The 66051-nt window shown below is 44.5% G+C and overlaps 1 protein-coding gene across 2 annotated transcripts; it reads left to right on the top strand.

The window, feature by feature from the left end:
- The first annotated feature begins 5666 nt into the window (after nucleotides 1-5666).
- OS9 (OS9 endoplasmic reticulum lectin) lies at nucleotides 5667-48517 on the top strand. Of its 2 annotated transcripts, XM_066584406.1 has the most exons (15): nucleotides 5667-5843; nucleotides 12313-12489; nucleotides 12628-12691; nucleotides 15532-15608; nucleotides 16293-16391; nucleotides 18307-18508; nucleotides 19632-19808; nucleotides 20796-20938; nucleotides 22710-22755; nucleotides 23969-24057; nucleotides 26660-26878; nucleotides 31252-31453; nucleotides 38205-38366; nucleotides 43521-43630; nucleotides 45210-48517. In XM_066584406.1, exons 1-15 carry the CDS (start codon nucleotides 5691-5693, stop codon nucleotides 45348-45350), a joined length of 2061 nt encoding a protein of 686 aa, XP_066440503.1. In that variant the 5' UTR covers nucleotides 5667-5690; the 3' UTR covers nucleotides 45351-48517. The 2 variants fall into 2 exon arrangements, with proteins under 2 accessions (XP_066440503.1, XP_066440504.1); XM_066584407.1 differs by lacking the exon at nucleotides 38205-38366.
- Nucleotides 48518-66051: the final 17534 nt, after the last annotated feature.

The following is a 66051-nucleotide window of genomic DNA, read 5'->3' as shown; positions in this document are numbered from 1 at the left end:
TAAGCACAACATTACTACCTCAGCTGTGTTGGGCAATGCAATGGGATATTTTTATGTACCGCCGGTGGGTTCCAGGGAGCCACCCATGCTGTCGGTCCACAGGGACTTCACAATAGGGAGTTGTACCTGCCTGTGTCTATGAATTAAAAACCGCGGTCTGACTGGGGCATGCAGACACCTTGACAGAATGAATAGTGTGTGGCACATAGGTTCCCCATTGCTATGCCCACGTGTGCAGCTCCTGATGGCGGTGGCACAGGATTATATTTCTCATTGCTTCTGTACAGCATTGTGGGCTATCGCCCCGCCCCTTTTAAAGAGGGTCGCTGCCTAGCCGTGCCAACCCTCTGCAGTGTGTGCCTGCGGTTCCTCGTCATGGCAGACGCACTTATAAATAGACATGAGGGTGGTGTGGCATGAGGGCAGCTGAAGGCTGCGCAGGGACACTTTGGTGTGCGCTGTGGGGGGGGGGGGGGGGGGGGGTTGGGCAGCATGTAACCCAGGAGAAGTGGCAGTGGAGTGTCATCCAGGCAGTGATTGTGCTTTGTTGTAGCTAGTGTGGTGCTTAGCAAAGGTATGCATTGCTAATGAGGGTTTTTTAGAAGTAGTAAAAGTTGTTGGGAGGGGGGGGGGGGCCCACTCTTGCCGCTATTGTGGCTTAATAGTGGGACCTGTGAACTTGAGATGCAGCCCAACATGTAGCCCCTCGCCTGCCCTATCCGTTGCTGTGTCGTTCCCATCACTTTCTTGAATTGCCCAGATTTTCACACATGAAAACCTTAGCGAGCATCGGCGAAATACAAAAATGCTCGGGTCGCCCATTGACTTCAATGGGGTTCGTTACTCGAAACGAACCCTCGAGCATCGCGATAATTTCGTCCCGAGTAACGAGCACCCGAGCATTTTGGTGCTCGCTCATCTCTAATTACAAAACACAAGTATATATGCACTTACTTATATTACATTTATTTATATATATATATATATATATATATATATATATATAAAATCATACATTTAATTATATATTCTCAGTTTCTTAATTATAGTTTTTCATGATAGCCATATTAATTTATTTGATTATCACTGCTAGTTTCTATACCATTAATGCCTAATATCTATTTAGCAATTTTTAACAATTATGCAATTATATATTTTTATTTAAGGACATTTTTGTTTAGGAATGACGGATCACTCTGCGTTTTTAATTTTCATATTATGCAATATGCATGTGAAAGGGGAGCAGGTTAGGTTCCCTAGTTACGGATCTCTTACGAGCACTTTGACACAATGCAGTAAAGTTTGATTGAAATATGCAACGCAACGTGCGTTCCATGCAACGGACGGTCACGTGACAGTTCCCACAGCGGGATTCCCTTCCCAATGTAACGTCAGAGGAGGACATTGGGCCTCCTCTAACAGCAAGATTGCAGTACATGTAAGTGCATATATACTTGTGTTTTGTAATTAGAATACCACTGTGAGCTTGAAAAAGGCATAACAGCCAAAACGCGTTGCTCGGTGTACTAATAAAACGGTTTGATGTTATTGAACATGTCGAAGACTCATTGACAACCTGTCGTATCCACACGAGCACAGAGAATTTTTCCACTATTTGGACTAGTTTCTGAGAGCGAGGGTGATCAATGAGTGGAACAGGTTACCACGGGAGGTGGTGAGTTCTCCTTAAATGGAAGTGTTCAAACAAAGGCTGGATAAATATCTGTCTGGGATGATTTAGTGAATCCTGCACTGAGCAGGGGGTTGGACCTGATGACCCTGGAGGTCCCTTCTAATTCTATGAAGAAAAATACCTATTAGTTAGTAATGTTTAACAGTGTTTTCTGTGTTCTTGACAAGATGCTTTAATTGTCGAGGAATGGATAACAAAACTGTAATTATGAATAGGAGCAAAGTTAATAATAACATCTATATAGTCAGAGGATGCCCCCTGTGAGAAAGCCTAAAATACTGAGAGGAGAAACACTATTTCAGATTATGTAGCAGTTGATTTGTTTCTGTCTATTGGTTGAAGGCTTTGTCTCTTTTTTTTTTTGTTGTTGTGCTGCATTTGAGTCAACAACTTCAAGTGTGTCAATTAGAGATGAGCGAACGTACTCGTTAAGGGCGATTTCGCAATCGAGCATCGCTATTTTCGAGTATCTGGCTACTCGGGTGAAAAGATTCGGGGGGCGCCGGGGTGGAGCAGGGGGGTAGCAGTGGGGAACAGGGGGGAGCTCTCTCTCTCTCCCCCCCACTCCTCTCTGCAACCCCCGCTCACCCCCGGTGCCCCCCGAATCTTTTCACCCGAGTAGTCAGGTACTCGAAAATAGCGGTGCTCGATTGCGAAATCGCCCTTAATGAGTATGTTCGCTCATCTCTAGTACCAATACCTACAGGAACTTAAAAGGGGTTTTCCATGGCTAGAAAAGATGGTAAACGTCTTCCAGAAACTGTGACACTATTTGTGCATTCTATGTGTTTGGTATTGCAGTCCTCTTCCATTCACTTCACTGGAGATGAACTTCAATACCAGGCGCTGCCTACGGACAAGAGTGTCGCTGGAGAATGTGAGACAAAGGAGCAGATTTACTAATGTTGTCCAAAGCTTAGATAGTGCAAACTTAAACTAGGCAACCTTAAAATGCATCGGATTTATCAGACAGGCTCTGCTGGATGATAGACCTGTTGAGTCTTTAGACTGTCATTCTAATTTTATATCCCCTACTGGCTTAGCTTACGCCAAAAATTGCACCAAAATTTGTCAAAATTGAATTCAAGAGAATTAATTTCAGCATGCAGAATAAATAATGTGATTGCAAATAGCACAAGAAAACTGTAATCGGGTGCATTCACACATCGCTGATTTTGGTGCGGATCTGCAGCAGATTTCACCCTTTCAATTGAATTCAAATTGAAAGGGTGAAATCTGCTGCAGATCTGCACAAAATTCTGCAGAAAATCCACCAGAGAGCTGCCAATCATTGGCTGGAGGGCAGGATGGGTGTGGCTAGGCTGCAACTCATGAATATGCAGGACTAATTGTGCATCTGCCTGCTACCGTGTTTCCCCCAAAATAAGACCCTGTCTTATATTGATTTTTATCCCATTCATTTTTGTCTTATTTTTAGGGGATGTCTTATCATACTTACCTAGCAGTCGCCGTCCGGGTTCCTCCCACTGCTCTCCGCAGTTCCGTCAGGCTTTCTTGCAGTTCTCAGGCCCAAGAGAAGATCGCTTGCTGGTAAAGGGGTTTGTAAACCCCGCTTCCCTCAAGTGATTGCTCTGATTGGTTCATTGAATGGCTGTGATTGGTTCATTGAGCGTTGGCTCTCTAGTGTCCCAGAACATTGGACACATTTCTACGACAAGATCAGTGCAGAAGTCTACTGCACCCTAGAAAATAATCTGTTTTATGATTCCTATGCGGCCGTCCGAAGTCTGGATCCCCGTATAGTGGTACACCTTTAATTGACACCCACCTGTGCTGAGAAAGTATAATGGAAAGTTTTGTATTTCTTCCGAATTTTAGACCCGCTCCTGATTTTGGCTCACAAAATACTGAGGAAAAATACGCCTGTGTGAATAAGCCCTCATCCTGAGGACTACTGGCCCTATCCTATGCTGCGGTAACTCCTTCCAGGACTAGGAGTTGGTAAGGGCCACCGTGACAGGTCCATGCACTACACACTCCCAACTCCACCAGTATGTTTGGATAGACAGCCATATCCTTTCCTCTGGGAATATTACAAAAGTTTGGCCTTACGAACAGGTCATCACAACTAGTTTTGGCACTCCCTCACAGCATACCACAGTTCTGATTGGCTGAGTTGTGGCCCTCAGCCAGTCAAAAGCAGCGCTTCATGGAAAAGGGGATTCTCCAATCCCTGACCAGTAGAGATGCATAAAGACAACTGCCAGGGTCTGGGGAGAAGACGCGGCGGAGCTGGGCAGTGCTTCTTTGGTGATGTATGTGGTTTTTTTTATTGCAGCTTGGGTTTATTTTAGGGCTTTTACAGTAGAATTTTCGTGCAATGCGACGCCACAGAGAGGAAGACTCCATAGGGAAACATAGGCTAGCAAACTTCGCAAGTCACGGGCATCTCTAGCAACCTGTGATGTTTTTGTCTCACAGTACAAAACATCGCTAATGTGAAGGAACTCATAAGAAAGCAGGGGCTTCACATAGATGCAATTTGTAGCGCTGTCGCCTCGTGAGAAAATCGCAGGCGCTAACATCGGAGACTAATTAGGCTGCTGAGCAAAATGTACAGTAAAATGTGCCGGAACTCGAGAAGGCATGTGATCGTGCGCTATTCAGAACGCATACGCGCATGTGCAGGAGCCCTTACAGTTTGAGTAAAAAAATAAAAAATACAGCGTGTGCATTTTTGAGTGAAAATCACATTTTCAAGTCAATGGGTGCAATAAAAAAAAACATAAAACGGATTGCACTCAGATAATGTGATTGTGATCTGTTTTTAATGCATGTAACCATGGTAACCATAAAAAAGGAAATGTAAAGCCCTTTTTTTAAAGGGGTTGTCCCGCGCCGAAACTGTTTTTTTTTTTTTCAATAGCCCCCCCGTTCGGCGCGAGACAAACCCGATGCATGTGTTGAAAAAAAAAACGGATAGTACTTACCCGAATCCCCGCGCTGCGGTGACTTCTTACTTACCTTGCGAAGATGACCGCCGGGATCTTCACCCTCGGTGGACCACAGGTCTTCTGTGCGGTCCATTGCCAATTCCAGCCTCCTGATTGGCTGGAATCGGCACACGTGACGAGGCGGAGCTACGAGGAGCAGCTCTCCAGCACGAGCAGCCCCATTCAACACGGAGAAGACCGGACTGCGCAAGCGCGTCTAATCGGGCGATTAGACGCTGAAAATTAGACGGCTCCATGGAGACGAGGACGCTAGCAACGGAACAGGTAAGTGAATAACTTCTGTATGGCTCATAATTAATGCACGATGTACATTACAAAGTGCATTAATATGGCCATACAGAAGTGTATACCCCAACTTTGTTTCGCGGGACAACCCCTTTAAGTGTGTAAAAAACAGATAAAAATACTTGTGCGCAAAAAAAAAAATCACAAAAACGTGTGAAAATGCAGATTGGAGCATATTCTGTGCCTGATCAACTCCATGATGCATTAGTATGCACTAAGCGCCCCCTAGTGGTGATAGAAAGTGTCACTCCACCTGCTGGGAGCTCTGTAGGTGTTCTGCTCTCAGTAATGGTATGCTGTCAGGTACGAGACGGTATAGAACTGCTGTATATCGCTAAGGAGCAACTGACAACAGTTTATACCTAAGAACGAGCGCAGACATTCTCTTCCTTCCTATTGGTTTACATCATCATTCCTGGTAGCCAATCACCGCCTCAGTCTTGGAGAGCCAAAACAAGCCCACGCCGGCTTCCTGCAGCCTATCAGGAGTGACAGAGTGGTGTGATTGACGGAGCGCCTGACCAATCACCACACAGATTTAGAAGAGTGCACTCTCTGTGGGCGGGACATAGATAAGGAAATGTTCTGTGCGAGTATAACTGTGACTGACAGGTGTCTGGGCCAATAGAATCCGCGCCTGTCAACGTTCTGACCAGTCAGGCTGAGGCAGGTGGCGAGTAGGCGGGGTCTGGGAGGTTAGAGGAAGGAGCGTGTTGTTGTATGCGGGAGAGAAAAAGATGGCGGTGCCCGGGTTGTGTGCGGTTGTGCTGGCTGCTCTATGGCTGCTGTTCGGGGTGACATCGGCTTCTGTGGGTTTCTTGAACTTAGAGGAGCTGACTGAGATGAAGTACGGGATAGAGATCCTCTCCGAGCCGGTGATTAAAGGCCAGGTAATGGGGGAGCGGGAACAGCTGTCACTGTCCGGAGCCGCCGCACGTGTGTACGTCACGTGAGCACGTCCTGCAGGTGACTACTCTGCACTGCCCATACTGTCTCCTCCTCACTTACCTGTCACGTGAGGTGTTGTCAGCTGGCCATTGCTGCAGGGTGATAAGGACACTTGTAGCCATCAGATCCTGCAGCCTATGTGTTGTGTCCTTAAAGGGGGAGTCCATATTCTGGGTAGTCGGTCGTATGGTGGTAGAGTTGCTCCATAGTGATGGCACGGGTCAGAAGGCTTAATTCACATCTGCGTCATTCGCTTTGTTTGTACCCCTTGGCACAGATCTGGCATGAAATTCTGGGCAAAATAACCCAGTGTGCTGCACTATTTGTCCAGGAAAATGTCTCCCCGCCTGCCTGAAACTGATTGGACCCCATTATTGTCAATAGGGTCTGTTGGGCGCCATCCGGATTTGGCATATGCCGGATCTGGCACTTCCAATTTTCCTGCCGTTCGGCTCCGAGGACAGAGCTGAAGGCCCACTGCATGTGAATTTCAGGAGTTCTGCTCTACTGTATGCCGAAAGGAGGATTGGATCCCAGATCAAGGAGAGGGAAGCCATTACTGAAAACTGGGGGCTGAGACCCGATCCTCTTCTTGATCAAAGACTCGTCTGAGTGGATCTCCTGACCTTTATGGGCAGAGGGTCTTATAAATGATTCTGCTGCCAGCTGTACAGTACCTGCCATAGGCTCTGTCTGCAGTGCCCATGGAGTGCCAGGACTACTACTTCTACTGTTTCCCAGAAAATAAGACACTGTCTTATATAAACTTTTGTCCCACAAGAGTCACTAGGTCTTATTTTCGGGAGGTGTCTTAATACTTACCCCGCAGGCGGGGTATTCAACCCACATTACCAGGAAGAGAATGCTCTTTCAGCGCTGAGAACAGCACAGAAGGCTGCCGGAGAGCAGTGAGAGGGACTGGGACGGCGCCTGTGAGGTGAGTATTTAAACTTTTTTTTTTTTTCATGTAGTGTAGCTAGGTCTTATTTTCGGGGTACGCTGTATATCTTGCCCATATGTGAGGGATCTACACTGCTCAACCACTTTAGTAAGAACACCTACTCCCTAACCGGTTGGCCCTCCTTTTTGGGCGCTTACGGCTTGCAGATGTTAGGGACTTCACAAGGTGGTGAACCTCCTTCATACGCATCTCCACTCATGCAGCACATTTTGTGGATAAGTGGGAGAAGATCTCTCATCCCTTTCCAGCCTGTCCTAAACATGTTCACTCTGGTTACAGTCCGGTGAGTGTGGAGCATTCATTGGTGTGTTCCTCCAACCTAGTGATCCGAGCTCAATGGTACGGTGCGTCATCCTGTTGATAGATGGGGCTGTGGTCCAGGTCTTCCTGAAGATATGAGTGCAGATGGTCAGCTAATGGGTCCCTGTAGAGATCGCCATTCAAGAATTATAGTCCATGCCAGGAAAACCCTCCCCAGACCATGGTACCGCCACCACTAGCCTATTGATGCCCAAAAGTACACCCATAGGATACAGCATCATGATGTTTACACCAGATGCAAGCTCGGCCATCCATATGGTTCAGCAAGCAATGGGAATTGTCACTGCAGGCAATCTTCTGCCATGTGTCTAAGGTCCATTCATGTCATTCCTGGGCCCATGTAGGCAATGACGTAAGTCATCAGCGGCACTCTTTTCATTCTTTGACCATTGAGTCCCAGTCGATACAAGGCGTACTGCTTGATCATTGTGGAAACTTGTCTGCCTTCCCCGCTGTCGTACTGCTGGGTCATTTGGTCCACAGTGACATGTCCTATCTGAAATACCAGACGTGTCCACCCAATGCTCGCTGCTATGATCAACCACACATGGCCTACCGCTGTGATCATCTGTCGCATGTATGTCCATGGTTCAACCAGTCTTGGTACACTTTTTTTGATACCGTGGTTCAGGAATGGCCAACAAGTGCAACTTCTTCAAAGATACTGGCACCCATAATTTGCCCGTGGTTAGTTGCTCAAGTCACCAGGTTTACCCATGGCTGCCAAATGTTGACTTCTACTGTACAGAGGAGAGGTCACCACACTATCAGAGAGCCAATCGTGATCCGGCCATCACGTGGTACCGCGTTACTGATCACAGGATCTGCTCCAGCTGTTCCGAACGCAACGATCAATGTATACTGTATATATGTGACCCACATCCAACAAGAGACAGATGTGTGACGCCTTATAGGATATGTTTGCTGCTCGTATCACCTTATGGGTCTCGAACATTCTCTAGTTTACTATAAACTTACATATTTTGGTCTACAACATAAAAAGGAAATGCTGCGGTTTAGCCCATCTGTGATTATTCGGTTTCACTTCCCCCCCTTTGCACTATTAAGATGTTCATGTTTGCAGTGATATTACATGAACGGTGCCAAGTATTTGCCTAATTAAACCGTTGCCCAAGTAAACAGCGTTCTGCATGATATAGACATTGTGAAGGGTCACATCAAGCTTTGCTCTTCAGTACTCGGTGGGATCTTCTAGTTGAGGGATGGACACATTACTGTAGGCTTTATGGACCAGTTACTCCACCCCTGGGGCCATGTTTTTAGTTGGCTCCAATGTATTGGTCACTTGACTACCTAAAGAGGGGCCAAGTTGGCACTTCAAACAGCTTCACGTTCTGTAAGAAGTGAGGGAAGCCTGCTGGCGTTTCTTAGAAGTGATTTTGCACGTACATTTACATTCGCAGCATGCAGAACAGGTCGTAGAGTGGATGACACAGCATGCCTCAAGTACCACCACCTCCTCTTCTTCCCAGTCAAAGGGAAACGGCAGTCAGTTGGCCATGAGCATCCTGCCTCTACTTCACCCTGTGCCAAATCCCCTGCACCTTCCAAAGTGGTCCACATGGATTGGTCTGTGGAGCTATTTGATCATTTGGTGCCATAGATGTCAATGGTGACGTCTAAACTACAAGAGGAGGAAGACCAAGACATTGAATGCAATGCTGCCCAACCGCGTTTTTTTTTTTCCTCCAAAGAGGAAGAGGAGGGTTGGTTAGTGTGTGCAGTCCTCTCTGAGACGCACGCTACCCTTTGCTTCATGTTTCCTTTTTTATTTTCAATTGTTTACTTTTTATTGTAGTTTTATATAACTTACCAGTTGACTTTTTGTATTTTGCTGAAAACCACTGCTAGCTGCATACGGGTACTTTTTCATCTGCACTGGGGACTCTGTTCGGGGAGCAGAAAATGGGAATCCCTGCAGCAAATGGTTCCATCTGTAGACTGAACAAAACAGCGTCAGGTGGACCACACTGACTACAATAGGATCTGCCAAGCTGCCAGCCTTTGGATGGAAGAAGTGCTGCATGCAATGCTTTTTTCTACCGGTATTTTCAGCAGGCTCTACGATGGAACCTCGAGCCGAAGGTTCCAACGCTGATGTGAACCCACCTTAAGTCTTGCAAATTATTAGTAGTGGTGTGGCCCATGCCTGAATGATGTCTAAGGCTGCTGACGCGCAGTGTGTGTATTTGCTGTTTCCCTGTTTGATTTTTCTTGGTTCCTTTGTTAGTATAAAACAACCGCCAGCTAAATAGGCTGCAATCCCTGGGAGGCACAATATGTGAGAACAGAAGGCTAGAGTATATCTTGTGGTATTGGTGTACCTTGCCGCCACCAGGAAGCTAGGGGTTTGACAGGGCTACGCTCCTGTCACATCTTTCTCTCTCCCAATTGGCTGCATTCGTCAAGGTGTTTGAAGGTTCTTTAGCAGCGTCTGCATACAGTCTAGTTCACTTGCACTGTGCCTCCACTGGCTCGCAGCTATGTGCCAGGACATAGCTGTCAACCCAGTGTACTCTGAGGACTGTTTTCCCGATTTGCAGTTGGCAGTGGGGATATTCACCCTCTGTCCCTGGAGGGTGCCGTTGGAAATGTCCTGTGGCTGCTGTTGTGCCATGTTTGCCTGTCGGCTGCTGCCGGACTGCACAGCGTTAACTTTGCTGGCCCCGTTGTTGTGCCCTGTGCGCCTGGACTCCCGATGATCCCCGCTCCCCTCCGCACAACGTTGGCTTATAACTGCCAAATGGGGGGGACGACAGCGGCTTCACTCACCGAGGCGTGGGCACGTTGCTGTCAGGGAACCTAGGCAGAGGCCCGGTGGCAGGGGAGCTGCAAGTTGCTCTGCGGGAGCAGGGGAGCTGGAGTCGCGATCAACCCCGCGCCTCTGCCATTTCCCTCTGCACAAACTTTGTGTGTGTGTGTTGCATTAACTCGCCGCCGGTTACGCACATCGTTTTCTGTGAGCGAAGGCAGAGGGCTGATAGCAGGGGAACTGCAAGTAGGCCTGTGCAAGTGGAGCCCTGATGGCCGGGGAGCTGGACTCTATCCAGACGCTGCTAAAGGACCTTCTAGTACCTTGACGAATGTAGCCAATCGGGAGCTAGGGGTGTGAGAGGGGCGTTCTTCCTGTCAAACCACTAGATTCCGGTGGCGTCAAGGTACACTAATGCCATAGCTTGTATCTTCTGTGCACTGTCCCTGTTTCTCACAGCTTAAAGGGGTTGTCCCGCGAAACAAAGTGGGGTTATACACTTCTGTATGGCCATATTAATGCACTTTGTAATGTACATTGTGCATTAATTATGAGCCATACATAAGTTATGCACTTACCTGTTCCGTTGCTAGCGTCCCCGTCTCTATGGTGCCGTCTAATCTTCAGCGTCTAATCACCCGATTAGACGCGCTTGCGCAGTCCGGTCTTCTCCCTTCTGAATGGGGCCGCTCGTGCCAGAGAGTGGCTCCTCGTAGCTCCGCCCCGTCTGCGGTCCACCGAGGGGGAAGATCCCGGCGGCCATCTTCACAAGGTAAGTAAGAAGTCACCGGAGCGCGGGGATTCGGGTAAGTACTACCTGGTTTTTTTTTTTTTGTTTTTTTATTTATTTATTTTTTTTTATCCCTGCATCGGGTTTGTCTTGCGCCGAACGGGGGGGGGGCAATTGAGAAAAAAAAAAACCCGTTTCGGCGCGGGACAACCCCTTTAAATGAATTCCCCAATCCCCATTGCTAGCTGCAGACGTTCTACAAATAACTTGTAATGGCTGCACTGGCGACGTCTGAGGCCACAAACAGAACTTCAATATTTCCTACGCCAAAGTGTATTTTGTCTGTCTGCTTTGGCGCTATAAACATTGATTGCAGCAGAAATATCCCCTCTCCCAACGTACAGACCACGGGTCGTATAAGCATATAAACCTAATACAGCAACTTTTTCTGCTCCCTCCAATAGAACCCTCTTTAAGTTCTCTACTGGTATACAAGTTTTCACACCCAGCAGCAATATATCCTCTATAGAATATCTGTCCCTATTAACGGACGACGAGTTGTATAGGCATATAAACTTGATGCAGCTTCTTTGTTCTGTGCTGGACTGTAGAATGGCCACTGGTTACTGTGCCTATGTTATATATGGCTAAGTCATGTGATGCACGCGTCCAATGAAACAGTTGCCCATATGCAAGATGGAGGACACATTTGGTGACATCAGCAAGGTGTCCTGGCTGCTGATTGACCTCTGCAGCAGGCATTATGGGAAATTCTATTTGAACAGTTTTTTGGCAATAAAATTGAGCAAGTATTCTAGAGATTTTTTGATCATCGCCCGGTCGATCAAGACTAGTAACACTAGGAATAAGGACACAGGGACCTTTCCTTAGCAATGGGTGGAGGGGCTATCTTCACTAGAGCATGCCCATGCATTCAGAGACTGTGGGCTGACAGATCTGCAGACAATGATAATGGTCTCCAAACATTCTGCCTCTCCTGGGGGTGTCTGTGTATACACCTTATATTGGGTTTACTTACCAATTAGCCAGTATGCCTAAATCTTCTTGGGAGAGCAGAGAGGCGGGCATTCAGATACTGCTCTTAATGCTGCTTGGACCATAAACTGTACAATTCAGTATGGAAAGTCAGGGCAAAGAAGTACAGGACAGTAAACTGCTGTCAGAATGCTAAGTTTGCCACACACCTCTGCATGAAAGTAGATGGGGAAGAACACCTGAAAATCAGATCTTTCAGATGTGAAACGGCAGCAAATGAGGGGGTAAGGAGAACCTGGTATAGTCTAGAAAACCTTTTGAAGCTCATGTACGTGTTAACGAACAGAGCCTCATTATGTCTCTGTTCATACTGCTGCTGGTCTCTTTTGTCGGATTTCAATTGCTGTTTGACAGCACGAATAACATTGTCTACTGTGCTTTTCTTATAAAGAAACAAGAACCTGATCAACCAATCCCATGGTTGGTGGGATCCATTAGGATCTGTTGCACAACGGATCTGTCAAAGCAGTCATGACTTATTAATAGAAGCCTTTATGATAATGAGAACAGAGGGTTGTAAAAAAAAAGTTGGTGTTCTATAATTTTTTTTTTTTATTGTATATCTTGCAGAGTAAAGCGGACAACATCGTTACAATCTCGTCCAAATACCAGCAGAACTATGAATGTAAGCTTCCTGCGGTCGCTGTGAAATTTCATCAGGAAAAGGATGACGACCCTCAGAGCTACTCGGGACTCGGAATATCCGAACTTTTGAAACCCATGGAAGCAGCGCCTTGTTTGACAAAGGTACAATAGTGCACAGCGCTCCGAGGACCCGTGCGCAGCGGCTCTCATCGTCAGTTTAGACACATGTGCTATGCTCATTTCTCACCGGCATCGTGCCTATCTCCTTGCTACTATTAAATGTAATACTTTGCCTTACAGACCAAAGACTGGTGGACGTATGAGTTCTGCTACGGGAAGCACATACAGCAGTACCATATTGAAGGTATACTATAATCTGTCTAATGCACGCTTCATGACCGATCCCATGAGATGCGGTCCTCACGTATATAGAGTGTATCTTATGCCTGCCAGACTAGTGGTGCAGGAGCCGCATGTGGCTGCAGCACAATGGTGGCCTGCAGATTGTCTTCACTGTCTAGTAGAGCTGGGCAAAGTGGCTTAAAAACTTTTTTTTTTTTATATAATTTTCATTTTTCCCCCAAAAATGTTCTTTCTTTTTAGTGGTGAGTGGACATGTGCTGTTCATAGTGCATGTGGGGATTCTCACAGCCGCTGAAACCTGTGATTGCCTGAACAGTCACTGCTGCTTTCACGAGTCCCGGTACCGCTCAATTCACTTCAATGGGACTGGTGGAAATAAGTGAGTGCTGTGCACGGCTATCTATCTGCCCCGTTGACATAAATGGAAAGGCTGGGCGCATGCATGGGACTTGGCAGCGCTACGGAGATGACGTTGAAGTGGCGGACTTTGGGACAAAACGGGCTGCTAGCAGAGACTGTTTGGCATGCCAACCGGACCGCTCTGCCTCGTTTACATGCGCCACGGGAATTTTTTAAACTCCCAATAATAAGTCTTGAGTAGCTCTGAGGGTTGTAATAAGTTTTATCAAGACACCAACAAAAATCACTTTGCAAAACGGACTCCTAGAAGGAAGGCATGGCAGCATCCAAGGACATAATGGCCGTAACGCTTCGACCAGAAGGTCTTTGAATGCTCTCACGTCTTCCGTGATTCTAGATTGGATCTGTGCCTTCTGGTCCCAGTGACGGCATGTGTTGCTCTGGATTGTGCTGCCGGCCCCGTACCTGTTTCTGTTTGCTAAATACGGTCATTATTGCAGCGATAGTCTTGGCTTACATCAGTAACTTCTGACATGTTCCTGGAGTTGCTCCGGGCAGATCCTCCCTTTCACAAAACCACCCTAGATATTTTATTACTGCATTAACTAGAATGGAGTTTCTCCTGGTAGATCCTTGCACCAGCAACTCCATTCTAGTCAGCTCAGGCGTGAAGTGTCTAGAGTGGATTTGCTAAAGAGAGGACCTACCAGGAGCAATGCCATTCTAGACGCATGTTTAACCCCTTAACGACCACTGATGCGTCTTTTGACGGCGTCCGTCAAGAAGCTTTAATCTACGGTGCTGCATAGGAAGCCCGGAGCAGGTCTCCTGTGCCAAGAAGAATGGGTGCTCGGCTGTTGGATAACAGCCTGGCACTTTCTCTAATAGTGGAGACCGAAGAGACCTTTGATTCCCGCTATTTAATGCTTTGCACGCTGTGGTATGTAAAAGAGTGACATGGGGAGGGGGCTGCCTTCTTCGCCCATTGGCGCACTGTGATGTGATCGCAGGATCTCGATGGAGTGCTATGGCACCCTGGTGCTTGCATATAGTCTCTGGGTCTGCCAGCGATGGTGGCCAATGAGGCTCAGCCTCTGGCTGAGCTTCATAGCCATTGTAATACATTGCTATACTGAAGTATAGTAGTGTATTAGATGAATGATAAAATATGCCAATGATCAAGTCCTTCACCTTTCTCCCCTTTTACTATGTAAAAAATGAAGTAATAACAATCACACATGTGGTATCCCTGCATTCCTAATGACCCAGAGGAAAAAAAGTTAGTACGTTATTTAACCCGCACAGTGCATGCCATGAAAAAAAACATGGCAAAAATAGCTAATCTTTCCTATCTTGTCTTACAAAAAACATAATCGAAGATGATCAAAACATTGCATGGATCAACAAATACCACTAATAAGCACAACTGATCCCAAGAGAAAAAAAGTTCTTACACCGTATCATTGACAAAAAAAAAAGTCAGGGTCTTTGAATGCAGCAATAAACAAAAAAAATACATTAAAAAAATTGTAGAAAGTTGCTTGAAAAGAAAAAAACAAAAAAAAAATTTAAATGTTGGTATTTGTGTAATTGTACTGGCCCGCAGAATTATTTTAAATATCGATATATTGCACGGCAAATGTTTTTTTGTTTTTTTTTTTTAAATTAAAAAAAAAACATGGCAGAATAAAATCATACCTTTTTTACAATCATACGTTTTACAAAAAAAATGGAATAACAAGCAATCCAAATGTTATTCCATGAAGTAAGCCCTTTTATAGCGCTCCGTTGATTTGGAAAAATTAAAACGCTACGACTCTTGGAATGCAGCGACACAAAAGGGAAATTTTATTTTGTGTTTATGCACAAATATAGTAAAACATAAAAAAAACTTTATAAACTTGGTGTCGTTGGGATCGTGCTGACCAGAGAATGTCGTTACATTATTTATTTTGCACACTGAACGCTGTAAAAAAAACTAACGGCAGAATTTCTAAAGTTGATAAAGTTCTACAATACATTATATGTACCTGAACATGTAGCCATTAAAAAGACAACTTGTCCTGCAAGAAACAAGCCCTCGTATGGCTGGGTCAATGGAAAAAATTCAAGTTATGGCTCCTGGAATGCGATGATGAAAAGAACTGAAAAATTGGTTGGTCATTAATAGAGATGAGCGAGCCTACTCGGCCACGCCCCTTTTTCGCCCGAGTACCGCGATTTTCGAGTACTTCCGTACTTGGGCGAAAAGATTCGGGGGGGTGCCGTGGATGAGTGGGGGGGAGAAGGAGAGAGAGAGGGCTCCCCCCTGTTCCCCGCTGCTACCCTCCGCTCCGCCATTGACATGCTGTATGTATAGGATAACTTTTTTTTTTTTTTTCCCATTCATGTTCTTAATGGGTATTTATGGCAGAAATGAATCCTCTAAACTAAAGTGGTTAACGAGCGCATCGACACTGTTAAATATGTTTTGTTCTGCAGAGTCTGAAGTGAAGGGAGACGTGTTATATCTGGGCTACTATCAGTCCGAATTTGACTGGAATAATGAAACGGCAAAGGTTGGTTCTAAGCGTCAAAAAAGCCATTACCGTGTCCGTTATAAAGAACTAATGATATTTGACTAATTGGTCATGTTGTACTGAGTAATTTATTCATGTGATTTGTGTATTTTCAAAGTCCCTTTAATGATCAGTGTGTGTATATGTGTATATGTGTATATATGTATATATATATATATGTGTGTGTGTGTGTGTGTGTGTGTGTATATATATATATATATATATATATATATATATATATATATATATATATATATATATATATATATATATATATATATATATAATATATATATAATATATATATATATATATACATTGAAAACTAGCCTGCCCCTTTATCACAGCTGTAAAGGTGCCCGTGCGCAGTTTATGGAGTTGGTTTAGTTAAACTTTCTGCACATGAATTCTGCCTGCCATGGATTAGCTAGCAAAGTGGACGAGATTTGCACTAAAAAATTGGCGCGCCATGCGTAAGTCAAAGACGCGGCATGTCAATTCTTTCCTTGTTTCACGGCAGCCTCTATGGGGAGAGATGGCCGCAGTGGAATGCAGATGGCGATGCCGCTCCAAAACCCGCAGCCTTGCATTTGGATGACTTGCAGATCCTGACTAGTTCCCCCTGTAATGTGTGTGTGATCACCTTCTATCCCTCTGCTGACGTGTACTTTTCTTCTATTTAAGGCATCAAAGCACCACCGACTGAAGCGATACCACAGCCAGATGTTTGTGAACGGCTCCAAATGTGATCTGAATGGCAAGCTCCGAGAAACGGAAGTTAGAGTAAGGCTATGATTTGTGTGCGAAATCCTCTTCCCTATTCACAGATCAGTTCTGGATCTCTCTCATGGCTTAAAGGGGTTGTCCCGCGCCGAAACGGGTTTTTTTTTTTTTCAATAGCCCCCCCCCCCGTTCGGCGCGAGACAAACCCGATGCAGGGATAAAAAAAAAAAAACGGGTAGTGCTTACCCGAATCCCCGCGCTCGGGTGACTTCTTACTTACCTTGTGAAGATGGCCGCCGGGATCTTCACCCTCGGTGGACCGCAGGTCTTCTGTGCGGTCCATTGCCGATTCCAGCCTCCTGATTGGCTGGAATCGGCACACGTGACGGGGCGGAGCTACGAGGAGCCGCTCTCCGGCACGAGCGGCCCCATTCAGAAGGGAGAAGACCGGACTGCGCAAGCGCGTCTAATCGGGCGATTAGACGCTGAAGATTAGACGGCACCATGGAGACGGGGACGGCAGCAACGGAGCAGGTAAGTGAATAACTTCTGTATGGCTCATAATTAATGCACAATGTACATTACAAAGTGCATTAATATGGCCATACAGAAGTGTATTTTTTTGGACCAAAAGATCCACAAATCAAATCTGCATGCTTTCTTTCATTTGCGGACGCCCATATATCCCAATATGGGCGGCTTGATTTGCGTATCTTCCGCACAGATTCTGCAAATCAGATCGGCAATTGGGCCTTAGACAAGCAGGTTATCGCGGGCTTCTCACTTAGCGCCTCACATTCTATGTGAAGCGCTGAGCGGGCAGCGTTTACACTTAGTGAGAAGTTGGCGAACCAGTGATGATTTTCATGCTGGTTGGAAGTTAGCGACCAGCGACTAGTGCACGGTGGCTGTGCATTTAGATATAATGATTATTGCTCAAATTCGCTCTTCTGAATGAGTTTTGAGCAGTAATCATCCCGTGTAAATGGCCTGTAAGTGAATCAAGTAACCATGCTTGGGATAAACTAACAATGGCCGGCTTGATGGACCGTGCGCTCTGTCTTTGATGTCAGTCCTCTGTTTCAGTGATATGTAAGGGTCCGTTTAGACCTAACGATTTCTCGTTTGAACGAGCCAACGATGTACGACTAGTTCAAATGAGATATTGTTCCTGTCATTCACATTACCCGTATAGGGGACTGACAACGACTGAACGATCGGTATTTTAAACCAAACGATTAGCTCCAATTAACATGTTATCTGCTAATTGCCCACTATTTATATAGAACTTATCCAGAAGTATATCCTGCGCACTAGTAGTTTACAGTATCCTTATACATGCTACCGTTGGAACACAAAGGGTTGTACCTGGTTCACAGGATAGGGAAAAACTTGCTGATCAGTGGGGGTCTTGCTGCTGAGACCCCACAAAGAACAGGGCTGCATGACACGCACTCGGGCATTCCCATCAGCCCCATTGAAACTAATGGAGTGCTGATCGCGCATACTCGACCAGCTTTTCTTTGATTCTGACGTCGCTGCGGGCATAGAAAGGACCCCGCAGTGACAGGCAGGAGGAGAACATGGCACCCACATTCTGGAAATCGGTAGGGGTCTCAGCAGCGGGATCTTCATCCATCAGCAAGTTATTCCCTATAATGTGTGACCCTGGTAGAACCCTTGTTATCCTGATACAACCCTTTTAGTGGCTCAGGATAGGCATTGGGGGCATATAGCGAGGGTATCGGTCATTTATATACTCCTGCAATCCTTCACCAATGAAAGAGGGGGTATGGGAGCTTATACTTCATGTCTTCTACACCAGGCAGAGGCGAGTCCATACAACAGATTCGCTCCCCCAGCATGTGACTAGCCGCATCGGCTTCATCTACTTCCTGTAACACATTTTTATATTATCTGGTTTAGTAGATTGAGTGAGAAGATTAGGTGTTCACTTGTTTTCCTGTCATTGCAGTTTGTGTGTGAAGAAGGCTCCGGAGATTATATCGCTCGCGTGGATGAACCGCAGTCTTGTAGTTACGTGCTAACTATTCACACCACCCGTATCTGCAATCATCCGTTTCTGCGCCCTCCCTCCACTGGAACGCCGCAACCTATAAGATGCCAACCTGCTCTAAGCCCGGAACAGTATGTAGAATACGTGAAAGCACAAGTGTGTAAGTATAGCGATGGGTTATCTATTAATTACACATGATTTTTTTAATTTTTTATTCTTTTTTGGTCCCATTTATGTGACTGTTTATATAGAACTTCTGGAGTGCAGTGTATTATTGGCTGTCGGTTACTTATTGACAGGCATCCTATTAGACCTTGCCATAGGTATGGGGCCTAAAGATTACATGGCGGGAATAAGGGGTCCTTCTTGGCTTGTCATGGTGGCCTGGCCCTATTGACAATGTGCAGTCTTATACCGGGGAAGCCAATGGGATGCAGAGACAGTCCTGTGTCTTAACTACTTAAATGCTGTTCTTGCTATTGACTATGGCACCTTAAGGGGTTACATGGCTGAAGAGTCGGAAGGGGGATAATTTACATGCCACAGTCAACATTGACCATACATGTAAGCTGTCAAATATAGCTGTGATTGGAGCTAGCTCTGAAGTATTGCAGTGTATTACACAAACTTACAAGTGTTTACATAGTAAAGTTCCCTATTGGGCCTTAAAAAAAAAAAAAAAAAAAAATACACACAAGCGCCCCCCCCCCCCATAGCTTATGAATACCCAAGTCCTCTATGCATGAGCTGCCACTGAAAAAAGGCAAGTTTCTCAAAACCTACTACACAGATCCACACAGCAGACATATCGCTGTAGTCGGTGTGACGGTCACTAACTTGTGCTGTCCTTAGAGAAGTACAAAAAGTTGGTGATGGTCTCTTTAAGTGGATAATGAACACATCATTTTCCATGACTGCACACAGAATGTGACTTACCTGCTACATTTAGGCCTCATGTCCATGGGAGGATTTGATTTGCAGAATCCGCGATCGGCACCTGCGCAGAAGATCCACAGTTCTTTTTTATTTCCCCCCCCCCCCGCATAGATGATCCGCAGTGCATCCGCATACATCTGTGTGGGGAAAAAACCTTCATCTGCGATCGCCGGCAAGCATTTAAAAAAAATAATAAATAAAAAGTTCCACACTGACTTGCAGGTCTTTCACTGCGGAGATCCGTGCGTGCCGGGGACATGAGGCCTTCACCTGACTATTTACCTGCCCCTGTGTATTGCTAAGAACCCAGCACTGATATTACAGTAATCAAATTGCATTGTCTGTAGCAGACACAAAGCGTATAGTGGAGGAACTGTCTGAAGATCTGAAGACCCGCGACTTGAAAACCTTGGCATCGAAAAGTACAGGATCACTGGATCAAAGAAACCCTCCGAGGACGACTGAAGCCGAGGAGGATCACGAACAAGCGGAGACCGGGGGCCGCTCCACGGACTCCGATACAGGTTATTACATGGATTCCCTACAAAGCGCAGTATATTGTAATTGCATGAGGTTTTAGAAACTTTTTTTTTAATTCATTGATCATATTTATCCAAAGTCACATGTTCTGGTCAGCTGGTTAACATTGGATCCCACCAACAACCTAAGATGTAGAAGGCGCATCCTGGGTGGGGAGTAGGGGTTGCCAAACCTCTTCATTGAGAGATCAAAGGAGGTGGTGGTGGTCCATAGACTTATCTTATGTGTGTTGCCCACTTAAGGAGTTTAAAACCGGTTTAGATGAGAAATGGGTTCCTGTCTAAGAATGAAGAGCTCTCCTTATGTAGTAGTTTTCTGCCTTCTATGAAAGCCTCTAGAATGGCTTTCCTAAAAATACATAGTTCTGGTTTAGGCCTCTAGTCCATGGCATACGTGGATTCTGCATGGTGAATCTGCCCATGCCCACGGCTGGTGACCCTGTGTACCTGTCCGGAACTTCTTTCTTCTGTTCTGCAGATGTGTGTGGATGTGCTGTCTGACGCACATGCGCAGAACAGATTTATTTTTTAAAAATATCTCCTGCTCTTCTCACGGAATCCGCGGGTCGGACGGCTTCCATTGACTTCAGTGTAAGGCATCCGTGCGGGACCCACAGTAAAGCGAAGCATGCTGTGTTTTTTGTTTTTTTTTCACCTTTACACTCCACTTAAAAATGTTCAACATTTTTTAGTGCATCCATATGCATCCCGCAAAAACAAGCCCCAGATAGGTATGTCAGCAGAAAAGTAAAGCTGGGAGGGAAAAACCTAGATGAGAAAAACAAATCTAATAAAGTGAAAAGTTTTGCCCAAGCAGTAGACCCCACGGATGAAGAGGGGCTGGTTGGATGACCATTTACAGACTGTAAGGTGCCTAGGTATAACTGTGCATATTGCCCGGTGTGACTTGCTCGGATACCATTAGGACCGAATGTATCTAAGGTTTAAAGGTAAAATTATGGTTCTTTTCAGAATTCCAATCCCATCTGGAAAGGGAGAGCACTGAAGATGAATCTGCTGGCTATCTAGAGCAAGAAGAGACTGAGGCTGATCTCTGGGATAAACTACTCCGACCACAAGGCACAGACTCCGAGGCCCCCGATACGGAGTCTACGGTGAGCTACTAACGGCTTGGGGGCTCTTTTCGGGCATTGCATATGACACAATGTTGGAAGCTCACGCTGTAAGAAGGGAAAGCTGATTTACCTTACAATATTCGATAAGTATGGATTCAGAATAATGTTCCTCCTACAAGAGGAAAGCGCTAAAATAGTTACTATTATGTATACATAAGGCACTATAGCTGTGTGGCTGTGGCTCCGACAGAGGAAATGCTCTGGCCAAGGCAGAGCGGCTTGTTGTCACTCAAGTACTTGTCTAACTTCCCAGCTGCTAGCTACTATAGTGCACTGGTGACACCATGAAGATCATAGCGTCACTACTAGGGTCAGAACCATATCACAGGGATGTCACTTTATCCTATTAGAATGCCATTCTATCTGGCTCCATCTGAAGACAGAAATATCTATGGGTGGCTACTCACATGTAGCTTCCATGTCTGGGGGAAGAGGAGAAAAGCATAGCGGAAAAACGGGGACAGACCAGTACGAAGGGTGCACTGTGTAGTCATGTCTGGGTCCCCTATATATTAGGACACATAGTAAGGGTGCACTGTGTAGCCATGTTTGGGTCCCCTATATTTAGGATTAGTACTAAGGGTACACTGTGTAGCAATGTCTGGGACCCCTATATATTAGGACAAGTACTAAGGGTGCACTGTGTAGCCATGTCTGGGTCACCTATATATTAGGACAAGCACTAAGGGTGCACTGTGTAGCCATGTCTGGGTCACCTATATATTAGGACAAGCACTAAGTGTGCCCTGTGTAGCCATGTCTGGGTTCCCATAGAGGAGGAGAATAAAGTGTCTTGACCAGATTGGCCCTCCAGAAATGAGTATATGAGTTAGAGGCATCATATATGCTTGCAGCTGTTTCCATTGTAGTTTATAAAACCCATGAAATGCTGTCCGTTACCTCGATATGCATCTATCACGGAGAGAACGACTTTGTCTCCTCCTCTCTGGAGTGCTGATGATGAAGGGGACTTCCAAGGATGAAAAGGTTGGGAAACACTGCTCTAGAGGGACAAAAAAAAGTTTCAGAAAAATATAGATTTTCTAAGAAGTGTTTGTTTTTCCTGTGCAAAGGCAGAATAACCTAAAGAATAAAAACCTATATAATTTTTGGTACTGCGTGAAAGACCCCCAGAATACAGCTACTGTGGCCTATATACTGCATAGTGAATACCATAAACTCCCCCTGTGCTGGGAGCAGGGAAAGCGGGCAAGTGTAGGGATCTGAGGGACTATGACACAAGCCAACCAGTGATGGCTTGGCAACTGGGTCAGAGTAGCTTCAGTATAGCAGATTTTATGGGGTGTTCCTGACATGAAGTAGTGGCCCAGGGAAAAGACATGCCGACCAACCAGCAGGGTCATCGGTACCCAAGGTGTTCTGTGGATCCTAAAATACATAGTGTGCTCTATGGCATGTTGGTTCCAGATTTTACTATGTTGAACCCAGTGTGTAATCAATGCAACATTCTGCTTGTTAGACACCTTTTACCATGAATTAACGGACAAGAATTAGGTTGGAACTCAATAAGGCGGTCAGTGATTCAATCAGTGGCAACTTTATACAATTATCAATTGCCTCGTCAATATATCATACTTAGATGGGAAGTAAAAAGTTACTTAACTTCAACTCGGCGCAGTGTCTGCTTGTGATGTGGGGATGCTTGTCTTTGAAGAATGTAGATTTAGTATTGCAGTTACTTGTTGGATGTATAGTAACATATCCTTTCTTTTGTTTAACCTCTTCCTAGGAGGGAGCGTTCCCCAGTCTCAATGCTCCAGATGGAGGAACAGGAGGTTGGTGCTTGTTTAGACCTCTTTCCACTAGGTCATTGCTTATTTCGATGCTGACTTTTACAATCTCCAGTTTTCCTGGAGGTTCTGTCACCTGTATGATTTATGTGTACTAGTAATTATTAGGAAATTATATAGTACCAGTGTTTCTGGTGGCACAATGCGCCACACAGCTCTGCTACATGCATTCTTCATACAACAGGGAGGAAAGGCTGCACAGCAGAGTCCTGCACACACTGATCACTCACTGGTCACGTGACGCCTGACTGCTCCCTCACAGGTTATTGATCACATAACGGTGACATCATGACAGGTCCTGTAAGCACACGGCTGCTGTAGGTGTTCGTTAGTATTTCATCCCCTACATAGTGGCCTCAGTTGCTATGGAATACTAACTAACAACTAGCCGGACAGCAGCTGTGTGCGCACAGGACCTGTGATGACGTCACGCTCATGTGATCAGGGACGGAGCATGTCGCACTGACGAGTGGTCATCAGTATTTTTTGACTAGTAATTATTAGGAAATTATAGTACCAGTGTTTCTGGTGGCACAATGCACCACACAGCTCTGCTACATTGCTTTCGCATTAGCTGCATGTGATTTACGAACTTCAGCAGCTCGCTGAGGAGACATGTTCACTCGTAGCTTTCGCATATCTGCTGCATGAGATTTACAAACTTCAGCTGGTGGCTGAGCTGAAATCGTGGCTTGATGCGGTCTCATTTTAGCTGCATTAGCTTTACGACTGCGTTGTACCTTCTGCGGTTACATGTTTGCACAACAGCGACGGTTTGTTCCAACACTGGACAATAGTTCACAATTAGATGAAGGCTAAACTAGTGTTGGCGGCATTGGCAATTGGGATGACATGATATCCCGTTCTGTGAGCACACTGGGGACAAGGGGTCGTTAGTAGTTTGATTATGGACCCCCAAGTGCTCCATACATTGATTTACACCTCCCATCATGGCACATTGTCTCCCCACCACCCAGAGTCTCATGTAGCTGTAACTAAGCCATATGTGTTAGCCCTAACGTAATTCATATTTCAAACTCCCTACTTGAAGATTGCTTTCTATTAAAGAGAATTAAAATTGTTTTTGTAGAAGTTTTTATTGTTAAAATCCTAAACGAAAAAGAAACCAAGTTCCTGAAGTCTACAGGAATTCATAAAGTTCTGCACTAAATAAATCTTACTTTTGTGTGGATTTTAGATTCATCCGGATCTCTTCGCTACAGAATAATCCGGAATCCAGAAGACCTGGTAAAGTTTATCGCAGACTTGAAGAAAGGTCATAAAAAGGTACAGGAAGCCGTGCTTTGTAATGCACTTGCTGTTTGCTTGCAGCAGTATTGATGGGAACAGAAAAGTGTGTCTCTTTAATCCCTTAACTCTATAGGTTGTACAGTTATGTCCCGCAGTGTCTGAGTATGTATGAAGAGAGATCGCGGGGTGATCTCTCCATGTACAACGCAGGCATCGGCTGTTTCATACAGCCGGCAACAGCTTGGATACGCTGCGCGGCTCATATGAGCTGTTAACCCTTTAAATTCTGACCGGAATTTAAATCTCTCAGCTGATGTTCCATGGTGCCATTCGCCCCCCCCGCGATGAGGTCGCAGGGTACCTTGCGGGTGTCATGGCAGCGAGGGGCCTTGTAAAAGGCCCCAAGGCTGTTATGGCAGAATGTCTATCAAGCCAGCATATATCTCTATTAGAGATGAGCGAGCGTACTCGGAAACGCACTACTCGCTCGAGTAATTTGCTTTATCCGAGTATCGCTGTGCTCGGGTCTGAAGATTCGGGTGCCGGCAGGGAGCTGCAGGGGAGAGCGGGGAGGAACGGAGGGGAGATCTTTCTCTCCCTCTCTCCCGCCCGCTCTCCCCTGCTCCCCGCTGCGACTCACCTGTCAGCCGCAGCGGCACCCGAATCTTCAGACCCGAGCACAGCGGTACTCGGATAAAGCAAATTACTCGAGCGAGTAGTGCTTTTCAGAGTACGCTCGCTCATCTCTAATCTCTATTCAACACATCTCTACTACCAACCTAAACAACCAATCACCGTGAATCAGCCTAACCAATCACCGTGGATGAGTGGTTGTTTGGATTTACTCAATCAGGTTGCGAATGGTGTGGAGATGGGGTGTAAAAAGCTAATGTGCATCAAGCCACGCCCATGGGGTTGCTTGATAGAATGCCTGCCCGATCGCAGTATGATGTAATGCTATGGCATTACATCCTACTACAGGAACGATCAAAGCATCGCATGTTGTTGTCCCCTCTGGGGTTTAAGGAAAAAAAGTAAAAATAAGATCAAAAAAAGTTTTTTCCTAATTATTTAAAAACAAAATTAAATTAAAGAAAAAAATAAAGTCCCTTCTGCCATATTTATAATAAAAGAATCTAAGTAATAAAAGAATAAATACATATTGCTGCGTCCGTAAAAGTCTGATCTATCATAGTAACGCATTATTTACCCCAGACGAAGAATGTCATCAGAAGAAGAAAAAAAGATTGCCAGAAATGCTGTTTTTTTGTTTTTTTTTGTTTTTGTTTTTTTGGTTACCCCCCCCTCCCCCATCTTCAAGAAAGAAATGCAATAAAAAGCGATCAAACAGTAGTATGTATTCCAAAATGTTACCAATGGAAACTAGAAGCCCTCGCACAACTATATTGACTGAAAAATTAAAAGTTATGGCGGCAGAAAGTAATCAAAATAAATAACTACTTTTTCGTTAAGTAGTACAGAAAAAAAACAAGCTATATAAGCTTTGGTACGGTAATAACTGCACTGACCCATAGAATAAAGTTTTCATGTCATTTCTGTTGCAGTGTGTACGCCGTAGAAACAAGACTCTCTGAAAGATAGCAAAATGTTTTGTTTTTTTTTTTTTGTTTTTTTTACATTTTACTCCACTTAGGATTTTCAAAGTTTTTCAGTACATTATAAGGTACACTTAAATAGTACAACTGGCAAAACACAAGCCCTCAGACATCTGTCGGTGGATAAACAAAGTTACGGTTTTTTTTTAAAGGGGGGGGGGGGGAACAAAAATGGGGCTGGAAGGACCGTGTCCTTAAGGGATTAAAAACCTAAGACCTCCCAAGAAGCCTCTTAACCATTTCAAAATAAATGCATTGTTCTTAATCCTAGCATGAAGCTCCCACTGAAGGAAATCTAGTATACACTCTTAGCAAAGGCACATCCCAAAGAGCATGTAAGCTGGCATATTAGATGACTTTAATTTGGTATTTGCCAGTGCGAAATTGTTGCCCTCCGTGAGGAAAAAGACAATCGGGCGCGCCAACATTCTTTTAGAAAACTTTTTTTTTTTTTTTAAAGAAAACTTGCCGTGTTCCCAGTAGGAGGGCTTGCATTTCACAGGCACTAATAAGGAAGGCCACCAGGCAATAACATTCTACAAAGTTTACTGAAGGTGCCACATTGGACCCCTCTACTGCAGCCTTGAGAGGATTCAGCAGCAGCGTATTGAAGGTCCACTAGCTTACATTCCTGTAACCCAGTAGACCATAGTAGCAAAGTAGCAGCTAGTCATAAGATACTGCATGCATGGGCAGAGTGGGGGCAGCAATATGCAGAGCAGTGCCAGCAGCCATCTGATAGGGCGAATGCTGGATTAAGACATACAAGCAGGAGTTTGGGGTTCATGTCTGTTTAGCTCCAATGCCAGTCTTCATTTTTTTTAATAGCCACATTGCAGTTTGGAGGGATGGTCGGTGTAGTCCCTGCCCCCTTGTTCTTGATTCAGACAATACACTTTTTTTTAGCTCGTGTGTTTTTTTTTTTTTTATAAATATTCCCCGGTTTCATGTTAGAAGGCGATATATAGAATGTGCAAAGTTACTAAGTGTTCTCGTTTTTAAGAGATTTGATATTCTTCCAGGAGGATGACAGTGATGCGGAGAGTGAAGAATTACACAATGAAGAGGAATCCAAGCTTATGTCTGCGATCCGGGATTCGGAGGATGAAGATGATCGGGCCCTCATGCAGGAGTTTGAGAAGGAGTTGGAAAATATTCTACTTCCCAAGTCTGATGTTTCCAACATTAAAGACAATGTGAAAAGTGAAATGGAGAAGGAGTTTGACAGCATTATTGATGAGGTGAGCCTTGTACTTGGGATCTTCCATACTTCAAAGTGGATCAGTCACCATCTATCCAAAGGCATCTATTATAGGGACAGGTCCGTTCTCTTATTAGCCAAAATGGCACAAAAAATATTAAGCTATTTGGTCAATAGGAGTGAACAAAGAATTAAGTGGGCTTATATTACTTATTGGGCCTCGTGAGGTTGCGGGTTCAATCCCCGCATGGTTCAGGTATCGGACTGAAGGTTGACTCAGTCTTCCATCCTTCTGAGGTCGGTAAAATGAGTATCCAGCTTGCTGGGTGCTAAAAGATGACTGGGGAAGGCAATAGTCAAGCACCCTGCAAAACGTCACGATGTGACATCACCCTAGGAGTCAGTCATGACTCAGTGCTTGCACCAGGGAACTTTACCTATATTACTTATTCTGCTTACCCCCCCTTACCCTTGTTTGGGCAGCAGTTGTGATATCACCTCTCGGTGAGGCCTCATGCCCACAGCTGGCTCGGATTCCGCCTGCGAACTATCACAGGGGATTCAGACCCGGCGTCCCCCAGAGACCCTATCCTCGCCTCTCCACGCCGGCCGTGATGCAGATTCTCATAGTACTTCCGCTGTGAGCACTACGGAAGTATCACGGAATGGATGGCTTTCATCGACTGCAATGGAAGCAGTCCATGCAATTTTCCACATGGGATAGAACATGCAGCGATTCTCCCCCGCGAGCGCAAGTTGATTTATGCTCGTGGGCAGGGGAGAATAGTTTACCACAGCAGGTCTATGGATGGACATTGCTGCAGAATTTGCGGCGGTTGTCTGATCGCGAATTCCGCAGCGATAATACGTCTGTGGGCATTAGTCCTAAATGAAGATTAAATAGAGGTTGGAAGAGAAAAGTAGTCTAAGTGGGGAAACGGGCATTTATTTTCCATAATAAGATATGTTACTAATAGTGATGAGGGAGCATACTCGCTAAGGGTAATTACTCGATCGAGCATTGCCCTTCGCCAGCACCTGCCCGCTCGGGAGCAAAGATTCGGCTGCCAGCGGCGGGCAGGGAGCTGCGGGGGAGAGCGGGGAGGAACGGAGGGGAGATCTCTCTCTCTCCCTCTTTCCCCCCCGCACCCCCCTGCTGACCTCCGCAACTCACCTGTCACTGGCAGCTGAACCTTTGCTCCCGAGCGGGGAGATACTCGCTAAGGACAATCCTCGATCGAGTAATTGTCCTTAGCGAGTATGCTCGCTCATCTCTAGTTACGAAATGTCTAATTTCACTACTTTATCAGTCTCCTTTCTTCTCCCTCCTAAATGTTCACTTACTCTGAATGCACGGCTAAATCCTTCTTGAGAGACCAGATTTGACTAACTGCTCACTGGGTAGATGACATGCTGCCCATAGATGTCCGTTGAGAGGTGAGGAGGAGCTGAGTGATAAAGAAGCAAAGATGCCATACACTGCTTCTGAGCATTGGGGTCTTATAACTACTGGATTTACATCTACAACGCTCAGTGCTTCTCTATAATGTAATTCATGATGCTATTGCTTCTGTGTATGTGAGACGGCGATGGAGACAATCTCCTTTTACTTGCTGTGTGCAGAGTATGGGAGACCTCATAGCAGCTAGGCTCCATTTATCAGCTCAGGGAAAACTGAGAATTGGAGATACAGGTTGCAGAGGGCAACCTGGTGATAAATGCAGGTTACAAGTTTTAGATCACGGAAGGAAATGGTGTTCTTCTTCATGTCCTCACAGCCACTTATTCTGGAAGGTCACTTTTAAATGTCTAAGGGCTCATGCCCACGGCGTTGTAAAACGCTGAGGGTCTCCTCCGGCTTTTTAGACACTACAGCCCATATGCTCTGCCGGCAGAGACTGGGTCTGGCACTGGGCATGCCCGTGAATGACGCAGTCATGGACGTGCAGTGTGATCGTTTTCTCTTTTTAAATTCCCCACTTTGTTCAGAGCGGGGATGCTTATGGAAACTCAGCCCGTACACAATGCATGTGTAGGACAGCGTATCATACGCAGCCCATTCAAGGGCTGTATATGATGCGCAGAGAAAAAAAGCATGCTGCGATTTATTCGTCATGTGTACACGTATGCAGTGCCTACACGCAGGTGTGAATGGAAGTCCATTGATTTTCATTGCCTCCATTCACTGCGTATCATTTGTGTTAGAGGCAGGCTTACTTCAGTTGCAGATCCACATATCCACTAGGTGGCCCAGTTGGACATCATTTTGAACTGGAAAATGCACTGGGCGACAAATGTCAGTACAGTCTGAGAAAGTGACCTTGCTGCTCAAATGTAACCAAATTGGGCCCAATGCCCACGGGTGGAATTATTTGCAGTACCTGGGGGGGCTTGCCTGTAAAGGGGGGGCTTGCCTGTAAAGAGATTAAAAGTTATATGTATTCCAAAATGTTACCAATGGATATCAGATTGTCCTGCAAAAAATGAGCATTCACAGCTATATTGCTGGAAAGATAAAGGTACGGCGGTCAGAAGATGGTGACTGAACCATTTTGTTAAATGGCTTTTATTTTTTTTATAAAGTTTTGTCACGCTCCCCCTGCCCTTCCCTCAAAATGGCAAAATAGCATTTTTTTTCCCCCACCTCACCTCGACATTTAAGGTCTTGGTTTGTTTTTAGTTTTTTTGCTACATTTTATATGGTACATGAACTAGTACCATTGATACAAAATGCAATGTACACCACAAACAAGCCCTAAGACGGCTACATCGCCCCCCCCCCCAAAAAAAATTTTCTGATAGTTTTGCAAGTGGGGTGGAGAAATCGAATTGAAAAAACAGCTTATTGACAGGTTGGAGTACATGTCTGCATCCACTGACCTCTACATACTATGATGGCACACATGGTTGGGGTTCACACTCCCAATTGATATACAGGGTGGATTAAAATCTGCTTCATCCAATAGATACCCTGAAATTAAAGAATTTGTCCTGGCAGATACTCTTATAATGACTGTTGTACCTGTACTAGACAACCAATAATACTATAATTGAACTACTTAATCAGGTCATAAATAGTTAATCACGGGGTACTTGCCACTCAGAATCCCTGGCGATCGCCTGGCTCGCTGTCCAGCAGGCCCAGAAGTAGTCATTGGGGTCGAATGCAGATGCATCATAGAGGGCTTCACTGCCATTGAAATAATTGGGAGCTGAAGCCTCCTGTTAGGCCGGGCGCACAATTTTTTTTTATGTGCGAGTTGCACCCTAAAGGTTCAGGCTCAACTCGCATCGGACACCACCTGTTGACATGTCCTAATTCTTGTCTGTTATATGGACAAAAGGGCATGCGATTGGGAAAAAAAGTGTACATTGCCCCACTGCACACGCAGGCGTTATAGCCGGTCTGTGAAGTAACAAATACAGTAGTGTGGCGGAGGCTCTATCAGATCAGACGCAGTAGTATAATGGGAAGCCGCATTCCCATTGATTTCAATGAGAATTAAACTTTCTAGAATGCTTCTGCCTCCGATAGGCCATCAATAGTATTTGCCTGGAAAACCTCTTTTAAGTCACCAACTTAATGGCTGATTACTTTTAATAGAAGGTCTGTGATTGGCTGAGTATAGGATCAGTTAAAGTATTAAGTGTGTAGAGCCCCTTTTTCAGCAATTTATGCTGCACCAGCTTTTCTGTGCGGTTGTACCAGACAGGCTAGTCTTCACTCCTGATGTACATCCATAAGCCTTGGGTACCATTGACCTTGTCAGGGGGTCACCTCTTGTCTTTCAAGACCATCCCATCAGACCTGCTCTACTGAAGATGTACTGATCCAGTAGTTTAGCCACCACTAGTTGGTCCTTGTCATAGTCACTTGGATCCTTACACTTGCCCTTTTTCCCCGCTTCCAGCACATCCACTTCAAGAATGTTTTTTAAATTGGTATGCTTGTATACTGAGCGTCTTTGTGCAGGAAACAGCTCCATTCCACCTGCAGTGGCCAGGATTGGTATTGTAGGCAGTGTTACCATTGAAGTGATTGGGAGTTTTGCCTGTAATACCATGCCTGGCCACTGCAGCGAGAACAGAGCCATCTGCTGCATGCAGAAATCTGCTCTGTCTTGGTGAATAGCTGATCAGCGGGAATCCCCCAACAGTTGGCATTAAGTGGTTTACACCTGGACAACCCTTTTTAAAGTAATGTGTGATTGACTCCAGGGATTCATTTATTAGTACTTACAGATGCTGCTGTCCGTCTTATTTTTCACTTTCTGATTGGTATTTGGGATGGGTACTAATTTCTTTGAGTTGTTCTATGATCTTTTCAGTATTCTCTAGTGCGTAGATTAGAACTATGTCCGTTGTCTTTCAGTATGTCGAGCTCCTTGAGACTATTCCATCTTAATGTTGTAGGCTCGGGAAGAGTTGGAGACGGAAGGTCTGAAGGGCGAATTTGATAGAAAACAAGCCTCAAAATCGCTTGCCACAACGTTGAATAAGTTGATAGACAAACTGGATAGTGCGGCCGCGGAGAAGGGAGAAGAGACATCGGCTGCGGAGAGCAATGAGGTGGACACAGCAGACGACGACGATCCTGACGCCAAAGCTCCAACTGGTAGGTGGCATAATGTGCGGCCGTACCAAGTGACCCTGTAACTTCTGTATTTCACAAGTCGGCTTCAGCCGTAAAATAATAAACTCGGACTCGTCCTTACCATAACCGCCATAAACTACCATATCCATTATTACTAGATCCGAGACACTGGCATGGTTCAGTTCGCACACGGTCCTCGCTCATGGCAGGATATAACCAAACTAAACCCCACATCCTGTTCTGCATACACGATCTCTGGCAGTCCCATTGACACGAAGTGGAGTGGCAGTAATTGACATGGGAAAAGAAACCCGGAAATGAGGAGGACGGGTGTAGGGTACCCCCCCCCCCTCCTTTCCCGTTCTCTGGATTGGTGGTGGTTCCAGTGCTTTAAATTTATAGCCACTAACCAGAATACCCTTCCTACTCTTAATCCTTTGTTTTTTCCATCAATGTAGCGGTCTGAGGGCTTGTTTTTTGCAGGACCAGTTGTATTTTTCAATGGTACGAATTAATGTACCATATAACCTAATATTGATGTACATATAACATAGTATGTTTGCCTGAAAGGAAACAATGTCCATCTAGTTCAGCCTGTTTCCAGCCTCCTTCGTTAATCCAGAGGAAGGAAAAAAAAAAACACAATGAGGCAGATGCCAATTTAGCCCATGTGGTGGAAATAAATCTTTCCTGACTCAATGTACTGAAAAACTTTAAACCTTTTCTCAGTGGAGTGAAAAGGGCTAAAAGGGATAATTTCATTATCTTCTGGGGAGGGGTGGGGCTTTTTTTTTTTTTTTTTTTTTACGACATACGCACTGACTACTTTGTTCTGTGGGTCAATATGATTACGAAAATACCGAATTTATTTATACTTTTTCATTTTGTACTACTTTTATCAAAATCAAATGAAAAAAAAAAAAATTCTGTCGCCATCTTCTGAACACCATATCTTTTCTTCCCATTTGATGGGGTTGTTCTTTGTTGATGACCTGGGATTTCTATTGGTACGTTTTTTTGGAGTACATATAGCTTTTTAATCACACCTGACTACGTTTTGTTTTGGAGAAGGGGGGACCAAAAAGCACAATTCTGGCTTTGTGTAAAATATATAATTATGATTTTTTTTTTTTTTTTTGATGATTAGCCATCCTGCATGGTGAGCGTAAAGCATTATTTTGATCTGACTTTTATGGCAATGGTGCTGCCAAATGTGTGATAGTTTTACTATATAATATAATATATATATATATAATTTTTTTTTACTTTTTAGTCTCCCTTGGGGACTTGAACTTGCAGTGTTTGGCATAAAAAATCAAATAATAGCAATAGTTCAGCTTCCATTCCATTGCCTCTTTAGAATGGGCTGCTCCCTTTATATAATGTTATAATCACAGAGATCCCTACCAAATCTTAAACCTTTGCCTTCAGTATTCACTCTTGAATTGAGCTATGTCGGCTCTCTTACCGATCACCATTTGTTTAGTGACTATAAAATGTGGTTTAAAGGGGTTGTCCGAGAATTTTGGTTTTTTTTCCCCAGAAAAAACATAGGCCCCGTGATGGAAAATGACAAACAGGCTTACGACTCTTCTCTCTTGGCTCCGCACGTCACCCATGTCGCAGCTCTGTGCTTACTGGTTGCAGTCAGCAAGTGTACAGGGCATCACCGCTTGCTGCAGCCAATCACTCGCTCCAGCACAACTTTTTTTGTACAATGAGGGTACCTTGCGTGCACGTCTGCACAATACTGTGCGTACTTACACATGCACCACTAGTCTGGGGAAAATCAGCCCTGGTTTAAATGGCTGTTAAGCCAAACAAGGTGCCGGTGTGTGCGGGTTGCCCCAATTCCTTTATGGGGCTCTTTGGTGCGCAAAATATAGCAGATCCTATATTTTTTTTTTTTGCGCCAGTGAGAACTGTGCTAAAATATGGTTGTCTGAAGGTGCCCTTAGGGAAATTGCTAACATTAGACTTTTTTTTTTTTAAACTAGTGTTTTAAAAGGAAAAAAAATTAAATCAATTGCGGCACAAATTACGATATATTCGCCTTTTGAAATCTATGGGATCACACAAAAATGCAGCAAATACAGTTATACGCATATTCACTGTGTCTTTTATTATGTTGCCAGAAGACTGTGTGTGTGTGTGTGTGTGTGTGTGTGTGTGTGTTTTTTGTTTTTTATTTTGTGGGGTGTTTTTTTTTTTTCACACTGAATACACATATAGCATGGATCAACATTGGGGATATATATACACACAGTGAGAACCATGCATTTTTTTTTTTTTTTTTTTCACTGATCGGAATTGCATCCGCCCATGTGCATGAGGCGTTTTGGCGGTGGTATCTAACAGATCCCGGCTCGTCTACATTTAGATTTGGGCTTCGTGCGTTTACAGGGTACAACTGTTTAATCAGTGATTAGCGCCTGTGGAACAGGATGTGTGTAACATTGCTCTATGACTCAGCAACACGCGTTTGGACTGAATTGCGTAAATGTCTCCCTGCAATCTTCAGTTCTGCCCTGATGCTGATTGTAGCATAATGTAATCAAGCTTCCTGCTCTTGTAAAGACCAGTGCTGGGTTCTACAGTTTTATCTTCAGGCTTATAGCTTTGCCTGTGGCCCCTACAGAATTCGTCCTTCCTCCTATAGCGCAGTCTAGGATGTGAACAAGCTGTCCGACATGTAATTTACTAGATGCCCCAGTATTGGAACACTGCACGGAGCTGTTACTTTGAGAAGTGACAGTTTTCTTTTTTTCCTTCCCCACCCTCCCCCTTTAAAAAGACAAACAAAACATAACTCTATTTTTCCATCGACGTCACTGTATGAGGGCTTGTTTTTTGCGTGACGAGTTGTATTTTTTCAATGGTACTATTTAATGTACCATATAATGTACTGCATTTAAAGGGTTAATAGCTCCTATGAGCTGCATTGCTTATCGGAGTTGTTGCCACCGGGTGTCTGCTGTAAAACAGCTGGCAGTTGCGATGTATGGATGGAGATCGCCGCGCGATCTCCCTTCGTACATGTCCTGCAGCTGCAGAACGTAAAAAACACGATAGCCTGGTCACTAAGAGGTTAACCGTAACTTTCTAGGAGGAATAACAACAAAGGTGTGCCCCTGCACAATTTGATACGGTCAGTGCCCCCCAAATGCTAACGCCCAGTTGTCAATTTATTCATAACGTTCAAGGTAGAATAACAGAGCGGCACAACGAAAAGTTCAAAGACTACAGAATTGTTTCAAGAATACAAGTGGTTACTAAAACAGACAAATCCTCTAAGTTTCAAAGACCACAAACTAAACTTAAAGGATGCTTTTTCTTAAAGGGGTTTACTCAAGAGCTAACATTGCTTCACGACCCCTCTGTACTCCCTGGTTGCTGCTGAGTAGGACATGTGACTGCTGCAGCCAATCGCTGGCCACAGCAGTGACCTTCTATAGCCAGTGATTGGCTGCAGCTGTCACATGTTCTGGTCAGCAACAACCATTGATTCTGTACTTGACTGGTGCTTTGGTATGCTGTGGATTTTCAGTTTGACACTCTACAGCTAATACTCCATGTGTGCAGGTAGCCTAACTTATGCATATTTGTTGTACATTGATACTATATATAAAATAAGTGTAACCGTAAATGCACAGTAGTGGGCCCCTTCTTACACGCTCTACCTATCATTCAGTTTATCGCTGCATTGCAGTACACTAAGCAAATATCATTAAAGGGTTTGTCCCGCGGCAGCAAGTGGGGGTATACACTTCTGTATGGCCATATTAATGCACTTTGTAATGTACATTGTGCATTAATTATGAGCCATACAGAAGTTATTCACTTACCTGTTCCGTTGCTGGCGTCCCCGTCTCCATGGTGCCGTCTAATTTTCAGCGTCTAATCGCCCGATTAGACGCGCTTGCGCAGTCCGGTCTTCTCCCTTCTGAATGGGGCCGCTCGTGCTGGAGAGCTGCTCCTCGTAGCTCCGCCCCGTCACGTGTGCCGATTCCAGCCAATCAGGAGGCTGGAATCGGCAATGGACCGCACAGAAGACCTGCGGTCCACCGAGGGTGAAGATCCCGGCGGCCATCTTCGCAAGGTAAGTAAGAAGTCACCGGAGCGTGGGGATTCGGGTAAGTACTATCCGTTTTTTTTTTTTTTTTAAACCTCTGCATCGGGTTTGTCTCGCGCCGAACGGGGGGGCTATTGAAAAAAAAAAAAAAAACCCGTTTCGGCGCGGGACAACCCCTTTAAGTGTAAAAGTTGCCAGCAACTGAACGACAAACAGTAGATCGATTGCTTATGATTGGTCGTTCAGTGTTGCGAGAACGGATTCCCAGAAGACAGAATTGTGAATACAGCTGTGGAGACAAGTTTTGTATTGCGTTTTATTTTACTTGGCTACTTAATATGTTGTAGAAATATATATAAATCTAAAAAAAAATTAAATCTAAATTTTTGTAAAATGAGGTTCAAACATGAAGATCAATCCTTCCATAGACAGATGGAAAGGTTTATTTTACCAGAAATGCAGAAATTAAGTGTGTAACTGGCAAGTTTTAACACTTTCCAATCGACTGTCTGATATCTTCCTACATTCTGACTGAAGTTTTGTAGAGCTCCAATGTCAGTAGACGTCCAACAGGGTATTCTCACCGTCTATTGCCAGCCACTCCGCTGTCGGACCCTCTCCACGGCTCACACACTGGCTTTAGCCAGCAGATGGCACCGTAGTATAACAGCAAAAAGAGAGAGCCTTGGGAAACCCTGAGTCCAAAATTGGATTGGAAAGGGTTAAGTCTTCTCCTTCCCTTTCTCTCAGTTTTGTAAGGGTGTATTTACATTTTTCAATACTCTCCCAAGTAATCGTTCAAAAGTGCGTGCGTGCGTGCCTTGGACCTGACCGGGCAAGTGAGAGAATTGGTTTTTAGCTCTCCTGTAAACCAAGTTCTGTCACACCGCAGTAACAGTGTGTATGGCTGATAAAAGACTTGTCCATCCAGTTCAGTCTATTATCCTACAATGCTGATCCAGAGGAAGGCCAAAAAAACCCAATGAGGTCAAAGTCCTTCCCCCTCATTTTTAGGGGAAAAAAGTTAACCTGCAGAAACCTTGTTAAAACTTTTACTTCCTCTGTCGGCCTGTGTAAACAGTCAGTCCTTCATCAATCAGCTGCCGGTTTACTGTGAATGGAGGTGGGCAGCCAGAAGAGCAATCTGGCCCGCTCTGTCCCCAAGTGAGTGATCGTCTCTCCTATGTGAAAGCACAGGAGCGATAACTCTTGGGACAGCTGTAGGGTGACTAAGCTCAACAGTCCTCCCGTGTACAAGGACCCTAAAGCCCAATGTCCACAGGCGGATTTGAATTGCAGAATCCACGTGGGGCACCCATAGGGAAACATGAGCGTCCGCAACTGAATTAAAGCATGCGGATTTGCGTACCCTTTGGGTGCGGAAATCAAATCACAGCATACTCCATTTCAATGCAGTTGCCGCATGGACGGCTTCCAATGAAGTCAATGGAAGTTGTCCGATCCATGAGAAAGCAGGAGTTTGAAAAAAAACAAAAACCTATTGCGCATGTGCGCCGGACGGCACTTCTGCACACACCCACAGTAGGGAAAAAGACCCAGATAGGTAAGCGGGGTCCTCTGCCGCGAGCAGGGGCTAATTCCGCTGCAGTCTCCCACATGTGGAATCCAACCCGCCTGTGAACATGAGCCCTAAGTGTTCGCTTTCTGTAAAATGATTCTCTTCTCCCCTCTGCTTTCCTTTTCTTGTTGTGTTCCGTTACTCAATGGGTCTTCACTCCTTGTTACAAGTTTGTAATTGATCTACTATTTGGTACTCCGGTCTAGCGTTCACCAAAGTCCTGTTCGTAAATGGCAGGAATGTATTCGACCAGTACTTTGCATTCCTGGATCCATTCTGGGGTTGTCAAATGAATTGGTGTTCTGAGTGATGGAGATGGGTCAGTGACTGTAATACGTTACCGCTGGTTGTAAATAGTGGGATCATACATGAAATCCTCTCCTCGGGCTTTGTCGGTCTTCTGTCTTTTTAGGTTGTTGTGTCTGGGTTGTACTCAGGTTATAGGTAAATCTTGTCATTATGGCTTTGTTTTTAGGTTGGTGAGCAGTAGCGCACAATGGTCTTATTGGTTGATGGGTTGGGCAGCATGATACCGTGAATTCATGATGTTTTTGGGGATATTTTTTGTGCCACTTTGTTCTGGATTGGTGGAGCATTGGTCGCTTATAATTGTGCTTTCAGGTCTTCCTTTCCTTAACCTCCTCTCTTCTTCTACTTGCTGGCAGTGTCTCTCCTGTCTGACTTGTGTTGCGCAGCTTTAAGGCCCTTTTAGACGGAACGATTATCATTCACTTTCATTTATTTGGGCTAAACGCCGCCAACGAACAGTAATCATTCACTTTTCATTCGTCCGGTTTATGCAGGCATAGAAACTATCGTTGGCTCGTTCACTTATCATTCAGTTTAAACAGCGCTCGTTCAGTCATTCTTATTCACTTATACAGCAAATGTGCGTGATTTCTTCTTTGAATGAGCCAACGATGTATCTGCCTGTCGAAACTGGTTGAACGAACTAACTGTTAACGTCATTCGCTCGTTCAAACAATCTTTTGGTGTAAACGTTCCCCAACGTCCCCTTGACTCTCCCCGAACGGCCATCACCCACTCGACCCATTTTACATCTGTTATTTCTAAAAGTAAGTTGATGGGTTTAAACTTTCCTATCGCTTTCTTCACATTAGATGACCGTTCGGATGGCCGTGTAAAAGTCAGGGTCACAAAGATACGACGGGGCAGCTCTGAGCATCCCGAAAGAAAGGAAATGAGCAGCGAAAACCCACAACTGAGACACATTGAGAATGTTGTTAAAGACCTGCTTGAAAAGGAAGGCCTGAAGGCAGAAGGTAGGCTCCCCGTGCTGATGAGTTTCGCTCCGGCTCCTCGTGCTAATGAGTGCTGCTCCGGCTCCTTGCATTTCGTGCAATATCCAGGTGTAATTGGCTTTTTATGCTTACTGGCACCCTTTGGTGTAAATAGTTTGTATAGTGTGACTGCTGCCTAATCTGGGCCATGGAAGAGTCTCCACCACCATGGTCTATGTAGTCTGTTCCGGTGGATGCGTTCTCCATCTGACCACTATGTGTGATTGGAAGCTCCTCTCTCCTTACATTCTGTTCTGAACTAATTCTCTTAGGGTGGGGTCACATCTACGTCTGACCCTCCAGCCAGAGGTTCAGTTGTAGAACTGGCTAAAAATACCGGAAGAAAAAACGTTGCATGCATTTCTTTTTCCCATCCAAAAGCCGAGCAAAAAAGCGGACGGACCTCATTGTCAATGGGTGGGCCGCCCGGCGCTGTTTGGTTCCGTCCACAGATGGGTCACAGGGATTTCTGCGTCCCTTTTTTAGATGGAATGACTCGTCCAAACGAATGAAAGGGAACAATTATTTAGTGTAAATAATAAAAAAAAAACAATCCTTCACCTTTCGTTCGTCATTCCCTTGCTCATTCACTAATCATTTGGTTTAAATAGCGATCGTTCAGTCATTCTCATTCACTTATACAGCGAAGGTGAACGACTTCTCGTTTAAATGAGCCAACGACGTATCTGTTAATCTAAACAGACTGCAGGAGCGAATGAGCGAACGCCAACGTCATTCACTCGTTCAAACGATAATCTTTTGGTGTAAATGGACCTTGAATCAAGTGCAATTTTACAAGATGATACCTGAATGTCTCTGGGCTTTGTTGAAGTTGTTCACTTGGCTGCTATTGTGTACTGTATGATGTATAGCCATGCACTCACTTTTCTTGGATTTGGGAGGAGGGGAGAGGGGGGAAGAGAATGGGTTCTTCATTGTCACTTAGAATGATTGCACTTTGCTTCAAATCGCCTATTCTGTACATTAAAAATTCTTCCAGTATGTCTTATTGGCCTGTTCTGTACACTTTACTTACAAATCCCCTATTCAGCTATGCAGCTAGATGAGGCCGAGGCAGTCTTCACCTGACTGCACAGCCGAAGAGGGCACTCCAGCTTGTGGTAGCACAGCTCTTCCTATATAGCGGGGTATTAATGAATGTCTCCATTATATTTTACTTTCCATCGTCTTGAGGCCCTCCAATCTGTTTATCCCACCATTGTGGGTGTTTTATTATTTTCCTGTCCCTCTCCTGCCGCTGTCCCCAGGTACTGTCATGAGATGCCTTCTGCGCTGCAAACAGCTTCTCCCTTCACAGTGCCCGTTCCCCACTGGACCTTATGTATTGTCAGTGTGTCAGTTCATCTAGGGGATATATGTCACCACCCCATGTGCGGAGACACTGACAATGCATAGGGTCCTGTGGGGAACAGGCGCTGTGAAGGGGAGAAGCAGTCTGCAGAACAGAACTGCTTCTCCTTACACAGCATCTGGTGACAGCAGAGGAGCGGGGCAGGACCGTAATAAAACAAGCCTGGGGGGACAGACAGGTCATGGTAGCACCCAATATAAATGAGAAAGGGCAGCAGATTTGGTGCAAATATCCACAGACCTCCTTTATTCGTCCGTGACAAGCAAAAAAAAAAAAAAAGCAACAACGTTTCGACTCGATAGGAATCTTTGTCAAGCTGATCATTATATATTGTGTACATTTATATATGCATTAAGACATACATTCACTAACCAACCCACATAAAGACAACACCCACAAAAAGCTTATTCAATTGGTGATCTTCATTAGGTAATACAGCACGGTATGATGAGGGGCACCGGCATCCATTCCACCTGATGCAAAATCACAGCGGTGTCCTTCACCTTAAACCACGCATGTGAGAGATTTCCCGTGTGTGATTTGCCTAATATCGCGCTGCAGTTAGCAATCCTATGAATGTAAATTCCTTGATATAGTGCATGTATGGGGACCTAAGTGTATCCAATTAACACTTATTCCAATAACATAGGTGCACAGCCTCAGCTCACTATCTCTTATATTGTGGCACAGGAGGATTTGAAAATATTAGACATGAGCGAGCACCCAAATGCTCGGGTCCGCATTATTCGAGTCGAGCTTTTGTAAAATTCGACAGCTCTACTCGAGTAACAAGCCCTATTGACTACAATGGGAGACTCAAGCATTTTTGCACGTGGGACACCGGGTGCTGAGCTTTTTCTTTCTCGGTTTGTATTCTCTCCCCCAACAAAAAATTTGCCATTGACGTGCGCTGCGTCGCAGCAGGGAGGGGCCAAAACGGGCACGTCACAGCGGGGAGGAGACAAAAACTGGGGCGGGGTCGAACACGGCTTGATGCTCATTCGAGTAACGAGCACCATCGAGTATGCTAATATTTGACCGAGCATCAAGCTCGGCAGAGTACGTTCGCTCAAATCTAGAAAATATCTAAAATGTAAAGGAGACCTTTCTTAATAAAAACTGGTATGTTGGAACAGCTGTGCCTGCCTAATAGAGAACCGTGCAGGCACAGCTGTAGCTCCCTGTTCACCTAACTGCATAGCTAAAGACGGGGCTGAGAAATCTGTCTTTTACCTAAGAAAAATGTTCAGAATAGGCTGATAAATCCTACTGCAGAAATGCTTAGAATCGCCTTTTTTTGTATACTCTGTATATGAAAAAAAATCTGCATTTACTCCTAAGTATAAACTGAACCCGGCGGGGGACTTTTGTGTGGCCGTATCTGGAGGCAGGATACAATAGAGTGAGGAAAGCTGAGCTCTGTAATATGATGATTTCTATGCTTTGTATTCTGCTGGCTGTGTCTCCCAGGACACTGTAGCTCACTTGCAGTAGTGTTCATGTACTTGTCCTTTAGGGTGCACTACCAGTCAAAAGTTTTAGAGCACCTCAATTTTTCCAGTTATTTTTTTACATTAACACAGTTCAAGTCCAGCAAATAACGTGAAATGGTTGAAAAGTAAGTTACACAAGCTAGTAAAACATAAAAATATTAAATTTTAACTTTAAATGCAATAATAGTCTAAATTTGATTGTAACCAGAGGGCTTATTTCAGGGAGCACATCAAGGACAGCTGCTCTGCAGCACAGAAAGCAAATTATGGTTTGAAATTGGATGCAAAGTATTTGTGCAGGTGTCTCAACTTTTGTAGATTACTTTCAAACCCTCTGATTCTATATAACAAGTGTTGGAACAGACTGCATTATTACAATACTCTCTAGGGCAGGATTTGGACAGTTTTTTTCTCTTCAGGACAGAGCACATTGGTTGATTGCTTTCCTAATGGCAAGAAAAAGACACCAGACAGACAATAAGAACCCTTAGAAGTGTAAGTCTGTCCTACAGAGAAACTTGGCTTGCCATCTTGGCTTTTTTGTCAGTTTCCTGTACCATCAAAAGGCACGTGGAAACTGAAGAAAACTTACAGGAAGAGACCTGCAGACAAAAAGGCCACTACAAAATGAGATGACAAATATTTGAGTCAACAGTTTGTGTGATTGGTGCCTCATGGCTCAAAATCTTCAAGCACAGCTTAATAAGGGGAACATTTTTTTTCAATTTCAGCTGTGAAGAGAAGACTCCTATCTGCAGATTTGAGTGGTTGAGTATCAGTAAGAGCCACTGCTAAGATGGCAAAATTAGTAAAGGGGAAAAAAAGAAAAACCTGTTGGGGCAAGCAGCATCTCCAGTGGACTACTGAAGAGTGGAAGGTGGTTTTATAGATTGATAAATCAAAATTTGGTACATCATGCAGGATTCTTGTATGCCATTTAAGTAATTGAAGAAATGGTTCCTGAGTGTGTGGCACCAACTGTCAAACATGGAGGAGCAACTGTAATCCAGAGTTGGCAACATGTGCAGGGTGACTGGCACACTGGACAAAAAGGGCTACTGCAGTATTTTGCTACACCATGCAACACCCTCTGGTGTTCGCCTTGTTGGTCAGGGATTCATGATGCAGCAAGATGATGTCAGAACTACTTGAGAAGACAAGAAGTTGGAATGGTCTGCACAAACCCCATTGAGATTGTTTAGGATGAACTGGACAGAAGGTTGAAAACAAAGAAACCTACAAGTGCAGCATATTTGTGGGAACTTCTGCAACAATGTTGGGAAAAAATTTCTGAACAATATCTGAATGCAATTTAGAAAGAATGCCTCGATTTGTGAAAAGATGTTCTATCAGCCAAAAGTGCCTACTTTGAAGAATCAAAAATCTAGCTTTAATTTGGTGAAACAAAGTTAAACCATTTTTACTCATCCTAACTTGTTTGAAATGAAAGCAGAGAACAAAGTATATTTGAGACATTAAATTATAAATATCACTAAACTGGAAAAATTGAGGTGTTCTAAATCGTTTGACCACAAGTGTAAGTTCACATGGAGTGGATCTGCGAAAAAAAATGTGTAGCAAAATCCACAACAAACTTCACCCTTTCAATGAAAGGGTCTGTGGATCTGTGGCAAAATCTACACTAAATGGTGCGGATTTTGAACAAATCTACACCAAAAACTGTGGATCTGCTCTGAAATATTCTACGTGTGAAGACACCCTTAGGGTGCATTCAGACGTTTTCACGCCCAGCCGATATACGGGATCTCTCTCTGCAGGTGGAGGAGCCTGGAAGAGTCGGGAGCAGTGCTCTGAGCTCCCGCCCTCTCTCTGCCTCCTCTCCGCCCCTCTGCACTATTTGCAATGAGAGGAGGCGGGACGGGGGTGGGGCTAAGTTCAGAGAATTAGCTCCGCCCTGTCCCATCTCTCCTCATTGAAAATAGTGCAGGGGGGTGGAGAGGAGGCAGAGAGGGGGCAGGAGCTCAGGGCACTGCTCCCGACTCTTCCAGCCTCCTCCCCCTGCAGAAAGACGCCGTATATCGGCTGGGCGTGAAAACCGAGCCGATATACGGTCGTCTGAATGCACCCTTATGCTGTACTGAGCAGTGAGGACTCTGGTGGGTGCGCACTACAGCTGTAGCTGGCTAGAGTCATAGACTATGAATAGAGGCAGAAAATAAAGTACAACTTACCACCCCACACATCCAATGTCTAAATAAGAGAATAAGGGCTACGATCATGATTTTTTTTTTTTTGTGCTTCTTCCTTCAGGTAAAATAGAGATTAAGATACTCACCGGTGGTTTTGGTGATGATGAAGATGGGCATTGGCTTTCAGAAGAAGATACAAGGAACCTGAAAGACATATTTTTCAACATATTGGTATGTATGGCAATCTGGAACAAAATGTATTGCAAAGCATAAGATACTCTAATGGCACTTAACATGCAGGACCCCTGTTCCCGTAGACTTCTGTTATGGGGACTGATATTCTGCTTGCCGCAGGACTTGCGTGCAAGGTGGTTTTCATTCAACCCGTATAAACCGATCACTAGCTGGAAAATTTTCACACTTTTGACCAACAGTCCAATTTATTGTAGAAAGATTTGTCACCAGAAACATTATACTGGGATTTTCAAAATCGCTGACGCCTTCATGCAAGTTTGCATCAAGATGGTACAAAAAATAATAATTGTGCCCTTTACATAACATCATAAGGTGATCATACTATGTTGACTTTGATTAACTTTCTTCCCGATGTCACTCACAGCTTACACACACCTGCCACCTAGAAGTAAAACTTTTTTTTTTTTTTTTTTTGCTGCTCCCAAAACTTAATCGATCGCTGTACCCCAAATGTTGCACCTAGTATGTTGTCCAATTTCATGTCAAAGCGAAGAATCTGGACTTTATTATGTTTTTAGCTCTAACTAATGTAGCCGCACAATAGATCAGCAAGTACAGTGGGCAGGCAGAATCGTAAGGAATCAGCAATATCATGGAGCAAAATAATGGAATTAACCCTTTCAAATCCAATTTGCATCCTGGTTTTCCTAGGGGGCTTTCTTTTTTTCTGCTGTTCTACAATGGCGCTATATGCTGGCTGAAGCCAGTACTGCATGAGGTGACATGTTGGATAGGCTCCGAAAGTAGAGAGGCTGGCAATATACAGTAAGAGAACCCCGACAGACGTCCTCCAACATCGGAGCTGTACAGCCTTAAATCGTAATATCTTTGGACGTCAGACAGGGGATTGGAAAGGGTTAACTGCAAACATTTGTCATCTAGCCATCATGCAGAGTACCAGTGGATGAGGCAGAGAGCTTCTTAAAGAAGCTGTCTTTCTCTTCCGAGTGGTTTTGCAATAGAAGAATATAGAAAAGTCACCTTTTTTTTCTTAGGGGGGGTCGTCATTGTGAAGGGTAGAAACAGAGGTGGTCCGCTACTGAAGATAGTTAATGAATGGAGGAAAACTAATCACATATAAGAGTACAGCCAGTCGAATTCCATTGGAACTGATTGAAAAGACCTGATTAAGTCTTATGGGAAACTTCTTGCTTGTTTAACCCTTTCCAATCCACTGTCTGACATTTGAAGACATTCCGATTAAAGGCTGTGCAGCTTTGATGTCGGAAGATGTCCGACAGGGTGTTCTTACTGTATATTACTGGCCACTCTGTTCTCGGGTGGGGGGGGGGGGGGGGAGGGCTCTCCAGCATGTTCCATACCGCAGTACAGGCTCTAGACAGCAGATGGTGCCATTGTATAATGGCAGAAAGAGAAAGCCCCCTAGGAAGCCCTGAATCCAAAATTAGATTGCAAACTGTTAATGCACAAGGTCCAAAATGTCTCATGTAAATGTAAACTGCTACTTTTTCAGTAAACTCCCACTTTATTATTGCGAAGTTTACCAGATCAGCTCTAGAGTGCGTCCACCTCAGTGTTTGTTCCTTGCCTTTAGATACAAGGGTCAGAAGATGCTCACAAAGAACAGAAGCGACAGCAACAACTGGAGGACAATTATCGCTTTGTCTGGAAGCAGAATACCGACGATTCTAAGAGCACCGGCACATCCACAGACTCGGATGAAGTAGACTTCTAACCGGAACGGACGCACACCAGACCTCTGATCTTGCCCTGTGGACTCCAGCTTTCTAATGAATCTTCTTAGAATGAGTGCTACTTCAAGAAATTTGATGGTTTGCAAGCCTAGAAGGATGTGCAGAGGCCCCGGCTTCACCTGCAATAGTTCAAAGCAGTGTTAGATGACTTGCTGGAAGTGTGCAAAGTCCAACTAGGAGAATAAAGATGTATATTTATATATTTCGGGCCTCTTTCCTTTAGCTTTGCTAAAGATCAAGATTTTAAGTCTGACGGATATTGGAACGTATCGTTTAGGCTGGATTTGTAAAGTGTTGCTGCGTTCTTCGTGGCTTTTCTTTTTCTTTTTTGGACTGATGTTACTTTAAAGTCTATAGTGAAAACCTACTGCATACAAAACTGCTTGTATATGTGACATTCTCCATAAGCGCTATGCAAATGGGCGATGTAACAATGCCGCGGCAGTTCCACATTGACTTGTAGGAAAGCTCCCTTCTAACAGGCCTTATAACAATAATTGGGAGTAGAAGCCAAACCAGAACCTCCTCCAGATGGAAAGAACCATCTACAGACAGCTGCTTCGGGGTTTTTGCCCCACGTCAAAGTAGGTTTATATTACGCACTGAAGAAACTGTGCCCCTCTTGTTGTAAAAGTGCAGCATTCTCCCTGGGTATGGCCTTCGCTTTTCTCTATAGCGCTTGAAAGGCACCTGAATAAATATATGTATTAAATTAGAGCAAATAAAAAAAAACAAAACACAAACACGTGAAAAAAAAATAGGCTTTTAGGGGATTTTATGCAACTAAATTTTAATTATCTGATCACATATGCAACTTCCTAATATACTTTGTTTTCAATTCCTTGTGATTAAAAAAAAATCTGTTTGCGGTCATCAGATTCAAAACCTCTATTTGCATACAGATGGTGGGAACCTGATATAACCTGATCTGAGCTTAAGGTGTGTTGTCACAGCGTATTTAGTGCACAGGTGATGCAGAATACTCTCTACCAATTTCCCATAGGCTGCCATGTTGCCACTAACACGAATTGAGCAAAATACGTGTGCAAGAAAAATCGCAGCATGTTCTATCTTGGCGTGTATTACACATGTGTACATGGCGTACTTGCTGCGTGCCACCAGTCTCCAAGTCAGTGTGTACTTGCTGCGCGTCTCAGGGGTAGCACGCCACAAGTTGCACTCGTGTGAGCCCAGCCTTACTAGGATTGGGTCCAGTCTCTGCAGTCCACTGCAAGCAAAAGTAGTCTGTTCTTTGGCCTGATAGTAATGGCTCTTCCCCAGAAGGAGGAGAAGAGTCTCTAGTGCCCATGAAGAATTTCCCTAAGGATTTCCCGGATATACACAGGCCAGTGCTAGTTATGTCCAAGACTCTTGGATGCAACTCGCTCAACACATGGACAGCCTATCTGTATGTTGTGCGAGACACTGCACATTTCATGTCTCATTCTCACCCAAAAATGAGCCATGTATTATTGATTTTTTTTTTTTTTTTTTCCAATGTGGTACCTTGGGTCGGTATTCTCTAATGTGTATTTACGCAGCCATGTCTGTGTTGTGCCCATGAAAAACAGGCACAAAGCAACCAATAACGGCAGTATTGAGTGCATCACAGTAGTGATTGGTCACAGGTGGCCAATCCCCAACCACAAACGGAGTTAAGTTCAAGGTTGTCACTATCTGCTGCATTCTCTTTATATACATTGTTATGGGTCTGTGGAATACATGGGCAGAAAATTACGGCTGTCTAAATGGGCCCTAAGAAGCATCTGCACTAATATATAATGTACCCAACCAACAGCACAAGAGCTTGTGATGTGTATAGGCTTACTGATGTTTGCCTAGATCCACCTGGAAGAAGTATTGGCTCAGTATAGATTTTTAATCTTTGCCTGTACGCCTGTTTCCATTAATTGATTGCAAGCAGAAAGCTATAAAATGGAAGGAATTTGAAACGCAAAGTATATTACAAAGTTGCAAAACTCCATTATGTGAAACTGGACCGGCCTCTTAGTTAAATATAATACTCTCGAGCAATAACTTCCCATTTTCGGATCTCCCAAGAATTAAAGGGCTTGTACCAAGAATACAAGTTATCCTGTATCTACATGATGGGGGTAAAGGGGGGATTTGCCATTTGACGGGGTCCTTACTGCTGAGACTCCAACTGAACTAGTCAATGGGGATCCGGTGTCTAATGTCCTCCTCACTCTGGGGTTACTGCACCCCCCTCAGTGAGGAGGAGACTGAATAGAGCGCTAATCACACTTCATTCATTTTCAATGGGGCTGCGGAGATACATTGAGGGCTTGCTATCAGCCCCATTGACATGAACAGAGTGCCGACCATGTATGCTCGACCAGCACTTTTGACATCCGGTCCCCTATTCTTGATCAGCCGTGAGACCCCCATTGATCCAGTTATCCCCTATCATACAGACGGGGGATAACTTGTAATCTTCATTCAACCCCTTTAAGGTTTTACCAATAAGATGTTGTATGCAAAATAAAGCTGGAACTTGTCCCCAGCAGCCGGTCAGATTGAAGCTTCTCTTAAGGCGGGTTATAAAAATCTCATTGTGATTGGCTGCTGTGAGCGTACGCTCTCACTTGCCTTTTGTACTAGTTTTAAGACAAATCCTCTATTAGTAACCCTAACATCAGATAGAGAAACCGGATTGTAGAAGAATCATCCATGAAAACGGTTTCTTTAAGGAAAGGGCAGCTATTTTATCGATGACGAATGTAAGCCTTGCTACTGTATAGCTCAGGAATTATGCCAACATTGTCTATGGGTCACAGACCTGGTCCACCCTGAAGACCACGGGCGGATGGAACATCAGAACGCTCACAAACCTCTCCTCCTGTGAAATAAATTGAGAACGATTAGTTGTTTTGCTCATAGTATGCTTGTAGGAGATACAGCTGTTCTTTGTGTATTGTATGGAGAGAAAAGGCTTTGCACTACTGCTGAAAAATGTGCAATTTTGCAAGTTTTTTATTTTTTTATTTTCTTTTCTTTGTGTTTTTTTTAGGTTTTTTTTCTCACATGAAAGACCATGTTATGTTTTTTTTTTCCCTATCTGCTGGTTGTGAATAATTTAATTGTGTCCCATCTAGAAATATTTATTACAATAAAGTGCTTTTACATACAATCCTTTTTAGTACTTTGTACTAGCATCGCTCAGCATAGCTGAGAACTCGGGGTAAGGACTCATGATACTGTATACATGTGCATTCAGGGTCTTATTTGTAAAATGTGAAAGGGTTAAAAAAAATAAGGACAGTATGTCAGATAAAGGGTGATAAGTAACAAATTTGGGTCACTTCTCATTTATCTTGTGCCTTTGCTCATGGGTATATCATTATAACAAATGCCCTCGCATACTCCATAGCAAGGACTCCTGCATTAAGAAGGGTCCTTCATGAAACAGCCACTTGGCCATGGCTAAACTAGAAAGGGCAAAGAAAAAAAGTGGTGGTGGTGACTTGGTAGGGGGAACTTTCTTGTGGAGCCAGGTGGTACAAGGACATGGCACTTGGATCCAAGGGGCCTACTAAAGGACTTTAGAAGCCTATTAGTTTGGGTGGGGAGGATGTAGTGTAAGCATGGGGCCAGACTCTCAGGAATGTATCATTCCTCTCTGCTAGAATAGATGTTACTTCTCATTAATAAAGTGTGAACGATGTACACTTTCCTACAGGTTATAGCGCAAAACACATTCACCTTGGGGGAGTCGCACACATGCTCCACGTAGACATGTGGGTCTTCCCTCCCCAGATTCTTGCATTACGTTTACCTGTGCTCGAAAAGTGGAAGGCGTCTTCATTAATAAACACTAAGGCCTCGTGTGGCAGTATGGAGTCCTAAGCTCTCGCTCACGACCTGAAGGTTGCTAGTTCAATCCCCGTGCTAGTTCAGTCCCTTTCCCCCCCCCCCCTAAGGCCACTCTGAATCGCAGCATTTTACCACAATTTCATGCTGTGTTTTTGAACATATGTCAGTGTTTGACAGCACTTTTTAACGCACTCCATCATTGTGATGGGTGATGGGGTGCACTAAAAAATGCTGAAAAATAGAACAAATAGTGCTCAAAAATCGCGTCTTTACAAACGCGTTCAAGCGCAGGTCTGAAAACCCCAATTAAAATCAATGGGAACGTTGTACCATGGTAACTCTGAGTTCAGGTCACCGCACTAATCGCGGTATAAAGATTCCATGAAACCATCGCTTTCTGTAAGTTTGCTTACTCTCACAGAACATCGCCGTGCTTTGTTGTCCAAGTTTAGGGCCAGTAACCATTCTAATCGGTAAGGATAACATCGCAAACATTTTTGCAGAACCTCCCACACCGTCGGCTGCGGGCTGTCAAGTTCTCTGCCTGCTCTGACGGCAGATTTCTGATGACTTTGTCTGAAACGGACTCGCTCCGCTGTTTCTAGGCTTATGGGTGTATGGCTGGATGATTTTCTCGACAGGTGCAACATTTTTGCTTAAAATTGGGAGACCACTTATGGATTGTGCTCACCAAACTTTGCTCACTAATAACAGACTGGTAGAAATCAAGGACACACAACACACTCCTGTCTTCATTGGCAGCCAATTTGTCTGATCTTCCTCTAGCAACGATTATGGCAGAATTAAAACTTTTTGGGCCTCATTTGACTCCATTCACCGCGTACAAGCATGCGTAATACGCAATGAAATTACGCACATGTGAGCCTGTCCTTAGATTACATTCACAGGGCCGAGTTTTTCAGCCCAATATTGTGCTTGCTTAAAGGGGTATTCCCATCAGATAGATGTGGTTCCACATGTGCAATGCCCACTGCACAGGCCTTTACATTTGGCCCCTACAATCTTATGAGGCCCTCAGCCGACTGCAGACATTCTTCTGGTTCTCCTTGCTTGGCAACCCCAGCAAGGAATGCTCCTGTACACATTGCACATGCTGCTTCTCTCCAAAAATGGTGCCTACTGCAACACTTTATATGGTTTCCTCCTTGTTTATGATGTCCCTCCTGACACATTAGCTGCATCACCAGGGGTTGGAGCTACTTCCCTCACGGGCCTCTCGGGCAAATTGCACATTAGCCGCATCAGCCTACATCACAGCAGGGCGCAGGGATTCTACCTGGTGCTTGTAAGACATTGAAGCGGCTGCTGGTGCTCAGTCTTCAGTGAAGTGACCAGGGAGCTCCTCCACTACCTTACGCTAGATAGACACTAGCCGTAATTGCAAATTGCACATTGCACCTCAAGGGTAGCTAGCATTGGACCTGACACTGATATACATGGACACAGCACATTCACCTGCATTGGCATATCCTATTTTTCATCCATAAAATGGACAGAAATGGAACACGCCAAGAGTTATTTTTCACTTGGATCCTCAGTCCATGAAATAAAAAGGCCCATGTGTATAGCCTTGCAGGCTATAATGGGGCCGTGTGCTGCCCATGGAATTAGACAACATTACATGTGGCCCCAATATATGCTAGTGTGAACCTAGCCTTACAACGGCTGTCCAGGTTTAGTAAAACATGGCAGCTTTCTTTTAGGTACCTGTACTTGGGTTGTCTCAGTTCAGCTTAGCTCCATGCAAGTGAATGGGGCACAGGAGCAATATTGCACCCAACCCGGGAACAGGTGGGGCACTATTTTTGGAAGGAAGCAGACCTGTTTTCTCTTCCTATATAACCCCTTTAATACTTTTTGCACTGATCAGAGACTCTTGATTCTGAAAATCTAAGACAAACATTTTCAGCACAATGCCCCACGTTGAAATGGCCCCTTGCTAAAAGGTTCTTGTAACGTTTCTGGCATCTCTCAGCATTGCCGAAGGGTTTGAGCACCATCATGCAGGAAGTGAGTGGTGATCCCGGATCACGGCTGATGAGACAGAAGTACATATGAGTTGTATTGTAGCTAAATGGCTCCTGTGTTGCACAATCTACACATGTAGGTAAGGTCACTTCATGCCAGGAGTATTGTGCAAGAAACAAAGGCTGAGCAAATAGCAGTCATTTACAAACTACTTTCCGGGTCACAGCGGAGCGCTGAATGATTTAACACACTGATGGCAAGTTGCTAGCAGAATCCTCGTGTGAAAGCACGTTAATAAGGGGACATTGATAAGAGTATTGTTAAGGTGTTCTGGGAAAGGAGGATTAGGCATAGTGAATTTCAATATGCTTGATCCTTTGTTCTCAAGGATGATAAGGCATGAACAGAGATTTCTAGCAGCGGCCTATTCTACTTCCCTACTGAAACACACGCAGGGTTAGCTGAACCCTGGACAGATGACTGCCACCTATTAATTGATTTCCATTAATGTTGAATGTGCAATTCCTGAACTTTAGTTTATTGTGATTGGATGAAAAGTATCATTGCAATCTCTTGACACATTTGTATACAGGCGGGTTACTCTTTAGCTTGACTCTTATGCCATGCTATCGGGGTGGCTTAGTTAAACTTTGAATTACTTTTACATAGGGTTTTGTTGTGTAAAGATATGAAAATAAAAGTTTTTTTAATGGTTCAAGATAATATAACTTTCTAATGCTATCACAATCACAATTAAGGAAAATTTGTTCCATCTGTTGATAAACTTAAAACCAATTTGTTTGGAAAACCTAGAGACAATGTAGAAACCTGGGGAGAATGGAAGACTCTTTTCCATTAAGCCAAGTGCTAAGAGTTCTCGGTGTGATATCTGATGATCTTAGGTTACCAGTAGGGATGAGCGAGTATACTCACTAAAGCACTCGCTCGAGTAATGTGCTTTAGCCAAGTATCTCCCCGCTCGTCCCTAAAGATTCAGGGGCCGGCGCGGGGCGGGAGCTGCGGGGGGAGGAACGGAGGGGAGATCTCTCTCTCCCCTGCTCCCCGCCGCAACTCACCTGTCAGCTGCGGCGGCCCCCGAATCTTCAGGGACGAGCAGGGAGATACTTGGCTAAAGCACATTACTCGAGCGAGTAGTGCTTGAGCGAGTAGTGCTTTAGCGAGTATACTCGCTCATCCCTAGTTACCAGGTCAAATTCATCATGTGTGACAAGTTCCTAGGTTTTATGCGAAATGTCTGTTAAATAATATGGAGTTAAAGTGTTAAAGATAGAGCAGTCGGCCTAAGAAGAAAGGAGAATACAACTGGTAACCCCAGATAATACCATCTCTACATATTCCCAAACAAAATAATGTTCCCTCTCAGCTGGTTATGGTTAACCGGGTACAGCAAACCAAGAGTGTCCCAATCAGGAGGCCTACATTACGGAATGTGCTTCACCGGAAACCAAAGAATGGAATGTCAGTTGAGAAGTGATCGATACTTCAGGAATCCTGGACACAATTGCTAATCTTCTATGCCGATAGCTTCCTCACAATTAGATCTGTCTGCTTTCAAAACCATCTATCATCTCTAATACAGAGGTGGAAGACAAGATATAGTGCAATAACGCTTTGGCATCAAGAGAGGAATGGGTATGTCCTTGTTATTATACTCATAAATGGCAAACTTAAAACAGCATAAAAACAATCCAGCATGGAGAGTCTTCCTCTGTCCGACTCAAGTTTCACTTCCACAGCTTCTTCCAGCCATGGAAGTGTTCTATACCATTATACATTGGCATAATTCCAGCCCCATAGACTGATAGAAGTAATATCTAATTGGCGTAGAAGATTGGTAGTTGTGTTCGGGATTCTTGGAGTGTCGATCACTTCTCAACTAACAATCCATTCTTTGGTTTCTGGTGAAGAGCATTCTGTAATGGATATCTTCATATTCCCATTTGAGAAGTAAAATCTGAGAGATTCTGAGAAAGGAATGGCTCATGCTACAGAGGAGTTATCTTATGATTTTGGAGTTTACATACCTCCTATGATAACTTATAGGAGAAGTGGGAATTTAGGGGACAAATTGTTCAAAGCTCATGTGGGTCCACATCTGTAACCCTGATAAAGGGGAATTTTCTTTGCAATTGTTGAAACAAGGTGAAGGGAGATACATTTTGATATCCCTATAGTGGTGAGACACTTAAAGGAGATGTCCCGCGCCGAAACGGGTTTTTTTTTTTTTTAAACCCCCCCCCCCCCGTTCGGCGCGAGACAACCCCGATGCAGGGGTTAAAAAACCCACCCGCACAGCGCTTACCTGAATCCCAGCGGTCCGGCGTCTTCATACTCACCTGCTGAAGATGGCCGCCGGGATCCTCTGTCTTCATGGACCGCAGGGCTTCTGTGCGGTCCATTGCCGATTCCAGCCTCCTGATTGGCTGGAATCGGCACGTGACGGGGCGGAGCTACACGGAGCTACACGGAGCCCCATAGAGAAGAGGAGAAGACCCGGACTGCGCAAGCGCGGCTAATTTGGCCATCGGAGGGCGAAAATTAGTCGGCACCATGGAGACGAGGACGCCAGCAACGGAGCAGGTAAGTATAAAACTTTTGATAACTTCTGTATGGCTCATAATTAATGCACAATGTACATTACAAAGTGCATTATTATGGCCATGCAGAAGTGTATAGACCCACTTGCTGCCTCGGGACAACCCCTTTAACATCAAAGAAAGGTACACACATTGCTTGATATATGTTGTATATCTACTTGAGTGTCTGTGTAACCTCATTCATGGTCGAGAAACCACCACTGAAATACGTGAACGGATTAACAAACATAAATGCACCAACAGAAAGGTTGCCAATTTAGCTGTTCCACAACATTTTATCAAAAGCAGGCTTTCCAGTAGCCGAATCCGATATTGTGTCATTGATTACGAATAGAGATGAGCGAGCGTACTTGCTAAGGCAAATTACTCGAGCGAGTATGGCCATTTTTTTAGTACATGCCCGCTCGTGCCAAAAGATTCAGGGGCCGGCGGGGGAGAGTGGGAAGGAACGGGGGGGAGATCGATCTCTCTCACCCCCGCTCCCCCATGCTCACTCCTGCAACTTGCCGCTCACCCCCGCTGGCCCCTGAATCTTTTGGCATGAGAGGGCATGTACTCGAAAATGGCAATACTCACTCAAGTAATTTGCCTTAGCGAGTACGCTCACTCATCTCTAATTATAACTAGAGATGAGCGAGCATACTCGCTAAGGACAATTGCTCGATTGTCCTTAGCGAGTATCTCCCCGCTCGGAAGAAAAGGTTCGGCTGCCGGCGCGGGTGAGAGGTGAGTTGCGGCAGTGAGCAGGGGGGAGCGAGGGGGAGAGAGAGAGAGAGAGAGACAAGGTGCTGGAATTTATTATTATTACTAGAGATGAGCGAGTATACTTGCTAAGGCACTACTCGCTTGAGTAATGTGCCTTAGCCGAGTATCTCCCTGCTCGTCCCTAAAGATTCGGGGGCCAGCAGGGGGCGGAGAGCGGCGGTGAGGAACAGAGGGGAGATCTCTCTCTCCCTCTCTCCCCCCGCTCTCCCCTGCTCCCCGCCGCAACTCACCTGTCAGCTGCGGTGGCCCCCGAATCTTTAGGGACGAGCGGGGAGATACTTGGCTAAGGCACATTACTCGAGCGAGTAGTGCCTTAGCGAGTATACTCGCTCATCTCTAATTATTACCTATTTTATAGTGTCTTTACCTCAAAGGCGCCGTACATATGAGAATAGTTTAAGTGCATAACATAAGGCAAAAATAAGTACAATAATCATGAACTAAATGAGAGACTGACGGGTATCCATTGAGAGGGCCCCATCCGCTAAAGCTTAAAATCTAATTGCGAAGGGAAATGGAGACAATAGAGGAGGGTAGAAAGTGTTCATAGGGAAGATTTGGGGTGGTGGGGTTATTGTAGGCTATACGTATTTCTGAAGAGGTGGGTTTTTAGTTTGCCTCTGAAGTTTGGGAAAGTCAGATCTTTTGTGGTAGTGAGTTCCACCAGGGGAGACACATGAGGGAAATATTGAAGAGCAGAGGAAAGCGGAGAATGAGGTCTTGTCTCAACCAGAGGTTCCGCGTGGGGAATTAAGTCAGCTCTATGGAGGGGATAAGTTGTGGACGGCCTTGTAAGTCATTGTCAACATATCCAACTGAATTTGCTGGATAAAGAGGCAGCTAATGAAGAGATTAGCAAAAGATAAAGGCAAATATTAAACAAGGGGGTCGGTGGACTTGAAGTACCTTTACAGGGGCAATTATTGCCCAAATTATCACTGGAAACAGAAAATTCAGGTGATAGTCCTCCCGTGTACAAGAGGCCACCGGCAGGGCACTGAATGACAAATCACCCATTTGTCAGAGTCTTTTGGTTTTTGGCTCATCTCAAAACCAAGCGAGTGTCGGGCTGTGTAAACAGGAGCCGCTCAATCTTTGAGTGACTCCGGTTTAAACCGCCTGCACACGGGTTCCTGCAGTGGATTCCAGTTCTGACCATGGCTGGCGACCCTGCGTACTTGTCTTTGGTCGGCTTTTTCTGTACTGCGGATGGTCACCGTGACCCGCCGCCGGACATGCGCAGTACAGATTTTTTTTCTCAAATGTTTATTTTTCCCGCGTCATCGCCTAGCACACAATGTTAATGTTAATTGCAGACGGGTCGTGGGTCAGATGGCTTCCATTGACTTCAATGGAAGCCCTCCACACAGAATTTGCGCAAAATATGGAACATGCTGCAATTTTTCTCCTGCGAGCGGAAATCGCAATTTAATTGCGCTCATGTTCAGGAAAAAGCGATTTCCCATAGCAAGCTATGAACAGTATTTGCTGCGGATCCGCGGTGAGGATGCTCGCCGCGGATTCTGCAGCAAAAAATCTGAAAGGTAAAGGTTATTGAAATGACTAAAACATTTTGCAGCTCAATTCCATTCACCCTAATGGGCTGAGCTCAGATACTACCCACAACTAGAGATGAGCGAGCGTACTCGGTAAGGACAGATACTTGAGTGAGTATCGTCCTTACCGAGTACCTGCCTGCTCGTCAGAAAAGATTCGGGTGCCGGCAGGGGTGAGCGCTGTGTTGCGGGAGTGAGCGGGGAGGGGGAGAGAGAGATCCCCCGTTCCCCGCCAGCCCCCGAATCTTTGCGGGTGAGCAGGCAGGCACTCGGTAAGGACGATACTCGCTCGAGTATCTGTCCTTACCGAGTACGCTCGCTCATCTCTACCCACAACTTATAATAAAGAGTGCTACTGTTTGTCGGGCAAAAGCAGAACTTTTTCTGGTGTTCGATGCCCCCTACAATGCCCACAAGCACTTCGCTGCCCAGTATACTCTACAGAAAACATTTCCTTCTAAGTGAGATTGCAAAAGTATTACGTGTTCTAAAAAGGAAGTAAAATAGCATCTGTGATTATGCTGCAGTGACTTCAGAGACCATTTCTTTATTTAGTGGGTTGGCGTTGGTTTTGCATGTGTGATGCATTTTTGGGAGGAGCGCAGATCTGTTAAGTAAACACACCTGAGTGCTTAACTCATGCTTTCATTTACGTCAATGAACAAATGCAAACTTTAAGGCCTGTATCACATAAACGTATTTGCGCAGTGCTTGTACATGCGATACATGGTGAATAGAACCCGTTATTTACAACAGGTTCATTCACATAAGTGAATTCTGCATGTGCATTTTGCAGAAAAAAAATACGCACCATGTTCTATTTTCTTGAGCATTTGCACACAAAAAAAGCACATATTAAACTAATTAACTTAATTACCCATTTCAATGAATGGGAGCACGGTTGAGTGTTTGGGGTTTTTTTTGAATGTGCAAATGCATGCAATTTTTCGTGTGCGCAAAAAGTACATTAAAACATGCAGTTGTGCCCGCAAATACAAACACCTATTATGCAAATGCACGCGTAAATGCGCTTATGCCTTTGTGACACTGACCTTAGGGCTCCTTCACAGGGACACGTAAAATTTATGCATTGATTACAATAGGTCCATTCTCATTTCTTTTCTCATGCCCACAAAAGAAAGAACTTGCTCTATTTTTTTGCACATTTGTGCACCACATGTCCCCATAGAAGTCTATGGGAGGTGCACAAATGCACATGCAGTGTGCGCACAGATGCTCAGTACACTGTAGCACATCCATGACATAAAGAACACATCTGGAGCTCATTAGGCTAAATAGCTATTTAAATCTGGGTGTGTTCATTCTGCCATGCAGAAATCAATTTTTTTGTTAACAAATCGTTTCATGCAAAAAAACCCTTTGGGCTCTTTCCCATGAGCGTATATCGGCCGTCCATTTTCACGGAGAGCTGATATACGCTGTGATCTGATGCATTGGAATCCAATGCATCAGATCACATGGCCGTATTCCTGAGATGTAAAGGGCCTGGCCGGCCAATATAGCGCCGATCTTTTTTACGTCAGGCCCAAAAGATAGTCCTGGAACTATCTTTTGGCCGAAAAATGTCGACCGCTGCATGGGCTCCTATGGGAGCCCATGGCAGCGGCTGGAGGTCGGAGGGAGTTAATCTGCGTGGCGGCTAAACTCCCTCCCTCTGCTCTTCTCCCCTCGTGCAGGCTTACCTCTGCTCTCCTCCCCACTCGTTCTTTGCAATGGGAGGGGGCTGGATAGAGTGGAGCTAAGTGCTGCTCCATCCCGCCTCTCCCTATTGCTGGCTGCAAACAAGGGGTGGGACATGGGCGGAGCTAAGCTCCCACCCTCTCCCTGCCCCTTGTCTATAGTCATCAATGGGAGGAGGTGGGGCGGGGCGGCGCTTAGCTCCACCACCGCCCCTCCCATTGCAAAGAATGAGCGGGGAGGAGAGCAGAAAAGGAACGACGGCATGGTAGTCCCGACGTATATTCGCCGGGACCCATGCCATCTGAACGGGCACACAAACGTTTGATTTGTGCGCCCCTTCACCAGTTTTATCTCTCCCAATGTAGCGTATATCGGCCAGCCGTGAAAACGGTGGCCGATATACGCTCGTAGGAAAGAGCCCTTACTTACATGATTAGTGTATCTACGTTCTAGATAGAGCAATTCCAGGGACATAGTGTAGTATTTATGTAGGGCCGCCTGCAGAATTCTCGCAGTGGGACCCGACCCGAGCGCCTGCAGAGAGCAGCGCGGGCACTCACCTCTCCCGCCGCCGCGGCTCTTTCATGTGCCGGCTGCCGGGCAGCCGGCGCATGCGCAGACTGGGGCCGGCGGCCGGTAAGTGACGTTTATAGAGCATGCTGCGATTTGTTTGCCGCGTGAGATTTCGCGCGGCCAAATCGGAGCCGTCTGCATAGGATTGAGTTTGTTAACGCAATCTTATGGCAGCTTCCAGGGGTGGAAATTCTGTGGGAAATCCCGCCGCGGAATTTCCGCCGGTCTGCAGGCGGCCTAAGGGGGAAATCTTTGCTATATTCGACTTGAGAATATCTCTATATTTACAAATATCTGATCTGCTGTTCCATTTTTCATAGTAAAGTAATATTCAATCAGTTGTTCTGCTTTAGGTTTGATTAATAAATCATGACTATGAAGCAGTACTTACATTTCATGGAGAAAAGTTCAGCATGGCCTCCATAAATACTATATGATCATCATCATCTTGAGTGCTCTATATATTCCCATGTATTTACACCAGAAAAATGTAATATAATACATTGATAAACTTGCCCCACTGCTCATTACTCGTGAGCTTTACAGAAGGATTGTCATTTAAGGCTCTGCATAAGGACATACAGAGGGTGGACAAAAATATGGAAACACCGTACCAAATGCATGCCTTAAAATCGGTCTTTACATGTCTTTTTGAAATATGATTTATAATCCCATGAAAGGTATATGGAGGTGATATGTCACAGATGCTGCCGGGCAGATGTGAACATCTGCTGGAGCAACAAGGTTTCATTGGTCAAGGGCTTTAACCACTCAGGTGCTGCTACTAGCTGGCTCCAAAACCCACCCAGAGAAGGGCCAGAGGTGAAGTAAACACAAATTTGGCAGGAAAGCTCTCAGCCAAGCAGGGGTCAAAAGGGCAGCTCAGTACTAATGGTTAAAATCCCATGCATTACCATATTTTTGTCCACCCCATGTATTATTGGCTCCGTTTTGTATGTAGCTCTATCAGGGCTGCCATAGTGGTGCATGGGACCTCTATTATACCTCTCTGTGTCTCAGATATCATACATAGGCATATGGAGTTTTGTTGCATCAGACTCCATATATGTGGGGATATTATGTAGAAGAGAATAACTCTGTACACATGTCTACAGCCATGTGCAGATTCTGTAGGGCTCTGTACTCAGTGGCCATACAAGCTCTGAGCACCATCGGAAAGGCTTTGTGCCAATGTACACGAATCCTTAGAATGTGTTTACTTCTTACAAATCAAGGATTGATTGTCTGGAATCTGCATCGCATTCTGCGGCTATGGTGAATGTTGTTGTGGGTCTGCTGCGGATTTATTTTTGTAAACCACCATTCACTTTTATTGTAGCGTATTATGTGGAGAATTTTCAATATAGAATTTTGCACTAAAAATCTGCCACAGCGGGACAGGAGTAGTGCTCACGCCCGAGATGGCGCTGCTGTCAATGTTCCAGGGGCCTGTTGCCCAGGCAAGAAAAGGCCTTTTGCGATTCTTCATACTAGCAGTAAGACAAACTATCCCAAAGTTCTGGCGAGCCACCTCGGGACCCACCAAGATTCATTGGGTAGAAGCAATTAACATGCTAGCAAGATTCGAGGGGATGAGAGCAGAGGAGGAGGCCGCGGTAGTGGGGTTCTATGCAACATGGCGGCCATGGTTAGACTTTAGGTCATCCCCCAGAATGAGGGAGTGGATCACCCAGACCACAAGAGCGTCATGGGCTGGCAGCTCTCTGGCAACGCTCCGTGAGATAGCTGGGAAGCGACTCCCCCCCCCCCGACACAGAGGGGAGGGGACACGTCTAAGATGAAACCTGATTCCTACCCAGCAGATACAATGCATGATGATGGGCACAAACAAACAGAACAGCTTTGAGATGCCATAACCTCGGCCTCAAGTCACCTGCACCTCACCCCTTCCCTACCCCTAATCCCTTCTAACTACCCGTTTAATATTTCTCTTGTTTTTTGCCTCTTTCTCTCTTTTGGTTTGTTCTCTACCTCCTCCTGGACCCCTACCCTGAGGTGGGATGGGATGGAGCTTCCTCTTTAAAAGAAAATGGAGGACAGAGAGAAGCCAACAGTAGGCTTCATAAAGGAGAGGCGTTGAAGCCGGAAGATGGGTGCACCATCAAGCGTATATATGTCTTATATGTACTAAAGATTGAAAAGCACCTAAGAATGTATAGTCATTACTCTCTGTTACAATAAAAACCTTTTGAACTAAAAATCTGCAACAATTATTTCACATGAAAACCTAGCCTCAAAGCAGCTTCCCCACAAGACATTCATAGCATGTAGACAAGATGCCCCACACATTTTTGCTACCTCCATTGTAACCTCTGCCTATCACAAAAATAGGCATCCCCTTACAGCATCACTAGACAGTGGCGGAATAGAAAGATGGCCGCAACTCTCGAGATTCTAATCTATAGTTATCAAGTCCTGCCTGCTTGTGGCCCTCTCTATTCAGTCTTCAACTTAATGATAGGACGACCTCATCAGGGGACCACATTATCCTGATAGGTTGGGATCCTAGAGGTCCAACCACCCTCAGACAGTTTTGGCATAGCATGTGAACATGGCATAAATGTATTTTATGGTGAAAACTCTATCCAGGTAAATAACTAGTAGACTAGTAGATCTGCTCTTGGTTCATAAGCCCTCTTGTAAGGACACCTGGTTTTGATTCTTCCATTCTATGTAATATTGACTGCATGATATGTTGGATAATCTGCTTACGTATGATACATTTAGGAACATTTAGTCATCGATAGAAGGACTTGTAGCCGGTGGTATTGTACCTTCCTTGTTAAAGATTAGTGAGTAAGTACACAGAATTAGTTCAACCTCAAAGTTATGTGTCACTTCAATCAGTTCTGACATCAAAGTCTGGCGGTAACAGCAAGTGGCCATGTAAAACTCAAAGAGGTGTAAGAGATTTGAGAGATAAGGAATTACTAATAACTCTTTGGGCCAGTCCTTAGTTACATTTATCATCTGTGCCATGTGTATTGTTTAACACTAGGGACAGGTTTTGGTATACATTTACCTGATTAAGAGTGAGTCCTAGATGGATGAGAGGTTATAGAAAGTTTTCTGCACCAGACTTTATGAATTAAAATCACAGAGTTGAGAGAAAAAATGTACAAAGACATAACTCACAGAAAAAGGAGCCAAAAATTATCCCCTGATACGTTGCAGGACAGGATCAAACACCATGTTCCCCGATAGCATGCAGAGAACCAGATTGTGATATGAGAAAGCAATTGTTCAGTGCAGACCTAAATGCAGCAACACACCTCAAACCAAATGAGGGTAGGGGTGTCTGCAGACAAAATAGTCTGCACATGTGAACCGATACCAAAGATATCAGCTATGGATAAGTGCACAACGCTAAAATGCCAACAATTGCAATTCATTTTCTGAAGACCTCTGAATACAATATTTATGAAGCTTCACCTGGTGAGTTAAAAAATCTGTCACTACTGTACTTGGCACTTCCACAGTATCTGGTAGTTCTAGAGCAAAAGTTAATGATTTCCATATATTTTCCCATGTGAGAGCTTCCTGCTTGTGTGCTTCTTTTTTGATAATTTTCTCTTTGGAACATAAACTCACCCTCTTTCGCTGGTCCTATCATTACCTTCATCAGCGTGGCCTGTAGTGATCTATATTGGCTTGGTTATACATCACTGTCACAACAACCACTTCAGCTACCAACATCTACACAGTTGCTATCACTACGTCTTGCACCCACAATAAAAACAGCCCATATGTAAGAGTGTGTGGCTTGACAAGGATCGCAGGTGGATGCGGGGATCGAAAGTTCAGTTATATGCCACTAACTATAAAAGCTCTGAACAAGGAGCTGTGCACTTTGTATACCACCAGCTGTGATAGACATGATGATTAGTCAGTGTAAAATGTCTATTGATTTGTACTAAACTAGATGTATTACGCAGCTGTAGTGACTTTAACTCTTAGAGGCTAATGACTGCATAATTTCATTATAGTAATTGCTGGACAATGGCATGGTGAAAAGATGTGTGTTTTGTGACTTCAGCCTAATGTGGAACTCTGCTGCATAAGGAAAGAGTTAAATCACAGTGTTATATGTTATTGCTTGTGTTCATCTTGAGTGTTTTCCCAGTCCTTCCCCATCCCCCACACAGAATCTTCTTCAACAAAGAGATACTTACTTTCAGTTTCAGTTTTGAGCACGTTTGTAAGACAAAGACTTGCTTATACATTGGACTTGAGAGAAGGTGGGCAGGAAGGAGGGGGGATTCTATATGATCCGACAATGAGAATCCTATATGTTACTGATGTAATCTGTTGCACGCCCATTAAAGGGCAGGTCTTATGCTTTACAATAAAAGGGGCTGTCTGGGTGTTTCTGCCCAGAGAGACATTTTGGATATGAGACTGATAACTTGTGTCTGATCTGGTCGATGATGTGTGCACACTATACAATTTGGAGCTACAGAATACCCTGAAGCCTGCTGGAGGAAAATATGATCCAGCACACAGCTATACAAGCCATATAAAACCAGTTACACAAGCCATACACCACCAGCTACACAAACCATATACCACTAGCTATACAAGCAGTATACCACTAGCTATACAAGCTGTATACCACTAGCTACACAAGCCGTATACCACCAGCTAGACAATCAGTATACCACCAGCTATAAAGGAGACATTAAGAGTAAGTAGCACTGTTGTTTTGTGCACTTTAAAAAATTGCCTCCCATGTTCCTCTCTTCTGTTGCCGCCATTGTTTAGATACTGTGTTACTAAACTATATTTCCAGGAGTTAATACACCTATAGTTCTATACGTGAAGAATTGCTATGCCATCTCCTGATGATTGTAGCTTATACTGAATACCACTCCACTGCTCACTAACAACAATGGACTATGCCCATCTCCACTAGAGATCATACCACACATGGGTGGTCTGGGATGAGCATGATAATGTTTAACTAAGCCATGCTTTAAACGGATTCTTATGCACTACTTATCCCAGCTCACCTCCATAAAATATTGTCTTGCGTCCTATTGAAAATGACTAGAAATAGGATAAAGACCCCTAGAGACTCACACTTCCAGATCTATTTGCATCTCAGCCCCATATGTAGTCGTCCCCAGTATATGACCCCGCCAAGTCCAGACGACACTTTAACCAGTTCACTTCAAGTCCAACAAAGCCAGTGGATTGGATCCTCTGATATCACGGGACCCCAATCTACCTTACTCCTTCAATTGACAGCTATTTTTAAGGAGGAGCTTTCTGTGGTGGTCAAAAACTTTTTGGAACAGATAAAGGACCTAGGTCACTGAACAGATGATTTGGAACGTAAAACAGATGACATTATTGTTATAGAGGAAGATAAAAGCAGGATAAAGGAACAGGAGTCCAGACTGGAATCTTTAGAGACTAAATATGAGGATCTTGAAAATAGATCTCGATGCTCCAATATACGCATTAGGGGTTTACCAGAAATGATAACTGCTTTCAAAGAAACATCACTCAACCTTTTTTCAGCTCTACTTCCTAATGTGGACGAAAGCTTTCTTCAGATTGATAGAATTTACATGGCCCTGGCCCGTTCTCTAAACCCAGATCTCCCTGGGGATGTAATTTTAAAATTACACTATTATAGGATACTTAATAATATAATAATGATAATCTTTATTTGTATAGCGCCAACTTATTCCGCAGTGCTTAGTACTTGACCAAGTACTAACGGTGGCTAGACAACTGGTTCCATTGTCTGCCCTTCCATCCTCGGTCCAGCTCTATGCAGATATTGCTCCATCTACGATAGCTAAAGGCAGGCAATAAGGCCAATTACTCAGGCTCTTCAAATGGTCAACATGAAGTATGAGTGGAGTTTTCCGTTTGCCCTAATCTTCCAACACCGTGATAGATCCTACTCAACATTGGAAGAAGCCCAGCAAGTGGTAGAGCATGCCCAGATCCCTATTGCTACCTGCCTATACATAGAAACCTACCACTGCATCTTAGACATACCTGGTCCCTGGTCCGCTCATCCAGACAGCTATCCAGATCCGCTACTGCTATTACCAACAGCCAGGCGAATTTGACTTCCTGAGAGGATTACTATATGTGTTGGCCCCTTGGGACTATCAACCCATAATTCTTTGGGGATCTCTTGGCCTGACAATTCTCATCTCACTTCTCTCTTTTCTGGGACTGTTAGGGTTAAGGAGTGACAGGTACCCAAATTTCAAGGATTCTGCACGTCAACCGGACAAGCGACCATCACCTTCTGCCACAACTCTACAGCAATCCACCTAGCCCTGTGCCCAATGTAGCTGAGATTGCAAGCTTGAAGTCGTTAGAATACCAGCTGATTTGTACCCAGCTTTCCCAGGCTTCTGCATGCATTCAAAGCGAAAGCTCAAATCATCCACCTGGCCATTCTAGCGCACTCCAGAGCTTTATGATGCTCACACAATACACAACCAACGTTGACGGCAGTTGGACCCAAGTGCTAATTACCCACAATTATGTCTTTAGAAATATGGCTTTGAGGTTCACTAATTAGTTGAAAGTTTAATCCTAAAAAGTAGCAGTGCTTATTTACAGAAAAATACAAAAATGATATTATAAGATAATCGGCAAGAGACATACATATGAAATTCACAGACAGTAAAATAACAAGGATTAAAATAAGAGGGTTACCATTCTTTTGGAGTCTCACAGGGTTACTGGACAGTCCTCACATATCGTGACCTCCAAAGGGCTGACCCTGAGCACACATCCCTGTGCGATTTTTAAACCCTCAGCGGGGTAACTCCCATTTAGCTCCTTCCAGCCCCCGTGGGGTTCTGGCTTACATTAAGGCACAGGGACATTGAAATCCATATTTCTTTCATAACTCCGTGTGGGTGTGACCCACCATGAAAATATGACGACGTTTCCTCTCATGATTTTACATGCTTTTGAGCCCACAAACCACTATGCTCACATACACATTTTTTAAGATATGCGGTTCTGGGTGTTCTGAGCATCCCACAAAGATGGGAGTCCCTGTATCTTATTTGTGGTGGTGAGACATTTCGCAAAATATCCTTGTTGGCGGGCTGCGACGTATTGAGCAATCATAATTTCCAGATTACATTTTTTGCATTTGTCCAGAGCGAAGTCTCTTTGTTTAAATTTTGGCTCCAAAAAGTTATGAGGGCTTGCTGAAACCAACTACACAAGGGGTAGGAGAACCTATTGGCCTGGTTTTATCTCCTAATGTAAACATTTTCTAGCTCTGGTTTAGCAGAGCTGTAGGACATCACAGCTGGTTGTAGTCCCCCAGGAAGTAAAGTAAAAAAATAAATCTATAAAGTTTTATTAATTGTAAAAAAAAAAAAAGTTATAAAAGTTTAAATCACCCCCCTTTTGCCATATCTATTATTAAAAAATCTAAATTATAAAATAAAAAAAACATATTTGGTATCGCTGCGTCCGTAAAAGTCCGATCTATCAAAGTAGCACATTATTTTTCCCACATGGTGAACGTTGTCCAAAAAAGAAAAAATAAAGAAGCCACAAATGCACTTTTTCAGTTACTCTGTCTCCCAGAAAAAATGCAATAAAAAGTGATCAAAAAGCCATATGTATTCCAA

Source organism: Eleutherodactylus coqui, chromosome 1, assembly GCF_035609145.1.
Source record: "Eleutherodactylus coqui strain aEleCoq1 chromosome 1, aEleCoq1.hap1, whole genome shotgun sequence".
NCBI classification, from domain to species: Eukaryota; Metazoa; Chordata; class Amphibia; order Anura; family Eleutherodactylidae; genus Eleutherodactylus; species Eleutherodactylus coqui.
This window is presented reverse-complemented; position numbering and strand designations above follow the sequence as displayed.

What these genes read in the sequence shown, in the direction of transcription:
- OS9 (XM_066584406.1), top strand. Translation starts at nt 5,691, where the DNA reads ATGGCGGTGCCCGGGTTGTGTGCGGTTGTGCTGGCTGCTCTATGGCTG. An exon ending in TCCGAGAAACGGAAGTTAGA is followed by an intron (nt 16,392 to 18,306) that starts GTAAGGCTATGA and finishes CTGTCATTGCAG; the next exon opens with TTTGTGTGTGAAGAAGGCTC. An exon ending in CCCCCGATACGGAGTCTACG is followed by an intron (nt 20,939 to 22,709) that starts GTGAGCTACTAA and finishes ACCTCTTCCTAG; the next exon opens with GAGGGAGCGTTCCCCAGTCT.